Source organism: Ambystoma mexicanum, chromosome 9 (assembly GCF_040938575.1).
Source record: "Ambystoma mexicanum isolate Mex_15411 chromosome 9, UKY_AmexF1_1, whole genome shotgun sequence".
In the NCBI taxonomy this organism is placed as follows: Eukaryota; Metazoa; Chordata; class Amphibia; order Caudata; family Ambystomatidae; genus Ambystoma; species Ambystoma mexicanum.
The window spans coordinates 734,807,899-734,879,987 of record NC_090931.1 but is presented as its reverse complement, the minus strand read 5'-3'; the positions used below and the strand labels follow the sequence as shown (position 1 = coordinate 734,879,987).

The 72,089-nt window shown below is 44.3% G+C and overlaps 1 protein-coding gene across 1 annotated transcript; it reads left to right on the top strand.

Moving 5' to 3' along the window:
- The first annotated feature begins 45,195 nt into the window (after positions 1 to 45,195).
- Positions 45,196 to 67,707, top strand: LOC138488558 (ferroportin-like). The gene is made up of 8 exons (XM_069615632.1): positions 45,196 to 45,586; positions 47,960 to 48,027; positions 52,624 to 52,783; positions 53,664 to 53,779; positions 54,179 to 54,305; positions 59,328 to 59,573; positions 60,422 to 61,075; positions 64,472 to 67,707. Exons 1-8 carry the CDS (start codon positions 45,559 to 45,561, stop codon positions 64,789 to 64,791), a joined length of 1,719 nt encoding a protein of 572 aa, XP_069471733.1. The 5' UTR covers positions 45,196 to 45,558; the 3' UTR covers positions 64,792 to 67,707.
- Positions 67,708 to 72,089: the final 4,382 nt, after the last annotated feature.

The following is a 72,089-nucleotide window of genomic DNA, read 5'->3' as shown; positions in this document are numbered from 1 at the left end:
AATTTTATACAATAAAAGGAAAAGGAAGAAAGGCCCATTAGACCTCCAGGAATAATAGGGGGAGGGCACGTAGCCCATTGGCCCACCAGGAACTTTGGTAGAAATCGATCCAGGGTAATAAGGCAATAGGCCAGACAACGGAGTTAAAGAAAGGAAAGACCATCGAGCCACTAAGCAATCCAGGGAAATAAAAAGCAAAGGTACCTATTGGACAACAACAAAAAGTCAGGGTGAAAAGGGGTAAAGAGGCCACTGGTCCACCACTGAATTGGAAGGGAAAGTATTCCACGTTGATTGTGCCCACACCCCAAAGGAGCCATTAGTGTTTTGTTTGGTTTCTAGTGATACAGATTATTGAATTAAAAAAACATAAAAGAACACTTGACCACTGGATAATATGGGCAAATAGAGACAAAGGGCCCACTGGATGACAGTAAAAGGAAGGTTGGAGAGAGGTAGAGGGACTACTGGACCAGGGAGTTGGAGGGGAAGGATTAGGAGAAGGACTATGGTGGACTTTGCCTAAAGGCCATTTTTGTTTTTAATTATTTTATTATGTAAAGAAGGTTTTATTGTACAGATGATTGAATTAACTCAGGTGTTTTGGACTACAACCCCCATCAGCACTAGTAAGCGTAGTCAATGGTGCAGGACCATGTGACTCGTAGCCCAAAACATCTGGAGAGCAGAAGGTTGCAGACCCCTGAATTAACATGAAGATCAGTTCCTGCATTATATTGTGTGTTAGTCTACAATTTGAGGGACCAGGGTATAGGTAATTGGGTGAAAAGCCCATTCTTACTGTTGTCCCCGCCTCACTAGTGTTTGGAGGAGCAGCCTGCGGCACACAAGACCGGAAGATTTTTGAATTTAGGAAAGGCATCTGAAGCGCTTATTCGAGCACGAGAAAACTTATTTTATTGCATCACTATGTGGGTAGGTGCCCCTTATCAGGGCTTGGGTTTTGTGCATTGTGGTGCTTGGATTGAGCCTGTGAAACGTATTGGCGCATTTAATCGGGCTTCCTAGCCTGGTTCCCGACGGTTCCCACCTCACTAGTGTTTGATTGGAGGAGCAGCCCAGCACACGTGACCGGAAGATTTTGAAATTAGGAGAAGACATCTGAAGGGCTTATTTGAGCGTGAAAAGGCAATTCTCACTGCATCGCTCAGCGGCTAAGTGCCCCTTAGTATTTCTTGGGTTTTGTGTGTTTTGGTGCTCAGATTGAGCCTGAGAAACGAGTTAGCACATTTGATCCGTTTCCAAGCCTGGTTCCAGTTGTTCCCCCCTCACTAGTGTTTGATTGGAGGAGCGGTCCGGCACACGTGACTTGAAGATTTTGAACTCAGGAAAATGCATGTGAATCACTTATTCGAGCGTGAAAAGCCCATTCTAACCACATTGCTCAGCGGGTAAGTGCCCCTATCAGGGTTTGGGTTTTTAGTTTATTTATTTTACATTTATAGCAGCGCACAAAGCAATGGGCCATCTAGGCGCTAGTTGCAGTATCAGGAACGGATGCACGTTACACAACACAAGGCAGCTACAAGTTACATATATGAAGTATGTTTAGGTGAGGAACATGACAGTGGAATGATAGACAGTGAAAGTGTCTAGGGGCATGCCCCGCTTGCTCGGTATAAATTGAAACATGGTGAGCCATTGGATGAACCTGTCATCCTGTACCACATCCCCCAAGAAATGAATGTCCAATTTCTCAAATTGTGTTTTAAAGATCCCTTCATGAGTAAGTTCTTTACCATGAACAGAGTACAGTGTGAAGTCCGCGTGGTAGCTACCCCCTATGCCAGCCCCTCAGCAAACCTGATCCCACGCCCAATGTTTAACATCAATAGGCTGTATCTCACCCCTGGGTATTTGTCTGGGTGTGCCACACAACATCCCCCTCAGGTCATCTGGCCATGCAACCGCCCTTTCAAGTTTGATGTACAGTAATTCCGTGGAGGGATGCCACCACCAAATGGCATACTGAATCTGAGAGGCGAGATAGCACACAAATAGATCTGGGTAGTCTAGGCCCCCTGCCTCATATGGTAGCGTCAGAATGTCTAGTGCGATCCTCGCCTGTCCACACACCCAAACCAGCTTTCACAACAATCGAGGTGCCGTTTATATTACAGTACATGTTGTGAATCTAGGTACATTTTCCATTAGAATATATGTTGTGAACTGAGGTGCATTTCCCAATACATTTATGCTTTGAACCTAGGTGCATTTCCCAATATGTTTTGAATCTAGGATCTTCAAATCTTCTTTTGATGGCTGAATTTGCTTTCAATAATTCCAAGAAACATTCAACTCCTATGTCTCCTTTTTTCTGTAACAGAGGTTTCCATCCTCAATTTCTTTGAGAATTGGTTAAAGAAGAATCGTCTAATCTGGTAGTAGAGGAGGGATGGCAAACTATTCAAGGACTGGCAAGAGCAACTAGATCCTTACAGCATGGTAACGATAGTTATACAAAATATGCAGACAAGAAACGTAAGTCAGGTCCTAGGTATGAGAAGGGAGATCTGGTGTGGCTGTCAACAAAGTTCTTGAGATTGAAGGGGAAAAGTAAAAGCAGTCCTAGATTTGTTGGACCTTTTGAGGTTGAGAAAATAATGAATCTAGTGACGGTCAAATTAAGGTTACCTCGAAGTGTAAAGGTTCATCTGACTTTTCATGTCATTTTACTGAAGCCTTTGATTAAGGGTACTGGATTACGTCCTACTCCTCAGCCCGTTATCTCTGAAACTTATTCAGAAGAGTATGAATTTAAAGCTATATTGAATTCTAGGAAGTCTAGAGGGAAGTTTCAATACTTGATTGATTGGGTGGGTTACGATCCTGAGGAGAGATCTTGGGTGTTAGCTGAGAATGTTCATGCTCCTAGTCTTGTAGCCAGATTTAATAGAATAAATCCTGCAAAACCAGACACTGGGGTCAGGGCTTGAAGGCAGGGTACTCTCAGGTATGTATCAAGAGCTGTGGTAGGTTTTCTAGGTGTGACACAAACTCACACACAGGGCCTGATTCATGGAAGTGTTTTATAATGGCGCAATCCCATAGGAAAACGTTCCATGAATCAGGCCCACACTCTTTAGTTTAATTGAGAGTTTCACTCATTCACTGAGCCTTTGTTGTAATCTCAGTTGGTTTGGGCCTTAACCATTATGTTTGTAGAAGGAGAGTTCCCCAATCCAACATGGCTATGATGGACCAGGAATTAGATTGGTAAAGAAGAGGACTGAAGCTGATTGGAGGTTTTGGGTTCTTGGGAATTGAAATGGCTTTCTAAACTGCCTTTCATTATCCTTCCTGAACTGGAATGTCCTGTGTATTTGAAGCTTCAGTTCTTGATTTAAAACTGTGAAGTATGATAAGGAGCTCACGTGTGCATCAGTTAATTACTTTCTTTTGATGCGAACAGGAGTGCGCATGTGTTAAAAGAAAAGAGACTTTACTGACACAGAGATGCTTGACTAGTAATCAGTGTGCATGTGTTTGAAGAAAAGCGTATTTACTGATAGAGAATTGTCTAGTGTGCTTGCGTGCGAGTGATAGGGTTTGTAAATAAAATACTTCCGATGCATGCGCTCAGGTCATAAGTAGTGTCCAAGGCCATGCGCACTTACTGAGTTGAGGGATTTATTAGCAAAGGAATCTTTTCAGTGAAACGCTGTCAGCGCTATGCCTGAGTGTGATCAGTGTCAACTTAAAGACAAAGACAAGCCTGCGCATGGGTGTTTGGCCAAAAGTAGTGTTTCAGTTTGCGCAATATTCGGAACGGACCTACCGTTCTTCTGAAGACAAGCGCAAGGATATAAAGTTAATGAACTTTAAAAAAAAAAAAAAGGCATAGGTGGAAAGTTACAGTTCATTTGAGTTCAGAATTATATTGTAGTTTCGTTTTTTTCTGGCGAGATGAAAATGCAATCAATCTATTCCTTTGAGGAGGAATTTTAGGAAGGAACTTTCAAAGACAACACACTCTTTTGAGAAAAGGAAACCTTTGGCACGTTGCAAGTTGAAGTCAAGCAAGAGTTATTATTTTTCATTTTGAGAGTAATAACCACTTTTTTGAGAGAAAGACATTTAAAGACATTAAGAAGTTATAAAGATTTCAAAGGAAAGAGAATCATTCCCATTTGAAGAAACCTTTGAAAAGAATCTGGTTGGGTTTGATTTTTCACATTCCAGCTCTTCAAGGAGGTAGTACAGGTACATACAGTTAGCCAGAGGGTGAAAGGATTGGTTCAATAGAATAGAATAACATTGGGCCTCATTACACGGTAGGCGGTAAGGGTTTACCGGTACTGGTATTTTACCGGTACCGGTAAATCCTTACCGCCTTACTACGAGGTCCCTTTGCGGGTTGGGGAATTTAACGCCTGCTTTTTGCAGGCATTAAAAACCAACCCACAAAGGGACCAGTTGAGCTAATTACGGTACCGCAATTTGCGGTACCGTAATTAGCACCTTCCCCATTCCCATAGAGCCCTATGGGCAAAAATGGGAATGGGGAAGGGCAATGGTGGAAGGGGAATTACCGCCCCGCCAACCTTGGAATGGGGCGGTAATTCCCCTTTCCTCCAAGGCGGTACCGGTAAATTACCGGCATGAACCATGGCGCTAATAGCGCCATGGTTTACCGCCTACCGTGTAATGAGGCCCATTGTCTCTTGTTTTCTTACTTATACAGATTTTCCAACTAATTGAAGATAGAAGTCTGTTCCTTTTTTATTTTATCCACTTCCCCTTTGCCTCTGAAGTGTAGGGACATCTGCTGTTCTCGTTTCAGTAGTTGACCACCCATTTTGGAGGGTCTGTGCGGTTCAGCAGTTTCCACTGAGCAGTATATCATGACCGGACAGTGCATCACTCACTGCACCCTCCATAACACTGGTTTCAAATTCCTTCCGGATACGGTCACACGGTTTCAACCTTTCCGGAAAATCTAAGATGTGGTTCTGCTCTTCTCCTTGTTATCCTCCACTACAACTCCACCAGATTGGGAAGATCCATATTGTCAATCCAAACCCCCACCATATGGCACTCCCTTCCACTCCACATCCGCTGAAATTGACAACCATCTCTCCTTCAGAAAGGCTCTCAAAACCTGGCTATTCCCCACTCCAACCTGAAATCCTCTTCCCCGTCCCTATCTCTACCATCACGGCATAGTTTGCATGGAGCAGTCTCATGCACATCTAAACACCAACAAGCAACGTGTACATAAACCCACAGGTGGATGCCAGCTGCTGTCATGGGGGCCTGCCCTACACATTCAGTCCGCACACCACCCAGTGTACAAGAACACACAACTGCCTGCCAGACTGCTTTCTCTCACACTGCTGGGCCCTGACAGTTTGATGGTAGCCACTACCTCACCAAAGAAACATATTGTGATAGCCGCTCAGGGCATGACATTCAGCACTGTGTTCCCATTCATTAGATCCCCCCCTTGGCTACACACTGAGGATCCATTACAGTAGCATACCAGCAGTCAAAGAGCTATGGGGTTTGCTGATAAAACACTCAAAATGTACTCAAAGTGGGGTTCATAACCTCAATAACAACAACCTTTTTGCTATAATTAAAGAGGTTTTAGGCCAGCATGTCTGTTCCAATCTAGTAATAATGCAGCCTTTACAGATGACCTAAGCACCCAACTACTTCAAAAGTAATTGTACATTAAGAAATGGTAAGGCTAGGACATGTACTGCCCTAGTGGAAATTGTGAAGGTTAGCTCTGATATTGCACATAGAAGATGTCTGTTGGTAGTCTTTTATGGAACTTAGAAAATATATAGTTAGACTATAAGGGTAGCCTGTCTATAGCAACTAGGGAATCCTATTATCCCTACACCTAAGGTAGCCTGTCTGCCATACGTAGAAGATGTACTTAGATAACTGGTCTTTTTGCACCTAAAGGACTTTGAGGGTAGCCTGTCTTTATTGCCTAGAATTGTATATGCGTGTAGCTTGTCTTTCACACAGACAATCAAATCGCACAATGGTATCAAAGATAAGCTCCATCTGAATTTAAGGTATATACAGACGCACCACTTCGATGGAAATCTGCCACAGGCATGGTTTTTCATCCACCCACTTTAGAATGCATCTACGACTACGAAACATTTGGTCTAGCTGGACACATAACGGTTTTCCCCTCTTTACACCAGACTTGCCTCAACACCTTTGCCATTATAATACAGCGACAACCTAGGTCAATATTTGGTCTAGCAGATCACAAGACAAATCTCTTGCACTAGCACACTGTCTTGACTTCCCTCAGCACCCATCAACATGCCAGAACTCTTGGGTTGCTTACTGGAGCCTAGCTAGGCCACATAATTCCTAATCTTGGCCGAATGCAAACACGCATCGTAAGCCTTGTCCAAGAATGTTCCCACACCTGGACTTCGTTCCCCAAGGGCGTTCCTAGCACAAGCATGTTGAGGCCATACAAATGACATAAATGACTACTACTACTACTACTAGTTATTGTTGCATACTTTGAAATTGTATTACACTCAACAAGCCTATCGGTTAAGAATTTGGAAGTGGGCCAATGAGTTGGCTGCCACTGCTCACTGAGGTGGGCAAGTAAGGAGCCTGACACTGCGCACTGTGGTGGGCAAGTGAGGATTTTATGTTTTCAAGACATGTGGAGAGAATTGGTGAAGACATGCTAGGGAAAGGCAAAAAGGGCCTTATTGAGATAAGGAAGAGGATTGAAAAAGTAGAGGAGAGGGCAACAGAAGTATAGCAAAGTGGGAACAAGTTAGTGGGAGATGGGCGAGAGGAAAAACAAGGGAGCAGTGCAGTTCCAGCTGGAGTAATAGAGGTAAGCAATAAACTCGAGTTGAAATGGTGAGTGAGTCAGACCTGGATGGTGATGAGATATTGCATGACCCCCCCCCCCCAGTGAAGTGAGCAGACAAAGGGGGAGGGGGGTAAATGAACAAGAGGCAGGTTAGGCTTAAAGAAACAGGGCAATGGGCGAGAACGGTTTGACTCTGGAAAAAGAAAGGGAAATGGGGAGATGCAGGGAGATCAAAGAGTGGTAAAAGAGGTGAGAGTATGAAAGGGAATAGGAGTTGTAATGGGAAGAGAGGACAAGAAAAAATGAATAGAAGAGCACTGAGAAAATGATGTCTCTAATAAAGAGAGGAGACACGTGTAGAGGAAGAGAGAGTGAGGATGGAGAAAGTGGGAAAAGGGAGAATGAGAGTGGGACAAAGGAAGATGAGTAGAGGAAGATGTTGGAAAAGGAAATGTGATGTGAGAGGAGGGTAAAGGAAAAAGCAGAGGGAGAGGAGGATAGCAGAAGAACGGCTAAGGAAAGAAGAATGTGAGGGTAGAAGAAGAGTTACAAGACCAGGGATTGAGACGACGACCATAGACCATAGATGGAAAGTGAATGGTAAGCTGATGGTAGTGGGGGGAAAAGAAGGTACATGCTGAAGGCAGTGTGCCATATTGTACTTCCTCTGGCAGATACATCCCCCAATACTTGATTCCAAAATGGGGACCAAAGCGACAATTCAAGGTAAAAGCCAGAGCTGAAATATTTGGAAATTAGTGAAAACAGAAAGAGCCAAAGAATAAAAATGAAAGGTTAACAGACCACATACAATGGCTTTTGGACAGGGTGGAAAAACAGAAGGGGTAAAAGAATTGTGCGTAGGATGACAAGGAAGAAAGAAGTGCAGGAAAACTGTGACCATAAGGATAGTAAGGACTCAGGCAGCAGCGTGGAAACAGGGGACGACAGCAGCAAAGAGGAGGAACAAGACAGCAAAGACATTGTAAGAGAGGGGGATGTGATACTGGTCAGGAAACAATAGGTTTTGTTGACACAGTTGCCAATGAGGCAAATGAAGTGAATGAGGGGAAATGCAGCACAGGCCAAGGGAAAATAAAATGAATGTGAGAATAATAATTTGCCGCAACGGTTGTAGACTCTGTGTAGAGAAGGAGCCAAGTACCCCCCACCTCAAGCATCTCACCCATATTGCCTATATGTTGGGAACCATAGTGTGAAACACAAGCAGTACCAGTGAAAATACAGATACCAAGGAGAATCCTGGAAGCAAGGCTCCCATTAAGGAAGCCATACCTGCATACAAGACAGTACCATGGCCATTTGAATGAAATCCCAGAAGAAGCATGAAAATAGAGCAAAAGAGCAGATTGGTGATGTAATGCAAAGTAAAAGCGACGCACCTAGAAGAGATGCAGAGACACAAGGTGACGATGGTCTATAAGGCATCAAGAAAGTATCAAAGATAAGCATCGAGATGAAGAAACTTATGCTACAGAAACGATGAAGATATCAAGTTATTTTACACGTGTACAGATGCAAGAAACGCAAGCAGACGAGGTAGTCTTGAGGCTAGCTATGTAGTGAATAAACTGCAGCAAGCGCCAATGTATACATATATAAGAGTGAGTAAAGAATTGATATTTTCACAACGTGTTATAGCACAGCTGGACCTGAGAAGGAAGGCCTTTCCCAGTGTGTCGCAGTTGAAAAAAACAATTGAATTACAGAAGTGAATCTCAGAAAGGCGAGGCTGTTTCAGACCCAAGAAGCCAAGGTCTTATCGGACTGGGATGAGCAGACATTAGTTACAATCGTTTGAAGGAATGAAACTCCTGTTCAGATGGCATGGACGAAAACAAGGAAGATGTCAGAGTTTTCTTAAAAAATAGTGTTTTAAATGCAGCAGAGCTCAAATGTGTGGTCTTCAGTCACGTGGATGGATGGAACTGGACAAACATGATGAATCACGCCTACGTAGAGGGCCAGAGCGTGCCTCTACTCCCCTGAATTTTCCTGAGCAAGGAACATTTCCAAGGCCAAGTTCAAAGGCTTAATTGACGTGCAGACCACTGTGGTGATGATAGATGATATGCTAATTGGTGAGAAGCTATGGTTCTGACCTGCTCACCAGCACCTGGAAATCCAGCCTGCGTGCTGCTAACATGGGTGGCAACGTACTGACAGATGTAAGAGTGCCAGCCAATTGCAGGGGGCTGCGTAATTAAGAGCTATATAGTTTGTATAACCGATGGGACGTTGTAAATTTAGTGATGCTCATAGTGACTTGTTTCAAGGGTGGGCTTTGTAGTCCCACCTGATATTGAAGAGCCTATCACGTTCTAGACTAATATGGAACATATACCTAGATGTTCCCCTTAAGCTTATCACAATTGCCACTAGGGTTTTGTAGTTTTGCCATGTAGGATGACGTCAGCAAATACTTAGGTAAACGTCATCAATGACGAGTTTTTGCTATATAAAGAAGGTTTCTTATGGAAATGCATTTAGAGACCATGCTATGAGACATCTGTTGATTTCTGTTGTACTCCCAGTTTTAGATAATTGATATTAAAACAGTCAACTTTGCCAACTTCATGAGTCGCTTTGATTATTGATGTTTGAGTATCTTCCTCATCCCCATTCATCTCGAAGTATTGCTACTTCGTCTTAAAGGGCTGGGTCGGCTGTCCCGGTTCATCTGGGTCCATGTGCAATATGGGACTTTTTAAAGCCCTTTGCTTAAGGTTGTCCACGCCCATTGACAAATCCTCGAAAGGATTTGATTAATCATGTGGTCCATGTATGCAGGGAGCACAGGCAGAAGGTGGCAGGTTTAAAATGCACCCCCCATGTTTTCTCTGCTTCCAGAAGAGGGCATAGAAAAGAGGTACTTGCAGTGGCCAGATACATGGGCGATCCTGTGAAAAAAAGGTCCACAGGAGCTGTGCGCAACACACATTAAAGAGATGGCACAAGGGACTGAGGGTCATGAAACAAGTGCCTTTCCTATTGGTGGCCATCAAACAGTGCCAAAACCTGATTTAGAACTCACATGTGTGGGGGAAAGTTTGGAATTGAAATGTGTATGTACTCCCTTTGCACATTACTGAATTATAAAAGTGGGAAGGTACTGTAAACTACCATGTTTAAAAATGGTTTCTTGCTTGTGCAAGGTGAGGCTTTAGACATTACTGTGCATGTTGTTGTGATGGAGGCTCTTCGCCTAGAGTGTAGCTATGCTTGCCTTTACATCTCTTGCTTCTGACGTGCTTCCTTTTTGGCATATGTAAGTGTGTTTTAGGCTCCCGCTTTCTTAGGAAAGGCAGAGTTAGTAGACATAAGTCATCATATTGTGAGCGTTTTTGCCTACCTCAGAACATGTGTGAATCTTTGAGGAGTATATTCACCTTCACTAAATATATCATGGGATGCTGTCCTCCCTGGTAACAATGACTAACATGTAAGAATGCAGCTGATATCAAAGGCCTGTATAGTGGGGCTTTGTTCCCTGCTTGCAACATTGGTTCACTATTATTCCCTGTCCTGTCTGGCCCACCCCTTCTATTGAAATCCATCTGTTCCTTTGGATATAAGAGGACGGTGCACGGAGGGAGAGGGGTCTCACTTGAGCTGAAGTCTAGTATTGCTGTTGGTTTGTTTGTGTTATGTTATTGCTTTTTACTGAAAATTGTTCACCAATCCACCACAAGTTTGGTGCCTTAGACGTCGGATTCCCGCAGCCCCAAGGGTCACTGTGTGCATGGCCTGGTGAACCCCATGGGCTCAGGAGAGATGATTTCATCAGAGGGGTGAGCTGACCAGAGTGCCCGCAGACTTGAAGAGGGTGGAAAGAGAAGATGTGGAAAAAAGCACTGAACAACAATCGTGGGTAGGTGTATGCAGGTGATTGTGTTAGTGTATTGTTATGTTTTGTATTGTTTTGTCTGAAACGGATGGGGTAAGTGTGTGTCTCCCAAATCTGAAAACTGAAACTGAAATCTGGAATCTGAAGTTAGATTTTTTTTGTGAGTATCTAAGGCTACAGGACAGCAAGTACCCTGCCTTTAGAACTGTTTATCTGAATAAGAAAAAGTAAAAGGGGCTCGCCACCGCAGTTTAAAAGAAGCACATCCATGCTCTCTACTGATTTAAGAGAACATGAGACAGCTGCATCGGTCAGAGTAGTGTAGTATCGATTAGGGATTAAGACAAATGTGTTTTGTGTGAGTGTGAAGAAAATATTTTGGAACAGAGCTCCATTATTGTCTCAACTCATACATTGATACTTGAAACTCTAAATGTGCAACCCAGTTGCGACCCTGACTTATATTTCACACTCTCTTCTATCCTAGCATAATGGAGGATATAGGCTGTGAACCAGCAGTCATCTGAAATCTGGCCAACACTGGCGACTGTAATGGGTGAGAAACAATACCTGAGCCTCTTCTTAGAAGTGGCAGAGAGGTTAGTTAATGAGCCGCGCCCACGCCACCAGCCACGTGACTCGATAGCGTCCTGATGCAGACATAGTAAGGAACTGAGTTGGGTCCGTAATAAGTCATGCCTTGTCTTATGCCTGTGAGAATGGGTTCAGGGCAGTCCAAACAAGTGCCATTTTCTCCTAAAGGAAGTCCAGCACACTTCATGTTTACTCACTATTTGCCCAAAGCCTGTATGTACCTGGATAAATGGCACGAATATACACAGAGTTAGTCACCTAGACACTTCCCTCGTGAAGGCACATTTGCTTAGACAGAATAATGCATTCATGCAATGAGTCGGAAAAGAATGGCACGTTTGTCCACCAACACTAATGGGACAGCTATTTAGATTGTTATACTGAAACTACTAAGAGACAGACTGAATCCAATACCTTGGCAATGAAAGATTCTCAAGAAAAGATCCAGGAGCAAGTTAAATTCCTGAAAGCCAAGTACTCTAACCTGTAGGTACCGACCCATATAATCATTTGCTGGCTGCAAATGATTATATCCTGTAACCCAAGGTGAGCACCCGTTAAAGGAAAGTCCCAAAGGTATTTTGGACACTTACAACCCTGCCCTTTTGAATGCTACACCCAACCAACAACCGGATATCCCAGACACAATAAAAGGCTTTCCGAATACAACGCCCGGTACCAGCACTGGTGCATTCCCGCATTGGCAACTTGCGGCAGGAGGCGATACTTTAGTTACTGTACATGCCCGCTGGAGTGCTACTGATTTGTTTAATATTGTTCAGTGCTTTCCAAAGATATGCGAAGATCCCGTTACATTCCAGCAGGAACTTCTGGTCATAACAGAACAATATCACCAGACTTGTGTTGATTTGAATCCATGTTGCGAGCATTGCTACCCACAGATACATTGGGCTTTGCTTAAAGTGCATGCACTTGCACGTTCTCAATGTCACTGGGCCTAGTAAGATCGTTGTTTTGTTCTCCCTTGTTCCCCTCCCTTGCCTTGTTGCGCTCTGAAACACTTGTGTAGGAGCGCAATACAAATAAAATATCATATCATATATCATATCATGCCAATTGGCTAGCTGAAGAACCTGCCACTGCCAGGGATTTGAACGTGTGTACTGATAGAAAGGTGCAAACTGTTACTGAAATTTTCCCTCAAATGACAGATTGTTTTAGGATAAATGCATGTAAGTAACCCAAAGGAGAAAATCCTGCAGAATATCTTGAGTGTTGGAAACAATGCTTATACAATATTCTGGGATTGTTGATGCAGTGCTTATAGTGCCTCAAGCAGTGCTGGATCAGTTTGTTCTGGACATTCAACCTAAGGTATTGTAAGGAATTAAGGCAGCAGTGCTAGGATAGGAAGGAAAGGGTTTGGTTGAAGTTTTATCCGCTGCACAGCACTTCCATGAAAAGGTGGAAAGACAAAAAGAAACTACTGAAGCCAAACTTACGGCCTTGCAGATACAGAGTTTACAATCTCTGCAGGGAAGGAGAGGGTTTTGCCCTGTACCAGGTGGGCGAGGAATGGGGTCGGGGAAGAGAGAGAGGTACACCCCAGTCATATGAACCAGGGCAAACTACTGAGAGGTATTACACGAACAGGTACAGTGATCAGTGTAATTACTGCAAAGAGTTTGGACACTGGAAACCTGAGTGCTCGCATCAGTATGACGGTCGAAGCAGACAGCCAACCGTACCAAATGGAATGACCAATGGTTAGGATTGCCAAGGGGTCTCTGAGCTTGTTGCACCACTTATATCGATTAATCCTACTGCCCAGTATGTTGCATGTGTTGTTGCTGGACAAAGGATTTAAGGTTTGGTTGATACTGGTGCATCATGCTCCACACTAAAAGCCTGAAGAAATTCCACAAATTATGCATTCTGATGACGTTGTACATGCTGTAGTTATAGGGGGTACTCCAATACTTCATCATGTGCCCACTCCACGTATTGTTAAATAGGTCCAGTTTCTGACCAACATGCCATCTTTTGCTGAATCCGGTTGTCATGTGAGTTTGTTTGGATTGGATTTATTGTGCAAGCTAAGTTGCTCGATTTGCTGTTCCCCTGATGATGTGTACCTTGACATCCCTGCTCACAGAGAGCACGAGCTGTTGGCAGTATTACAGAAAATTACCCATTCGAACCCTGGAGATTGGACCGACACTCCATGTTCGTGGCAGGAACTGTTGGACCGAGTCCCAGTCAAATGATACTGGTTATATGGTTAATGCGGATACAGTCAAAATTAGTCTGAATCCTGCCAAGACTCTGCCATGTACACCTCATTATCCTATTTCCCGACAGGCAGAAGAAGGTATTAATCCGGTAATGGAATCCCTTCTCTAACAAGATATTATTGAACCAACCCGTAGCCCCTGCAATACTCTTTTTTTGGCCCACTAGGAAGCCAGGTAAAGAGATAGATCATTTGATTCAGGATTTTCACACAGTTAATGCTGCCGTGTGACCAGCTTTACTGGTTGTACCCAATCCAGCTCCAATTTTGTCATGTATTCTGTACTCAGCCAAGCATTTTACTGTTGTGGATTTGTGTTCAGCATATTTCTCCATACCCATACATCCTGACATGCAATACCTGTTCGCATTTACCCATAAATCCTCTCAGTATACGTTAATTAGGCTTCCAGTGCGATACGTAGAAAGTCTGACTTTGTTCTCCCAGATTTTAAGAAGGATCTTGATTCGGTTCAGTTTCCAGGACGGTCGATGCTGGTGCAGTATGTAGATGATCTGCTCCTAACCTCCCCCTCCCTGGAAGCATGTGAGGAAGACTCACTTATTATATTGAAAGTGCTTGCTGAAAAGGGTTACAAGGCATCTAAAGATAAATTACAGTTGTGTCTGCCCCTTGTACAGTACCTGGGCCATGAGATTTCTGCAGGGGAAGGACATGTGTCCCAGGATCAGATTGCAGCGATCCATAAGGACCCTGGGTCCCAGACTAAGAAGCAGATATGGGGGTTCATCAGGAAGGTAGGTTTCTGTAGGCAGTTTTTCCTAGGACCATAGTTAAGCCCCTTCAGAACCTCACGCATGATTAGACCCCAAGGCCCCTTCCATGGTCTGAGGCACCAGAAGATGCCTTTGCAACATTAAGCAAGCACTCGCAGTGGCTCTAGCTTTAGGTCTGCCGGATTACAGCAAGCCCTTTGTGCTGTTTTGCGATGAGCGCAACGGGTTTGCTCAAGGAGTGTTGACTCAGTTACATGGTGATAAGCACCAGCCTGTATCATACCACAGCGTAGCTTTAGATCCTGCAGATGTGGGACTCCCAGTTTGTCTGCAAGTCGTTGCTGCTGCTAAGTTGAGAGAAAAAACTGACTCCCTAGTGCAGGGGCATCCTGTCACGATTGCGGGTGCCTATGCTGTGTTGGCATTATTGCTTAAAGGGAAGCAACAGCATGTTTCAAATTCCGTCTCACTCGATATGAAAAGTTGCTTCTTCCTGCTGCCAATGTAACTTTGAATCGATGCACAGTTCTGATTCCTGCTTCTTTGCTACCAACCCCGGAGGATGGAGAGTTGTAGTCCAAAACAACTGGAGAGCCGCATGATGCAGACCCCTTCATTAGTAATATAGCAGCATCATGGAGAAGTGCTGGTGCTGCCAATAAGAGCAATGGTAGGTCCGCAGAGACGGGCTGCTACTGCTTGACGGAAAGTAAGCAAGACAAGGTGGGCTGGCCTAGTTCTATTGTTGGTATGACATGATTTTGTTTCTGAAATACATTTCCCCGATTTAGCCCTGGGTCTAGACCTGGGCTTAGCACCCTCTTTTCTCCACCCTTGGCCCCCAAAATTCCCCAAGTTGCACCCTAAATAGATAGATCATCATTCCCTGGCCTCTCTATCAAAACATGGGGAAGCACTGCTACTGGAGCATGCACAAACATGTACACCAAGCGCACTTCCAGAGGCCATCTTCCAGGGTAGTGACGTGTGCACATATCAGGGTAGTGACGTGTGCACATATCAGGGTAGTGACGTGTGCACATCTCACAAAACCTTTGCAGAACTCAAACTTTCGTTCTTCGTTTGGGGGATTTGCGTTGCTGGTAATTAAAATCAATTGGGCTGACATGTAGTATTTTGTTTTGTTTTGATGTTATGCGACTGTAAGTTCTCTCTTCAGTGACAGTAGGTGACGAGAAAGGCCAGAAAGGCCAGTTTGGTGGCTTATTGCACTGTACGGCTGTGCGGCAGATAATTCAGACTGTTACTGGTCCAGTGTGATTCATAACAAAAACATTTTGCCACATAATATGTGAAAACGCTGCCCCCCTGCTACACTGAAATAGTTTCTATTTCTTTCTAACCTTGCCTATGGGAGCGTGCATATTGTATTTCCCTTCACAGCTCTGAATTGGTTAAAAAACAATACAAGCAAAAATAACAAGTGCTTCTAAGATGGCGTTGTCAGCATAGCTCTCAACCATTTGTGTTGCAAAGGCGGGTGAAATCACCCGATTTTGTTTTTGGCGGGTGAGACGCCCATTGGAATGAATGGGCGTGCAGGAGGCTTGGCGGGTGAGTCAGCCCTTTACAAGGCGGCTGACACCCGCCAAAAGCGTGTTAGTTGAGAGCTATGCGTTGTGGCAGGAGATGGTTCATGGATCCAGTAATACGTCTAATCTGGTAAAATGATGGCAAACTGGCAGTTCATTAATCATGCATTTTCTATTTATTTTCTTGGCGGGTTGGAGGAAAATAGCGTGGTGGATTTGTTGATTCACTTCCCCAAGCCAAACCTGAGATGCACTGAATGGTGAGCTTCCGGAGCAACAGAACTCTACTGTGGAAACAGTGTTCTTGGTATTTCCGGTGTTCTGACGTCATCACTTCCACCAGACTCCTGCTGGCCATCTCCCAAGGCAACCAGAACGCACACAGAAAGACAGCACCGCACTGTGTCAGCTCCTCAACACCTGCAAACCTTGGCAAGGCCTCCTCAGCTTCCCACCCTTAAACAGTAGCCAGGAGACATTGGAAGGGTTTGAAATAAAATGATGCTGTCTGTAAAATGTGAACGAGGACATGCCTATTAAAAACAAGAAAATGAGGCGTGTTTATAAAGCAACACAAAAAGATCTTAAAACAGATACCGTGGGATGAATTTGGAATTCATGACCCGACTGATTGCCACAAAAAATAGATGCTTTAAATGATTTTCAATGTATTTCCATTCCATATTTAGCAAAGCATATTTTCACGAAGTAACTCCTAAAGAAATATGCTAACAGCTCATAAATCCAACTTTACAGCACTTCAGCCTTTCATTGATGTCCACTGACTCATACTGTTATTTGCAGGGCATCTGTTGAAAGGGTACCTTTACATATATTCTCAGGGCACCTTTCTTTAATCTCTTTTATTTCTCATCTTAATTAAGCAATACAGTATGATGGAAGTACGTCATTGCTTCAGTTGGCAATGCCCTCGTTTGGGGCAACCACATCCTTTTAAATTACTTTAATAAAATAAAGAAAAACACATACTGGCACATTGTTTTCTGTGAGTTATCCTGACACTCCAAGTGGTCGAATGGCTGAGCATTCAAAGTGAAGTCTCTGGAAGGAGAAGGATGGCTATTAGGTACAGTAATACTTTATGAGAATATATTCTTCATAGAACAAGTTGTGCAATTCAATAACTTCAAACATTCAGGTAATGAATGGAGCACTTTCAGAAAACATGACACAAAGGGTTATTAAAATGTACAATAGTCTAACAATGTCCAGCAGGACACTTACAGGGACGCAAAGGCCTCTTTAGGGACAAATCCCCTTAAGCCGTGTCTACACTTTATTTCCCTTTAGCACAGAATTCATATACATTGTCTGAGCGGTTCCCAGTGGTAATGGCCTACTACATTTTTTAAGGGCAATACCCAGTGTCTTCAAATAAAGTCCCCACATCAGTGGAGCTGAAAGAACATCTGAACGGGCATGCAGGGACCCCAGAAATGAAGACCAGGGTCAATCATGGCCCATCTCAGCGCCAACTTGAAGACTGCAGAGTGGAGCTCTGATGTTAACCGTTGGAGGGTTTGCGGCTCAAGGCTAGATGAGTAGGGGTCTGCAAAGGGGCCACAAGAGAGGACAAACAGAACCAAGATCCCAAGGTGATTCAGGGAACACCAAGGGAAAGATCCAGTCACTGGAGAAACATGAAAGTAGCACAGACGTTTGCAGTGAGTAGCACCTGCAGCAGCAGCTGGAGATCCCGCGGTTTGACACCAGGTGGGAAAGGCCATCAAGGGAAAGCCCTACAGTTGGTGTGATGAAACCAAGCACCTTGCGGGTATCAGTGGGGGGCCTGCAACGGAGCGACCACAACAGTAGATGAACAGAACCAACATCCCAAGGTGAGTCCGAGGGGCGCAAGGAGGAGACCTATTTGCTCGACAAACATCAACGTAGCGCAGACTTCGAGATTGCACAGGAACGCGCCGGGAGCAGCAGCTGGGGATGTCTCAGACACTGGGTGGGCAAGATCACCAGCAGGAAAGCTTACAGTTGGAAGAATGAAACCAAGACCCCGTTGAGTCTCAGGAATACAAATATGAACATCCATTTAAAGAAGTGTGACAAAGTCTACTCAATGAAGAGTCTGCAGAGTGACGTCCCAACTTCGCAGCTGGAGAGATTCTAGCTCGCTCACGGATGGACAGAATCAGCAAAGAGACCCCGAGCCATATATGAATGGAATAAAGACCCTCGGTGAAGCCGGAGGATTACACACACACACATTCAGAGTTCACAAAGGGCTCAGCAAACGATAGCACAATGGTGATCCTCTTCAGGCTCATAGATCATTGTTCGGAACAGAAAACTTCAAGGCGAGCCGCAGGAGGTCCCATGCCACAGGAAAAGCACCTGGGTCATGCTTGATGGTCTACCTGTCAAAGAAAGCAGCCATCAAAAGTCAATCTGGGTCTCGGGAGGAAACATTCCTGCAACATCTGGAATAGGTAGCACATACAGAGCCAGCAGTTCCAGAGGAGCACAAAACCACTTGCAGAGGTTTGTATCGGACTGTCTCAATGGACCAAAAGGTAGGAGAACTGAATTAGATTCCTCCTGGTTGTAAGAGAGGGAGACCTTTGCCGTCGTGTTTTTGAAGGGTTAACATATTCCGGTGCAGAGCTTCAGCCACCTTCCTATGGTTAGACCTCCATCCTGGTGTTTTGGGATTGAATTATACGGTTACAAAAGGTACTGGTGCAGAGTGTCTGCTTTTATCCCCTAATTGTTGGGAGGCGGTGACGCATAATCTCAAATAAGATGTACATGCACTATACAAAGTTTTGGCAGCTAGCTAATGGTTGCCCCATTCCAGATGTTGCGGGCATCTCTGTGGGCAAACACACACACACACACACACACACACACACATCACAGTTGCCAGGTGGCTGTATTTAAACAAAGCAGAGCTGCCATGATTTTGTGCCTCTCTCAGAGAGCAAGAAAGACTCCCTGTGTTGTAAAATGGCCAGACATGGTACAGGCACGACATGGGAGTCCACTGCCACCAAACAGAATCGGGGAACACAGTATGTGCAAGGTTAGATGCTGAGGAACCAAAGAGGCACCTTGGCGGTACCGTTTGCCTTGAGGGCCACAGGAGTGCCCCAGGTTGCACATACAATAACTAGTTGCATCCCTACGCAGACCAGGATGTATCTCAATAGGAAAAGATGGTTGAGAGACATCCAAAAACTTCAGCACAAACTTCAGGGGCCCCAAAACATGGTTAATAAGGGATTTTATTCTACCATACACACCAGCAGCAGTCCCCTTTGCCAGTCAGTTAGCCCCTTGCTAACGGCCCTTTCAGAGTTCAGGCCGTTGGTGCCGGCTGGTTGTCCACCACCAGCCTATGCGACCTGCCACAGCGATTACCTAATTAATGTTCTTACAGTGTGTTGGGAGTTTACAAATCTTTTCAGATTCTTCAAATTAACCTGGATGTCATTACACGGTTACCAGACATTTAGTCGAAAAAAATTGGTCGACCAGACAAATGGTCGAACCAATTTGGTCGAAAACCAAATGGTCGAATTTTAATTTTTTTTATTTTAACCCTTTTTTAAAAAAAATTTTGGGGGGGTACCTGGGGGGGTACCCCCCCCCCACATCCCCCCCAACCCCTTTTTTTCTCTAAAAAGCCCTTTTTTTACAAAACGAAAACCCGAAAAATAAATATATAAATAAAAAAAAAAATTTGACCATTTGGTTTTCGACCAAATTGCGTCGACCAAATTGCAGTCGACCAGTTTTTTTTCGACGAATTGACTGGACACCCATTACACATAGTCAAATAATGTGTATATTACAGACACACTTTACTTTTCCTATGCATAACCGGATAGTGCTCGGTATGGCAGGATCGATATTTTGCAACTGTTATTTTCCGAAGCACTGCATCAGATAAGAGCATTACAATAGTGACAGAAGCAATTCATTCAATATAGGGCGACGAGATAGGGCCAGTTCTGCCTCCACTCTCCCGGATTCGGGTACTTTGTCCAACCCCGTGAGTCCCCACCTACGACCCGAGAGTTTTTTCATTGGAAAACCATGTCCCAGTTTTGGGGACAAGGTTTTCGGCAGCTGCACAGCTGTCATGAATGCACAATCTTGCACAATAGAAATGGGTTGCAATGCGCATTTTACAAATCAAGATAAGCTTTTTTATATGGTGTATGTTGCATATGGTGTAGTTGCTGATCTAACTGCAATACTTGACGCCTGGCCATCCTTGGGGAACCTCAAAACACCACCTTTCAGTTAATAGCAATAGAAATAAGTGGGTGTGCTACATAGGCGGCCTGGCCACTTTTCAGAGCCTGCAGCAGCAATCAGAGATAAAGCCCATTCAGGCCTCATTATGAGTTTGGTGGTATTCGGGAGGTAAATCCGCCAGAATACTGCAACAGAGAATTACTGTAACCGCCACTTGGTCCTGCGGATTAACTGCAGAATTACAAGTGGTGATAGGCTGTGTTAGTCCCATTGATTTAGGGTCCATAGGACTCCATGGGGATTACAGAAGAAATACCACTGGAAATAATTCTGCTCGTGGTAATTCTGATGGTTTTTGGAGGTAGGGAAGAAGTTCTACCTCCTACTTTTGGTCGGCGGTAAATCTACCTTCCTACCAGCGAGCTCGTAGTTGGGCAGTGCAGTAATGCCACAGTAATACAGCAATAATATAATTGCCACATCATTACTGCCATTTTTTACCACACCCCGGCCTCATAATGAGGCCCTTCTGTTTCGAATGCTTAGGGTCACAGGTAAATCTGCAGTTTATGTGCACAGGGAATGCTTGGAATCCCCCCATCATTTCCCCAATACTAAAGTGTAGTTCTTGCATCCGCTGTCAAAGGTTGCTTGGAGATCTGGACTCCCTAATTTAATATGGCTATATCACTTTAAGATCTTGTTCTTATAAATTACATGATCTTTCTAGGTCATCTGACCATCTTGCATAAGCAGGGGGAAGTGAAAGCCTGAATTTCCTCAACACGTTCCTCTTTTTTAGGGTTGAGGTTAATTTTCCTCGGTATAATAACAAGAGAATATACTTCCATGGTCAAGGACTTAACCCATTGCGTGTAGGTTCCTTACCAGGGTATTATTCATTGTCTCTCTTCTCTTGATTGCCCCAATTTGATCTCCTTTTGTTTGGGGCTTCTACATCGATTTCAATGAATGTCACTCTTAGTTTCCCTGTTGCTGCAAATGAGATGAATACTGCATACCTGATTTTGCCCTAGTTTCATCATTTAGCGATTGTGCAAAGTTTTGTAAAGAAGTCGTGCAGACATCCTTACCTAGCATGACGCCGGAGATACTACAAATTCGAGAATGCAGTTTTGTTGGCCTGTCCATCCTGTGCCAAAACACACACCCAAATGTCCTTCTTTCACAACATGCTTCTCCTTACCTTCCTGCAGCTTCCCCCACCCCCTTTAGGCCAGGGGATTGTGCACCCATCCTTGTGGAATATGTTTGAGATTCCACACTCCCCCCTTCTATCTTGTCTGCTCCTCAATTTATAGTGTGAATCCCATCAGGGTTTCAGCATCATTCTGAAAACATACATTTAGCGCTGCCTCAACACTTGGTGAATGGTGGCTGGCGGGTTGTCTGACAATTTATCTTTGGCCCATGTTTTGTGACATGTGTGAGAGGAGTTTGAGACTTCTGGGAGACAGCAAGGTGTGCCTTTAGCATATATAAGCAGGAATTCTGGCCCTTTTCCTGACAGTCTCACACACGCCTGACAAACACCCTTTGCTGCCGCTGATGGGTGCTGAACTGAAGGGCAAAAGTCCCAGTAGGGCACTGATCACAGCACCTGAGCATGTAACAATCAGGTTTGAGGCGCCTCTCAGCCTGCAAACAAAAAAGGTGAAATGGGTACATGTGGCGTTCAAACTTGAAGCAGCCCTTTCTCTGAATCAATGGTTCCTGCCTCCTATAACTCTTAGCAAATATGTCAATTCATAGATCCTTGTTTTGTTGCACATGGGGTACAATGTATCTATTTGAGAAAGACAAAGGGAAAGAGAGAGAGAGAGAGAGAGAGAGGGAGAGAGAGAGAAAGAGGGCTGGGGAATTTACAGTGGCAATGTGAGAAATGTATTTACTTTATTTATTTACTTCTATAGCGCCGAAAATCCACAGGCATCAAAGCGCTTACATTGAAATGGGAGCTGCCTGCAAGAGGCCAGTGGTAGCAGTAGAGTGCTGCAGTTTGTTGTTACCTTATAAGGCCCACTTCCCACTTTCAAAGATTAACTAACTTCTTTCTAAGATCTCCTATCACTTTACACTACAGACACAAATCCCCCACAGATGGCTGCCACAGGCCTTGCCATTAGAAAATGAGTAGGATAACGAGAGAGGCAGATGCAAACCCTGTGGTGTTAATGCGTGCAGGTCAGAAGTGCTCATCTCCTGTATGCCAATCTGCTAGCTACGTGCTTGGCGGGGATAGTTATTAGTGTGTTATTTGAATGGAAGAACCCACTATCTGATAGACTGATAGACGGCAAGACTTTGGATCTGTCTTATTGAGTTCAGACAAAATGAATATTCAGCAAAACTGTATGGTTCACTACAGTGTAGCTTATATGAGAGAGAACCAGCTGGTCTTGGAACCTTGGCCAGTTCATACTGAAGGTATTTTCAGTCATGGAATACTATTTATGAATTGCTTATTAGTACCCGGCGAGGGCACAATCAGAATGAAAGAGCCATTCTGATTGGCCCTCGCCGAGTCGTTACCAGGCCGGGAATCCCTCTGTCAGGATTACACGGCCTTTGACCCCGGCTTGGGGGGCGTGGCAGCCCCTCAGCCAATGAGGATGCTCGAAGCAGGGCCATCCCCGCCTCCCAAGGCTGAGAGGCTACCTTCGCCCGCCGCCGGGGACAGAGTTAAGACTTTTTTTTCCCTTCCCTTCCGCCGCCTCCCTGCCCTCCCCACCCCACTTACCTTCTATGCCTTGGTTCCCGGCGGGGGATGATGAAAGCCTCCAGCCGTATGAAGACTCGGAGCGGGGCCATCCCCGCTCTGAGCCTCCACACGGCTGGAGACTTCCATCGTCCCCTGCCGGGGACCCAGGTACGTTTTATTTTTTTTCCTTTCCCCTCCCTTCTGCCCAATCCCACTTACCTTCTTTTTTTTCGGGAGCGGACAAGCTGGAAACGCTTCTGTTTCCAGCGTGCCCACTCCCGATGGCCGCCATGGAAAGGGAAAATGGATTCCGTTTTCCCTTTCCATGGCGGCCATTTTCTTTGACGTCTTTTTAAAAATAAATAAAGCTTTTAGAGCCCCGGTCACACAGTTTTTGCGGGCCGGGGTACTAATAGCTATATGCCCCTCGCGGCGGGGGCATTACCGACTCTGGTAATGCCCTGGGGCCTTCGTTAAGGCCCTCGCTTCGCTCGGGCCTATAACTATGGGCCCTGGGGCATTACCTGAGTCAGTAATGCCCCCACCGCTCGGGGCATATTGCTTAAATAATGAACTCACTTTGTCTTAGAAATGCTTCTGCAAAAAACAGCCAGTTTATTCAGACATTATAAATGTAACTATGTGAGTGATTCCATTATTAGATAATTATATATTTATAATTAGTGTGAATGGGTCATGTAATTTTGTTGTCTGAATTCACAAATGCATTTGTATTAAGACACTGAGAAAGTTATCTACGTGTAATATGCAGTCTAGCCGCTAGGTTTGTTTGTCCGGTGAATCCTCATTAAAGAAATTAGTATTCAAACAGAAGCGTACACCTTTTTTTTGCCTGGGCTTCAGGGACCAAATTTCACCAAAATGGCAGGGGTGGCAGAAGTGACATCACACTACCCTTGCCCCCCCCCCCGATGACCTCACAGGAAGTGATGTAAGTTGACCCTGTCCCCAAGTGACATCACAAGAAGTGACGGCAAATGGCCTGTCGATTTTTTAGATGCATCTAGCACCGGTGTTTCCAGGTGCTCTCCTTTCAGCCAGATATAAGAACCAAGGCACAGAGGGAGGCCTGATTTGTCCACAATTACACATTTGGGGAATGCCATTTTCCAGATTCGACGTGTGGTGTATATGTAAAACATACATGATGCAGTATTTCTAACAGGGTAACCAAACTTTCTCACGCAAGCTACAGCTAGTGTATGAAACATCCATAGATCAATGGACACAAAAGTATGTGTTATCAAACCAAAAAAGCACTGACCTGGGGAGGTGTGCGCTGCTGTTATAACCAGGAGAAAAATGCTGTATGAGCCAGGCCTGAAAATTAAATAATTAACCAGGATTTAGTATCAACAAAATTCCCTGGTTATAAATGAATATATAATTCAGCTACCATTACTATAGAAGAAACCTACTAGACTGGTCTGCGTGCACAGTGGGGAGTGCACCTGATAATGTTATTTTTGCTGGAGTATAATACCTGGGAAGGTTTCTTTCAATATATCCAAGAGCCCCCCATAGTTTTTATTATCTAAGTGTAATGCTGGGTGCCAGAGGACTTAAAAAAAACACCACTTCATGTAATATCATTGCTGCATACATACATTCATAGCACCACACAGTTATTTTAAATTGAAACCACCCACAAGATGCTTCTCACCAGGGGACTCCCTGGCAGTCTTCAAGGTGCGCACTACACATTACCCCTTTGTCAGGTCCAGCGCTGCCCAATGGCATAGCACAAAATTTGGCAGCTCCCCTGTGAGCAGTGCTGTGGAGGCTCCCTCAACTTCCTTAACAAAGCACAGGGCACGCCACATGCCGGGCCGGCCTGGACCACCACGTGTGTGGAAAGTCTATGATGATTATGCTGCTGCAGGGGCTTGCCCGACTGCAAGTGAAAGAAGTTAATATGTTTTTCAATCAAAGCTTAAATCTTTAACATAACATAAAGAGAAGGGGTGGTGGCTGGTCCACAAATATACCACCCACCAGTAGTGGCTGATGAACATTTCTTTTTGGAGGCTGTAAACATTTGCCACAAGTATGTGATCGTGACCGAGCGTAGCGAGGTTGCCTGAACTAATGAAAATGGGTTAGGGGGCGGGATCCGGGGAGATTGTTCTCCCTCCACAGAGTAAATGTTTTGAATAATGGGTTAAAATGGTGCATTACAAAGCATACTTTCTAGGAAAATTTGGGTAAAAGGCCAACAATGTGGGTAAGAGGCCAACAATCAGTTTTGTAGGGTGTAGAGTAAATCATGAAAAAAAGTACAATAGATGCAAGTCACCAAAAATAGACAGGGCATTTCCCAATGCCTTATCATGCCGGTCCCTGCAATATATGCCAGTAGAAAAAACATGTGTATGCTAGCTATGCCCATACACTTTCATGCTGGCTCCAACATATGCTAGTATTCGCATATAAGACCATACTTATGTTCGCTTTAAGACGTTTTTCTATAGTATCATAACTGGCACTGGGCACAAAACTGACTCTGCCAATATATGCCAATACTCCTATTTAAGTTGATACTCCCGTTGGTTTGGCCATTACAAATGACATCTCTCAATAGGAAAACCTGCCCAAACTGGTTCTAATGTAAGCCAGTCTAGACCCATAAGAACACTTATCTTGCTGGATTCATCCATAGATGCTCAGTTAATAAAACGTCATGGTACAGTGAAGAATATACAGGCTGCTATGCCAAAACATCAGTCTAGTGAGTTAACACTACTTATCATGCTTGCTTTTTTAAAGATGCTGAGTAATAAAGGTCATGCCACAGTAAGCAATGGCTAGACTGACTGCACCAAAATGCCAGTCTAGCCAGGGAATTGCAGACATGAACTTGCCCTTGACCAAAAATACCAGTAAAACATGCAAAGTCAATAATGGATGTGGCAAAAATGCTCCAGTGGTCCCCAGTCTCCCAGGGTCTTATACACACATGCATCCCCTTTCACCCACCGGTCACTCACCCATACATGTCCTCTCGCACTCCCTCACACTGGATTCACCACACAGGGACACACCAAACCCCACCCAGAACATTCAAACACACACTACCATGTGTATGCTCATTCACCCACCAGTCACTCACTCACAACTTCTCTTACATCCACTCATTGCATTATCTACACAGGTACACACCTACACAGAACATTAAAAAGCATGCCATTACATTAATAGTCATTCACCCACCAGTCACTCATTCATACACCTTTTCTTACCTCCACCCATTGCATTTTCTACACAGACGCCGCACAAACCATCACATTCATACTCATTCACTGACCAGTCACTCACACACACATTCTCTTACATCCTCTCATTGCATTCTCTACACAGGCACACACCCATCCACGCATTGCATTCTCTGCACATGCACACACTCACACACCTGTCACATTCAAAAACACACATCACATCACTTCTTATTCACACACCCATCACTCACACTTTCTCTTACATCTGCTCATAGCATTCTCTACACAGGGACACACCCACCCACGCAGAACATTAAAAGACACACATCACATCACTTCTCATTCACCCACCAGTCATTTACATTTTCTCTTACATCCACTCATTACATTCTCTGCGCACATGCACACACCCACACACCCAGAAAATTCAAAAAGACACATCACATAATTTCTCATTCACTCACATCTCCTCTTCCATCCACTCACTGCATACTCTACACAGGCCCACACACACTCACCCAGAACATTCAAAAACAGACATTACATCACTTCTCATTCACCCACCAGTCACTCACACCTTCTCTTCCATACACTCATTACATTCTCTACACAGGAATACAGGCACAAACCCAGAACATTCAAAAACAGACATCACATCACTTATCATTCACTAACCAGTCACTCACACCTTCTCTTACATCCACTCATTGCATTATCTACACAGGCACCCACCCACCCAGAACATTCGGAAACACACATCACATCACTTCTCACTCACCCACCAGTTACTCACAACTTCTATTACATCCACTCATTGCATCCTCTACAAAGGCACACACCCACCCACCCAGAATATTCAAAAACACACATCACTTCACTTCTCATTCACCCACCAGTCACTCACACCTTCTCTTACATCCACTCATTGCATTATCTACACAGGCACACACCCATCCACCCACCCAGAACATTCGGAAACACACATCACATCACTCCCACTCACCCACCAGTCACTCACAACTTCTATTACATCCACTCATTGCATTCTCTGCACATGCACACACTCACACACCTGTCACATTCAAAAACACACATCATATCACTTCTTATTCACACACCCATCACTCACACTTTCTCTTAAATCCACTCATAGCATTATCTACACAGGGACACACAGGGACACACCCACCCACGCAGAACATTAAAAGACACACATGACATCACTTCTCATTCACCCACCAGTCATTTACATCACTTATCATACACACACCAGTCACTCACACCTTCTCTTACATCCACTCATCGCATTCTCTATGCAGGCCCACACCCACACACCCAGAACATTCAAAAGCACACATCACTTCTCATTCAACCACCAATCACTCACATGTTCTCTTACATCCACTCATTACACTCTCTGTGCACAGGCAACCACCCACCCTGAACATTCAAAAACACACATCACATCACTTCTCATTCCCCCACCATTCACATACATACATCTGAAACGCACTTCACACATGCAAAACACACATCATATTACAAAAATAAGCGAATTTTGTAATATGAGGGAATCAGGAATCTGCAAGAGCTTCCTGGTTCCTGTATGTGAACTGCAAGGAAACCGAGCCAGAAGGGGTTGGAGCTGAAAGTGGCATGTGACATGTGCCACATGTCTCGGTCAGCTCCAACCCTTGCTGAGTGCCTCCCCGGCCCACCCTGAACCCATAGACGTAGGGCCCTTTATGATGAGGTAGCAATACTTTGAGATGAATGGGGATGCAGAAGTTACTCAAACATCCATAATCAAACTGTCTCAGTAAATTGGCAAAGTAAGTCTGTTTTATTTTCAATTGTCTAAAACAGGGAGTTACAATGGACATCAACGGGCGTTTGCTTGATTTTTCTCAGAGCATTTCATTAAAAACACAACTTTTATAGTCAAAACTCATCAGAGGTGACGTCACACTACATGGCAAATGACAGGAACCTACTTGTAGATGTGATAGGATTACAGGGAACATCTAAGTATACGTTCCATAGTGACGGGGGTTGTGATTGGGTCTCTACTGTCAGGTGGGCAACTAAGCCCATCCCGAATGCAAGTCATCTTTCGTGTCATACTAATACTCGACACTTCATTGGTTATACAAACTGTAGCCGGTCCGATAGCACAGCGAGTAGAGCACTCGCTTTGACATCTGTGCAGAGCCTGCTGACAAAGGTTTGAATCCCGGCAGGGCCAAACTCAGCCTTTCATCCTCCCAAGGTCAATAAATGAGCACCACACACTGTGGGTAATAATAAGCAGCACACAAATACGTGAGGGTTTGTAGCGCTATATAAATGCTAGGTTATTATTATTATTATACTAGGGCTCTCTTATATGTGGCCCCTTACCATTGATTTGGCACTTTTGAATGCATGGAAGGTTGGCGTGATCATGCTTCCCCTTCCAATTAGTCCCCCATCTATCATCACTCTTGCAGTCTGCCAGTCAATTAGGCTTTGAACGTAGCCTTGCAGAGGCTCATAAAGGGAGTCTCTTCTTGATTTCGGTGTAGCTTGACCCAATGTCTATTTTGATCTGACCATGTGAATGGGAGACCGCATTTTCATGCCATTTGCAGCATTTCATTCCATTAAATAATGAACTCCTGACATCTTTAGTGTTTTTCTATTTCATTTTAAACAGAGGTTTGTTTCTTTCTTACGTTCACTGTAACTACTGGATGGACACCCATGGTCACAGTGGCCTCGTCTTCTTGGTGCTGGACCAGCCAAGCATTTCTTGAATTTTCTCTCGCTGTCAGTAATTTTCCAACTATGCCACAACTCTTTCTAATCACGGGTTTCAGCCTTGCTTAAAGTGCAATATCCAGGTTCTATACACTCCTATGTATTATACATTGGCGCATCGCCACAAAAACTATTCACTCCGTAGCCAGTCTTAAGATTACTTTGTCTACATGTGTTAATTTATCTGTACAAGTGTAAACTGATTTACGTATTCTTCAGCGTTTCTGTAGCATGAGCATCTTCATCTCGAGCATGAAATGTTGCTCATCTGTACCATCTTCTCTTCAGAGCTTGTAGAATGTCTATATTCTTCTGCCTCGTGCATCTTTTCCAGGTGCGCTATCATCTGCTCTGCATGACAGCACCAGTCTTCTCCTTCATTTTTGTTTTCAGACTTCTTCTGCGACTTTGTCCAAGAGGCCGTTATTTCTTTATGTATGCATAGTATGGTTTTCTCAATGGATGCCTTGTTTCCATGACTTTCTGTGGTACAGGCATCCTTACTGGCACTGCACGTGTTGCAATTTCCAGCTCCCAACATATAGGCAGCATCGGGGCAGAGCTTTTGGTGGGGTTCTCGACTCCACCTCTACAACCCTTCACCCTGATGGGTAAGGACTGGGCCGGGGACCCACCAGATCTGGTGTGGCGGGTGGGCCCACTACACCAGGAGCACCTGTTTTTTTGGGCAAAACAAAAGTTTCTTTTTTCAAAATTGTCTTTTTTTTCTTTTTAAGTTTGGAGTAGCAATTGAGTCCCACGGGTTGCAACTGTGGCCCCCCTGGCAACCACAAATGCCGTCCGTGATGGGCTCTCTATTCCAACAGACTCGTCTTGTTTGATGCATAGAATCTGTCAGGAAGAGCTGCCTTGGAGTAGGTTGCTCCTCACAGTCATTAATGATTAGCTGGATGGGTCAGTGTTTCTTAGAGGAATTCTGGTGTATCCAGGTTTCCGTGCCTAAAACAGGGTTAAGACGGAGCACCAGAGCATTGCTCTTCTTACATTGCTACACTGGTTTATGTCTAAGTTTGGGATTGTTGATTTTTGTAGTACATGTGTTATGTTGTGTGTTTCATGCCTCACTGATAAATTTGAGTATGAACAACTGTTATGTTATTAGCTAGCTGTATTTTTTATTTGTAATTGTGATTTGGTTTGTGTCTCTTGGGTTGTGTAATGACTCTTTCATTAGTTGTAATTTTTCCTTTTACTAAAGTTTTTAGAATCAGATGATATGTTTGATACAAGCTGTAATGAATGTTCACCTAATAAACAATTTGAATATAAAGTTCACGCAAAGAGTGACTATTGAATTGTTATTCACTCACCCTTATTCTGCCCCCCACCTACCCACTTGTCAGCTCTGCTGATCGGATTGTTTCCCCAGCTACTGGACCTTATGTGTGTTCTGCAATTTATAGTCCCTGGGGTGACCGGTTATCTCCCCCCCCCCCAATCTCACCCTGGAGTTCCCCTTTGTTATTCAGTTCTGTGCCTAAGACACCATCATGCAGTGAATCTGCTTCACTCTCATGGAAAGGATCCGCAATCACGGATGCCACAACTAAAACATGGCAGATGCCATGACGCCATATTCCTATGGACTCCCATTTCTATTGGCGGAAGCGGAAGATAAGAAAGCAGCGAAGGTCTGTAAGGAGCCGTGCCTTTCCAATGGCATCAGAATACCGATGCAGGTTGAGATGCATAAGGGTGGCCCGCACAGAGTAGAGAAACCCAGGCACTGGATTTTCCACTCGGTGTGGAGACTCCCCCATCCCAATGTAGGTAGGTGCACGTGATTCAAACTGACCCAAAGATCTCAGCATGGTCTTCATCCCAATATCTACAAACCTAATTCGGCCCGATGTAAATTACTACAATTTCTCTCATTCTTCAGATCAGTGCCAGCCCCTTTTTCCAGAAACCACCATCTGACTATGATATGATATGATAATTTATTTATATAGCGCCTATACAAAATGTGTTTCAAAGCGCTTCCAGCTGGTCGGGCCTTCACAACTGCAGTACCAAACGTTTTGGTCTCCATTCTGCAGTGCCTTATGGCCCCCTCAACTCACAGAGCCGTGGAAGACTGACCTCATCCTCCTTGTTTTCTTCTGAATGTTTTTTTCATGTTTGTATCACACTTCACACTGTGAGGCTCATTACGAGTGTGGCAGTGTGGGAAAGAAGTGGCGGTAATGGAGTTAACCCCACTTTTCCCACTCGGCCATAATATTAGTGTAGGCCCTGTAGTGGGGGATTTACCTCCAGTATCACGCTGGAGGTATTAAATCCTCCCACTTTCCACTCAAAAATCGTCATAATCGGTGGAATCACCGTGGCAGTAATTCTGCCAATGCTGATTCACCCAAAATCCTCAATGGAGTTGTATGGATACCAAATTAATGGGGACTGACACCCAAGTGGTGGTAACGGTAATTCCGTTGGGCGGTATTCTGACGGACTTACTGCCAGAATGCCACGGAACTCGTAATGAGTATCTCCTAGAGTCAAAGATTTGTTTTTGTATTAGTCTCCTCAGATTCTAAGGTTTGTTTTGATAATCATCCCCATCTAATTTCTGTACAACTAGAATGCATACCCGGTTCTGCAACCCAGTAGGGTTTGGCTTTTTCGCCACAATTGCTCCTTCACCTAAATCTCTGGCTATAGTAGAGAGATGCAGGACACTAAACTATTATTTCAGGCTCACATCTCAAAGAGGGTGCAAACGCCTATATTTAAAATGTCAGTTCATAGGACAATTGAGCGACTCATTTCAGCAGCTGACTTACTAATGCATTCCCTTGTCGGCGTTTGTGCTACCTCATGTGCACAGTGGCAGTGTGCTACTTGATGGCCTCCCACAAAACTCTCCACATCCTCTTAGAGCTGCTTTGCTGGGGGGCTGCTAAATTACTTGTAGAGTTACCTGTAGAGTGGCATAGTGGTGTGTAATTTGGAAGTGGGGTGAAGTGTTGGTTTGAGGTGGTGTTGTGGCATGGCATGGAGTGGTATGGAGATGTGGAGTGGAGGTCTGAAATGGGGGTGTTTTTGTGTTAAGTGGTGATATGCGGTGAGGTGGTGGAGTGGGGGTGTGGTTGTATTTATTTATTTATTTATTTATATTGCGCCGAATAGCCCGCAGGCATCCGGGCGTACACATATAGACACAGACTATAACACCTAAAACGATACGCTTTCTTACCTAAAATGATTTTTGTTAATGAGTTATTCACCTAAACAGGTTGGTTTTCAGTGCTTTTCTAAACACATGGTAATTATTCTCAAGCCTCAATTGTGCTGGTATATTTTTCCATTGCTCGGCTGCTTTCACTGGAAAAGTGCGACCCATTTGGGACAGTTGATCTGGCCCTGGTCCTCTGATCTCAGGTACCTTCCAGATGTATATGGTGAGATCTTTTCTTTCAGGTATGCAGGTGCATTTCCTGAGATACATCTATGTGTTAGCGTCAAAGTTTTGAATTGGACTCTATCTACCATTGCCAACCAGTGCATGACTTTCCTGTCCTTAGTTATATGGTAAATTCTGGATTTTTTCTTTACAATTCTCACTGCATTGTTTTGCAGCTTGACATCTAGCTATACAGCTTTTACTTGCACTGATCATAAGTGCGTTACCATAGTCAAGCCTAGACAAGATTGTGGCTCTTGCTATGGTGGCTCTGTTATCCTCACTCAAAAATGGTCTTATAGATTTGAGCAATCGAAGATAATATTGACAATTTTTTGAGAGGTAAGAGACCTGAGCCTCGGATATATCCCCAGTGTCATCCAGGTTTCAATGATGTTATAGAGAGATGTTATCTTGGCAGAGTCTTCAACGTAGCACCTACTGAGTTCTGTCACCAACTGCATGCCATCAGCATAGTTTGTAAAATAAGCTTCAAACTTATCAAGTACTATGCAGATACACCTCAAATATAAGTTGAATAGCAGTGGTGATAGGCATGCGCCCTGTGGAATGCCGCACCATATGGGTGTTTCGTTCGAGAAGGCATCCCCCCAGTGGATTTTTTGAATTCCTCTCTGATACAAATGAGACAACCCACCGGTTTGCTTCGCCAAAGCAGTTGCCTAGATTTTCCAAGGCCCATTGCAGCTGCTGGTGGTCCAGGGGGTCAAATGCTGCTCCAAAAGTACCAATATGCCGGTCTTACTCCTGTCCATTATGCTCAGCATGTGTGTCTGCAGATCGAGTAATGCAGTCTGAGTGCTGTGTGCAGTCCTAAAACCAGATTGTTGTATATGTAAGATGTTACTGATTTCTACATATCTTTGGAGTTGTGCTGTAGCAGCTTTATCCAGAACTTTTAGCAAAAACTTAAAATTCATTATTGGCCGAAGATTACTCAGATATTTTTGGTCAAGGCCAGGTTTTTTTTACCAGTGGTGTGATAGTTACAGTCTTGATGGTTTCGGGCACCTTCCCGTCTGTACAAGACGCATTCGCCATTCTGGTAAATAAGGGTGAAAATAACTCTTTGTTATCCAGTATCATCTTAGAGGGTAATAGATTTTCTGCACATGATGTTGTTCTCATCAATGTTAGAATTTCTTCCATATCTTTCACTGTGATGGCATTAAACTTAAAATGTTCCTGGTTATTTTGTGGGAGAGTGTGCCTACTTTGGTCTGTTAAATCCTGGATTTTAGCCTGAGATGTTCATATAGCTTCCCTAGCTTTTTGCTTTTTACTGGAAAAGGCTTTTTGTACCTTTATACAGTCCTCTTTTGAGGGTTCAAACGGTGGAGTTAGGGCTTTGGGTTTGTCTACTGATTTGAGAATCTCAAATAGTTTTCTTGTGGAGTGGGCCGCGCCTCAGATTTGGCCATTGTAGAAGTCCTATTTTGCCTCTGCAATGCTTTTTAAAAAAAATATTTACTGTCTATGTTCTTCCATTTGTCTCGATTATCTTTTGTGGGGTTTTTCAACCAGCTATGTTCCATTTTCCTTTTTTCTATTTTCAGCTGCCTCAGCTCAATATTAAACCATTTTTGATGTCCACTATTGGCTCTGACTACTGTCAGTTTAATAGTTTCTAATGTATCTATTAGCTTCTGAGTTTGTGTGTTAAAGATGTGTACAATGTTTTCACATGTATCTTCATCCGTAGTGTTCAAAAGGACTTCCTCTAGGCATTGACCTAAGTGCACCGAAGTAATGGTCCTAAAGTTTCTGCTCAGACACTTTTTTTGCTCATTATTTCTCTATGGCTGTGGTTCAGGCATTGTTATTGTGAAGTTTATTTTGCACTGGTCGGAGTGGGGATGTTGAGTGGAGGTGGTGTGGTGCAGGAAAAAGCCTGACACACCTTTGAAAGAAGTCCAAATACCCAATTTGAATTCATAAACTCTAAAACAAGCCACACAAAGGTAGAAACGAGTAGGAAAGCAACGCACATAAATATGAAATAGGCAACATTCACTGAAAGAAAATACACACACTACTATTTTTACAACTTACAAATACTCATGAAAAGAATGCAGAGCATTCAAGTGACCACAATGCATGTACATATGGCTTTACTAAAAAGAAAAATCTTTTTTATAACACGCTTCATGCCGGACTCCAGCCTCTAAGCGTACAACTGGATATCAAACCTGTGCTGCTTAGCACTGTTTTGCTTCCAAGACGAGTGTGATGCTCCTGAGTTATCCTACTAATTTAAGCAACTAATTTGCAGAATGAGGTAGGCTAACTGGACACAGCTTTGCTCGGATGACGGTGGGATCTCTATTCATATATCAGCAAATTGGTCATTGTGTTCCTGTATTGAAATATAGATTGCCAATTGAAAATACGAATGACCACAGAATGTTTTATTTGATTATTATTCAAGCATGAAACCCTTCTGGGTATATAATACACACTGGGCTCCCTGCTCATTTCATTTTTCAAAACAATATAATGATCAGGTTGATTTTAGTAGACTTTGAACCACTTAGCTTCTCTCAATAGAGCAGTCTCCTTTTTATTTTATCAAATGTATATATAAAAAAATCTTTTTTTAAATCACACAAAACAATATACAATACAATATTTTATAATGTGCATAAACACAAGAGTAAAATGCATAACATTACATGTATTTTATGTTGTACATTTGTTCACAGTTATTCGTCCAGAACTTAAGCCCTTCCTACCAGAATAGGTACTCACGTGATCCTATGTGCCTTATCACTTGACTTCTTACGCAGTGTATGTGCATTACACTTCTGTTTTCAAAACATGTTGACACAGATGTGTTTCGGACTAACAAACTAATGGAAACTGGTCTCACTCCCATGGCCTTCATCAGAGAAAAGGACACTACTTTCATCTCCCAGTGTGGGTTCCTGTGCTCCAAACATCTACAACACAAATAAAAATGAATTCAAGCTAGGTCTACCCCAAATTGTTTTAAGCATATCCAATATGTCACAAACCTATTTCAGCGCCCTCAATGGCAAACATAAAGCAGGCTTCCTCACCTAGTCTCTTGCATGATTGGATCTAAATTTCATTGATTTTTTCTCCACACTCAACTGTGTTTCATCTACAAAACCGATAGTACACAGACTAAATGTGCCTGTACCATAAAGTATTTTAAATACATCGTAGTGATTGACATCTTAGTGAATGTGAGGGGAAAGGTGCCTCTTCTTGCCCTGTTTCACAACCAATTTCTGCATCTTCAATCCAATCTGCGTTTCTATCGCGGCTTTTTATCTGTGAAATAATTTCAAACAGATTCCTTGTAACTTTCATTATGTGAATGTAGTGGGTTACCAATGCTGCATTCACTGAAGTGCTGTTGTGTGTTGCTTGCCACAAAATGAATTTCCACATGTGAACAACTTTGCATTAATCTCTGCGTACTTAAACTCCTGTGTTCTGTACACACAAAAGAGTGCCTTAGTGGTACAAAGTGTCTTCCTGCATTCCACATTTGCACTACATAAAGATCTCCGGCTCTTGTGTTCGGGGGTGCCATCCGCATCATGATAGGAACAACAAAATCATTATTCGCTGTAGCAGCGTGCGAAAAGGTGCAAACGGTAGCCGGGGACTGCAAATAAGAGGATGCATTGTCTATTGTGTGGCCCAGTGCCATTGGACCAGAGTCTGTCGCCCTTCTCCATATTACACACTGCTGTATCATTGTACATAGCAGGTACCAGACCAACTCACAGTGGCCATTTCACTGCATTTGGTGAAGGACTATTTTACCATATTTGTGTGGCATTTGGGCGGGGTGAAATAATAATTCTAGTGAGATTTTAGGGTTGTCAGGTGTTTGTGCACCTGCAAATACTGGTGAAAAACCTCCCTGCCCTTACTGTAAAATGATATTAAAAGATACTTCAGTATTACCAACAATTAACATCAATTATTTATTTAATCCAAATCTGTGTAATACTCAAGGCTCAATTGCACAAATAGATTTAGACAAATCTTTCTATTCTTTAGTGTTTATTAATGTGTTAATCATATCATTTTGATCTATTATGCCCTTCTTTTTTAGAAGTTAGAAACAAACTACTAAAACCTGTCTAGCTGAAATTTAATATTAGCTAATTACATGACGCATTGCTATTGTCCAGGAGCACAGCTGATAACTTGGTGATCTTTGCATTTGCCACTTACATCCTGCTTGGCTGCTCAGAAGCAAGTTTCTGAAAATCCACCAGACGGCATGAGTGTTGGCACATCAATGATTGAACTGTTCCTAACCTTGTGGGATTGGCACCAGACCTTTTGAGCTCAACCATTTGTAATGGCATAATGACCCAAACTGGATGAGGCTGTGGAGTTTTTTTTTTTTGCTGTGGTGTATTTAGCATGTATCTATGTACTTAGGTATTTATTGTGATTGTTGTTTCATATACACTTTTTATTCCGATGCCGAAATAAAAGTATTTGATGATGATGAAATAGGGGGTAACAGACACTTTGCATATTATGGAAATACTAAATGGACTAGAATGGAAAGAGAATTATTACTTGGTCACAATGGATGTCAAAGCACACTGTGCGCAGAGGCGTAGAGGGTCTAGGGCCTGAGTGGGTAAGGACCACCCAAAATCTGTAAATGCCCACTCTGCAGCTCTGTCGGGGCATTTACAGATGGTAATGTCCCAATGGTGGGCCCAACTACATTAGCTTCAGGCCCCACTGGTCAGACAATCCTGGCTACGCCTCTGCTCCAGGACCTCTCCACCTTATCTGACGTCTTGCCCAATGCACTGTATAAACAAACGGGGAGAAAAGGCAGGGATGAGAACAAAAGGGCTGTCTTTGCTAGAAGATGTAAAAAGTGCAGGAAGTCAGGTTTGTACTAGTGAACACATTTGCAGGAATAAATGCATGTAGGAAGTACAAAGAATAAGGGGTGCCTATGAGGAATGCTGGGAAAAACAGAGTCCTAAGGAGACAGGCCAAAAATCCTGCAGGCGGTTTGCTAATGTAAAGGCAGAGTCTGTGTCTCCTTGCGATAAAGATCCCTGGCTGTCCGCAGACACAAAGTAGTTTGAACCAATAGGTTGTAAAGGCCAAAGTCCCTGGTGATTGCAGAGCATACAGAGGTTTAGGGGCCCGAAAGGTCACAGACGCGAGTCCAAATCAGGACTCAACATTTATGATTGGCTATGCAGGAGCTAAAAGCATCTCCTGGGTATCCAGCATTAACTAGTGACCAGAAACTACCACTGGGGAGCAAGGAGCTAGAACATTGCATTCCGCAAATCGTACTTCCATAGAAGATGGAAATACAGCATTGTGTCAATTATTTATGACCCCCTTACTCTTTAACTGTCATATAGATGTGTCCTAATGTTTATTTACGTATTGTCCCAAATACACAGAGTTACATCCACATAGGTGTGTTTGTTTGGCATCATGTGGCCTGGGGAGCCAAAAAAATGCTGTTGATGTAAAGCTAACCAGGCACTGCTAGGCTACAAGCAGGAGCTAAATAGCTCCCAGCTCCCCTCAATTTCGAACACTGGTCCAAATACACCTGAGAGAAAACACGACATAGGAGGGGCCCACTGAGGGGGAAAGGCCCAGGAGACGGAAGGTAACACACCATAGCTGAATTGACAGGAGGGAAAGGAGGTGGAATTGAGGAGAATGAGAGGAAAGAACCACAGCCCAAAGGAGGACTGATGGAGAGGTGGACCAGGCTTACTAGAGAATAGGAGCTCCAAAGTTCAAATTAGGTGAACCTAAGTGGGAGTGTTAAATGGTCAATCTGGAGGCAAATAACCTACAAAAGAAAAAGCATGAGTGTTGTCCACTGGTGTGCAGTCATAATGTCGAAAATAAAAAGTCAAATGCCGAAAATGTTGAAAAAAAAATGTTGAAAAATAAAAAGTCGAATCTATTATTTTTTTATTTATATGTATTTTTTGGGTTTGGTAAGTATCAAAAATGGGTAAAATAAAATAAATAAAAAGGGGGTTGGGGGAACCCCCCCATTTCGAAAAATAAACTTATTGAAAAAGAAATGCGACTATTTTTCGACTTTTTTTTTCTACATTATGACTTTCGACATTTTTGTTTTCGACCAAATGACTATAAACCTTGTCCACTATCAGGCACAGATCAAAGTTCCAGCTGGATGGGACCGAAGACAAGTCCAAAGGGCAAGCAGAGGTTGGTTTCGGAAACTTCACAAAACAAGGTCATAAGAGCACTAGTAGTCCTGCAAGAGGAAGGAGCAAATGAGGTCCTAGCTTCTGGTTTGTTAACGAGAACAGGGTGAATGCACAGAACGTCCTCCTTTTGTGCGGGTTTATTGACAGATTCAGTGTGCGGCTTCAATGACAGGTGCAGAGTGTCTCACGGGAATCATAGTCTGTGAGGTGCCGACCCTGATCCTTTGATGGTGAATGAAGGTGTGCAGTGATAGGCGGGCAAACTGACACCAATTCCTCATACACCCAGGACTAAGGTTCCAGCCACCACCTCTATGCAACCGCTGATGAGGATTTACCTGGGACCCCGGTGGACAGTGATCATGCCTTGACCGGACAGTATCCTTGTGACACATATCATCGTAATCTAGCCAATAGCACTTATCGTCCCCTACTGTAAAGCATGTCATGTCTCAATGAAAGGCTACCACATGCTGCACTGTAATATCCTATTCTATGCTATGCTAAATTATGTTATGTTACTTGACATTTGTATAGTGCCTTATGTATCACTGGTATGACCTCAAAGCGCTGGTAGGTTGAACACCCTTGGAACCGTAGTTCAAGCCAGTAGAGAGAGAGAGAGAGAGTGTGTCGTACGGTGCGTGGGTGCACCGGATATGTGTGCAGCTTGTGTAGTTGTTCGATGGTAGCTGCTTCTTAGCGATAGGTGTGGTGCTGAGGAAATCAGTTGGTTGAGTTCAGTCTGGTGGGTGGACACCCAGACTGGGTTCTGGCTGCGTTAGGCCTGAGGGACGCCTATGCGAGCAGCTACCCAGAATGTGCTCAGCTTGCTGCGTTTTATTAGGGTGATGAGGTGATCATGGAGTCGTGTTTCTATGTGAACAGCTAGGCCGAAATATCAGGGGTATAGCTGTGTTCTGGTTGAATGATGGTGTATAGTAGAGAGTAGGTGCAGTGGTGTGATATGGTGGTTATCGGCATAAGCGCCTGAGACCAGGCACGTGAGCAGGACAGTGGGGACGTACATAGCGACATACAGATATATAGCGACAGGGTGGATACAGGTATATATGGGATACAGTTATATATGGGATACAGTAAGATAGCATACATAGGGGATACAGATATATGGCAACAACATGATGAACAGGTGTTGTCACCGTCTGCACCAGCCGCAACGTCCGCACCATCAGTAACGTCTGCGACATCCACACCGTCCGCAGCATCCGCACCGTCCGCAGCATCTGCACTATCCGCACCATCTGCACCACCCGCAACATCCACACCATCCACAACATCCGCACCGTCCGCAACATCTGCACCGTCCGCAACAACTGCACCGTCCGCAACAACCGCAGTGAACTGAAGCACAGTATGGGTACAAGGTGCTCAACATCAGGGATTGATGCAGTGTCCGCACCCTTTGGTGTATTATGTAATATCTGCAATTCTATTCTGCTGCGAAAGCTAAATCTCAACCTGATGACCTAGCTCATACCCACCAAATTCTACAACAGCACTCTCCACCTGACTCCTTGTCTCCAGACAACAAGCATCATCCAAATCAAGTACTCGCTAAGCTCTCCAAACGAATCATGTACCGTTGCCACCTCATCATTCCCTAGACTGCATGCAGATGATGGTCCCCGATTGCCGAACACTAAAACGAAGCAAAACACTAATGCACACATACACATGCACACCCACACACGCAACGAGAAAGCACAGCCTGACTCAGACAGAGGTTTACTATGATATATGATTGCATTTTCCTAGGGATTCCTCACCCATGAACCCACTCCACAACCCCTTTTCTCACCCACGCCCCCTTCCAGTCCTTTTGTGACTCTTTTCACGCAGGTTCCTTCACTTCCATACCCTCCTTCCCTTCTGTTTCCTCTCTGCTCCCCCCTGCAGCCTTTCATGCAATTCTCCACTTCTGTGTTGCACTGCATCCATGGTCCTTCACGGTGCCCTTTCCACTGTGCTCCTTTTGCTTTTCATCGTTCCCTGTCTAAGACAGTGAAGCTTTTAATTATGCAAAATCCAAAACTATTGACTTTGTCACTGGCTGCTTCCAGTGTAGAATAGATACACAGTAGTGTTTGGGAAAGTACATAATTACTAGAGGAATTTAAAGGTACTCTGTATTGTAATATATATATGTATATATATGTATATATATTTTTTCAAGCCTTTTCAAACCCACCATAACTTTGTTGGTGTTTGGTGTGTATATATTTATATTAAGTTATCTTGCATTTTTATAGCTCCTCCTGCCATAGTTTATGGCCTTCACGGCAAAGGAGGACTGTATGGTACAACATTCAGAAGAGTAACAAACTTCAGAAAAGTTATGCTGGGTGTAAAAAGGCTTGAAGAAACACCTTTCACCTGAAATGTGAAAGTACAATATTCCATTTGAGCCTAGTCACACACATGCAACAACGCCACCTAGTAACCATCGCTGGAAGTTCGCCTCCAGTTCAGAGCTACATCAGCAAGGCATTGTGGGTATGTAATATATATATACATATATTCATTTTGTTATATCACACAATTATATATTGGCAGTAGTAACGTACCCCAACATTACATTGCAAAAATATAATAATAAAAGTAAGACAAAATATAATCACCTTACTATTATTATTATATCCTTATACTGGTATGCTGGGGACGTGTTAATATTGTGAACATATAATCGTGCTCAGAAAGTGAATAGAAAGTGCAGGGCCCCGCTTGTGACCGTGGTGGATTGACTGGCAGCAGTTTCCTAGAAGGAAGCTTGCTTTTGGTTGCCCGAGGAGATAGGGCGCAGCGGGGAGGGGGTGGCTAGCTGTAACCTGAGATCTCTCCAGGCTGCTGCTCTGGCAGTGACCTCCACCCTGACCCGCGGGATTCTGCCGCTTCCACGTCGTGAAAGGATCAAGTTTGACTGTGTTGGTGAAGGGGGCGGGGGCGGAGGTGCGGCTTCGTGGTAATGAGAGGGAGGCTCCGAATCATGAAAAGGGAAAAGACCTCCAACATCTTTTCAGACGCGCTCCAGGTTGCATGAAAAATAATCCTCGTATGTTTCAGTCCTTGCTCAGCACATGTTTTTGTGATCACTTAATTCGATGAGTTTAAGGTAGAATCCCTTCCTTAAGCAACCAAGAAAATAGAAATGTGATTCATGCAGCAGCCATGCAACTCGCTCATTTGGCTAAAAATATTTCCTTTTGTGCTGTCCACAGTGTAAATAAGTCCCAAATCTGGAAGCTTACAGGGCCAGGCTCACCCTGGTAAACAAAGCGAGTGGTAATCGTGCCATAGAGCACCAGAAAACAATAGCCACCAGCCCCGAATTATGTAGGGGTTTACATGAGACTTATTCGTAAACTGTATTGTAAATGCTAGTGTGCACTCGGCGCTACATGTTTTGAAAGGTTATAGGTCAAAGATTAGAATGCAAAGGATCGAATGACAAAAGGGTCGAAACAAAAGACCTAAAACAAAAAGGTCGATTTGTTTTTTTTTAACATTTTTTTGTGGGGTCCACCCACAAACCACCTTTTTGTGGTAAAAACCACTTTTTTTGCAAAACGGAAACCCCCAAAAAATATATATTTAAAAAAACAAAAAAATTCGACACTTTTGCTTTAGGTCAAATTGACTCGATCCTATGGCATTCGAACCTTTTGAATTTGAATCTTTGACCAGACACCGTTTTTTGAAAGTCTGCACTTTGGTCGTGCACTTTTGGTTGATCTGAATTCGACCCTTTTTTTGTGGGGACGTTTCCCCCATGCCCTCCATACCAGCACTGCCACTTCCCCACCCACTAGTCCCCTAACCCGCATACACATACATTTGAATGTATATGCATTTGTAATAATTGGTCGATTCGACTAAAATTACACGATCAAATGGCAGACTTTCAAAACACGTAATATCCATGTAAACACATGTTAAAGTAAAACTATTATTGGATTGCCCTGCACATGTTAGCTAAGAGTAGGGTACAGTGGGGAATGCCCGGTGTACAGTGTGTTAACCCAGAACATACAATTCCCCAGTCAGAGCAGAAGGAGTCCCCTGCAGAGGCTGCCAGTCACTGATCGAAGTATGATCTGCTAACATACAACTTCTTTTTGCTATAAAGGTAGATTGCCATGTGTTTCTCCAATTGTACACTTTAGGCCTGATTTACAAAAATGTTTTGAATGGGACATTCCTATGTTAAAACATGTTTGTAAATCAGGCCCTTCGTGTTTCTCATATTTTGGTGCTGGAACAATGCAACACTTTAATAATACATGGCATTGTGCAATATGCATCACGTGTAATAATGCCCTTGTTAAAGTCTAGAAGTTGCACCCCTTCTCACTTCAAATAAGAAAATGACATCACTATTGAAATTGTAATATGTCATCACGGTTGATTTGTGATGTCACAAAGCCTCTGTGAGCCATCACACAGAAGAATTCCAGCTGCCGCTCAAGCACTTAATTAAAGCCGCCTCTAGGTTCAGATTCCTTTCTTCTAAAATATCGTTCCCTGATGCTTTAGTGCCATTAACTGATAAGGAACTGCTTTATGTTTGTATGGTATGTTGTTCAATGCTGGAGTATAACACATGAGATAGAATCTGAATGGTATTGTTTATTTTAACCCCTTAAGTGCAAGGATGGGTATGCTTGTCCTTTTTGCATAGACGTGCATAATAGCCAGGCACTTAAATGCATGCTGCTAAACTGCTGGAAATATACGTTGCACGCATTACAGGCTGCACATTAGTGTTGTTTTGCATCTGAACATATTCTACATCAATGATATCTATCAACAACTGTAAGATGGTTTGCATTAGCGTGAGCAAGCTATAAGGGGGATGGCAGTTTGGCCTTGTATTATAAGGAATGAAATAGCATGTAATGTACGTAAAAGGGTATTGTAATTAATTGTGATCGTGACCTTATATGGAACTTGGTATTGGGCTTCCTTCCTCTATTTGGTCCTAAAACTCCCCAGTGACTCACAAAATCATTATAACCTCTGGCAATGGGCACTTTATTCCATATACAATGAAATAATGGGCCTCATTCCGAGATTGGAGGCAGCCATAGCGCTATTTGCACCATGGCTGCCTCCAATACCGGGTCCGGCACCGGTGCATTCTGACCCTGGAGGGACCGGTAAGTCCCCATTGAACAAACCATTCCCCATTCCCATTTGAGCCCCCATAGGGCTCAATGGGAATGGGGAGGGCGCTAATAATGGGCTTGCGACTAGCAAGCCCGTTATTAGAACCCTGGTCCCTTAGCGGGACCCGTAAGGGACGTGTGGTCAGACCACACGTTCCTTATGGTTCCCGCTAAGTGAATTGGGCAGTAAGGGATTACCAGTCTCCCTACCGGTGCCGGTAATCCCTTACCGCCCAACTCATAATGACCACCAATATATTTTAGGGCCTTTCTTTAAAAGGCCCTTTCGCAGTAAAATCTGTCACAGGAGAAGCATGATAAGAAATGTTTTCGACATACCATCTCCCCAATGGATGCGTGGATAGGTGGGTGGGTGGATGGATGAGTGTATGGAACAGAGATATGTACAAATAAGGGACTAGCAAAGAGAGGACTGGAGAGGGATGCAGGAATAGCGAGAGCTAGATAGATGTGCAGCCCGGCCCAGAGTTAGAGGTGTTGGGGGAAATTAATCCAGCCCTAACCTTTGCCTTTGTGTCCCTTCTCCACGCCACAGAGGGGCTCACCAGGGTGATCTCAAACCCAGGTAAGTGGGGTTCGAGACAGGTAAGAGGCGTGTCAAGTATTAAACAAAAGTATATAAAAAGAGTATTGTGTGCCCCCCCGCCACCTGTCTCCTAATAAAGTGTGTGGTAAGACTCCCCCACCCCCAGCCCAAAGATAGACTGATCTGATACATAAGTAACGCTGGTTGTGGGTAGATGAATGGACGGATAGATGGATGGACAGATAGTATGACAATGTGAAAAGAAAAAACAGTATGAAAGGTTGCCAGTGAGTTGACTAGAAGAACAATCAACAATTAAATTGGTTCAGGATACATTAGATACAACTGGGAAGGTAATCAGGCGTTGCACCCGGTTCACCTCACGCCGCATTAGAATATGGAATTCTAATTTGTAATAGTACACACAACATTGTAAAATGCCCTATTCAATTCAAGGATGCCGACTTTCGTGATTTACAAAAGCGTTACTGCATTTTGACAGTAAAGATTGTGATTTCTTAAAAAATTCTTAACTCTGATTGTTATGGAAGTCTTATTTTTTTCTACAAGGCATCCTGCATCTGACTTTTTTATTTTATGAATACTTCAATGTTATTTAGGTTATGTTGTACATTGTGCCCAGTTCACATTTATGGACCATGACCGCCAATGCAGGCAATTTAAAGTGTATTTGAGTGCATATTGTTTTTATTTTGTTTTATGTGGTGGTGGTGGTTTGTTCGCTCGACAGGATCCCAAAGCGCCATTAAAAGGGAAAAGGGACAATCTTTGGCTGTCTCTCAGCTGGACTCTCACCTTTCTGTTACCGCAGAAACGCACGCACGCGTAGTACGAGGTCGCCTTTCCGCGAGGAAAACAAGAGCGGCGAAAGCCAGAGGGGCGGGCAATGCAAATCCCAGCTCGGTGATTGGCCGCCGGCGGAATCCTGGCCGCGAGCTGTGCGCAGAGGCAGCTAAGCCGAGCAACAAGGCAAGAGATATAAATGGAGGGGATGTGAGGAGCCAAAGCAGAACGCCTTGGTGAGCAGCTGGGCCGAGACACCCGTCTCCGTCCTCATAGACTCCCTCCGAAGCGAAGAGTAAGGACATTGCTTTCCGACTTCAGCTACAGTGTTAGCTAAGTTTGGAAGGGAGGACAGAGGGACCTGCCGTGCCTTTGGGCTGCTACTCTCCGCTTCAGACCGCAGTACATTTAACGGCTGCCCTAGTGCATTACTGAAGGATATTGCACTGTCGCCTATAGGACTGTGCCTGCCCGCGTCCCTGGAATACCGCACAACAAGAGTGACAGCTGTCACCATGAGCAGGGACGAGCAAAGCTGCTGTGGTGAGTACCCGCTTTCACGCCCATGCCATTCGTGGCCACGGGCGCATCCTCTCCACTGCACGGTCAGAAAACTGCTCAGGCCATAGACATCATAGTGTTGGTCGCCGAGTTATATATGCATCCTTCGTGGTAGTGCGCCTAGAAGTCGTGTTCGCTTTGATGCAGAGTGAAATCAGTGAGCTAAGTGTCAATTTCACGCACCTGAGAGGAGTATTATCGCTCACGGTACTCATAATACTAGTCAAAGGTTCTGTTAGTTTTCCTTAAACGAATTGGTGTCCATAGCCTTCCTGGTAGGCTGTGTGCACATTGTATTCATTTGCATAAGACATAAACTTGCATAAGATTGCATATTACAAAGTCAATATGCAGAATACATGTATGTGCATAGGCATGGATTCCTGCGAACTTGCCTCTGATTCATATTCCCACAGACTCCTATTAACGGGGCTTTGAGAATCCACGACCCCATTAATGCGCTTCCGACCAGGCTGCAATGTCTGCATCACCACGGTTGCTGTGTTTGCCACTATATGCAACCCAGGAAGTGGGCCTTTGTGTTGCTTTTGGAATCTATAGCAACCGACATCTAATCCTGCTTCAATGAACCCAAATCACATTCTCCTGGGTTGCCCGACTTGTTGGCAAGAGGATTCTGGGTATTGACAGTGAGGCATTGAAAGAAGAAGCATCTGCTGGTGTTGGTATCCAGGCATTAATAGTGACATTAAGGTTTGGAAGAGTTTCCATTATGGGGATGGGCCTCTACCTCTGTTTATCTCCAGGGTGTGCTTTCCTGGGCACAGTGGGGTCTGACCAGTAGGCCATGATTCCGCCATTTGCTTCTAAGCTCCATAAGAGGAGCGTGGCAGTTCCTCTGGCCCAGAGGAAAGGTCTGGGACAGTTAACACATTTTGAAAGCACTACTGCTTTTATTTTGATGTGGCCTGTTTCTGTATATAACATGCCATATGAAACTTGGTTGGCCTTTTTGGTTTGAATTCCAGAGGCTGACAATCACTTATATTTCTCTTGGGAGGTGTTGATCTGAACAAAGTGTGCTCTTGTAAGGGGCCTGGATGTCTCTTTGTCTACTCGTGGTCGTGTTGGAATGCCACCTGATTGTGCCTATACGTTTTGTTAATTGAATGAACCACATTTTGTGGACAATATTTGATGTTTGACACATCCTTGTTTACTTTCATAGCAATCAGACATACCTGTGTGTAGTGTTTACTCAATACGTTTGACTATCAGGCAAAAAGTGGGTACTGGAAAGAGTGCCTGGTTGTAGGTCTATGAGGCCAGTGGCAGAGGAAGCTTTTGGTGCCGGGAGGTGGGGGAGGTGGTTAATAGGGAGCCCGCGGGGCGCTCTGGGCACCATGGTGGGCATCAGCCCCCCTGCCTCTCCCTGGTTCTACCACTGCATGAGGACTCAGGAGCTGGGGAGTTTATTAGCCAGAGGTGGTCATGTGCTCCTTGAAAAGATGGGTCTTCAGCGCCTTTCTGAGTGCAGAACAGAAGAGGCGAGTGTGATTTGGCTTTTGTGCCCTCATTCATATTCTAATAATAAAATATTGCCTACACAATGTGCATACAGTTATTATTATTATTATTATTATTTATTATTATTGCTTACCAAATATTTTTAAGAGGCAGAAATGAAAATGGTTTCAGTTCCTCGTTTTGAATCAGTAGTACCAGGAGTGTTGCTAGGTCTGAAAAAGATCTGGGGCTACGCTAATGTTGGGACTGTTTGGACTCGGGGCTAGCTAGCCTTTTGGCTGTAGTCCCTGAGCTTCGATCCGGGGCTACGACCAAAAGACCCGGAGCTATAGCCCCCTCAGCCCCCCTCTAGCAACGTCTCTGAGTAGTACTAATTTCACACACCGTTTACGTTTTCATTTGGCCTCTCAGTCAAATAGGATTGGAAAGCATTGAGGGCCCCTGTTCTGCTTATTTTCGTGCTGTCCATGGACTAATACTGTAGGTGCACTGATAAAGGTATTCCATTCATGCCTTATAGACACATGGGGAATGAGTCATTGTTCTATGATAATGACCTGCATGCAAGTTATTGCCTGAGGTGAAGCCAATGGCGATTAGTTGGGGAAAGATCATAATCCTACAATCATGACCCCCGCCCTGAGGTCTGTAAGAACATGGAGGTATGCAACTAAAAAATAAAGTTAATGATTTTAGTCTGTTGTTCAAGTTGGAATATTTGGAAACAGGTCAAAGACAGAGATAATGGACTGAATTCCGAATATTCCGATTGGTTGAGAGGAGTTCTATAATGGAATTGACGTGCTTTTATTGAGTGTTTCAGCAAAAACATCACACCAATTGCTGTTTGTGCCATTTTCATTGTAGGGTCCGTTGCCAAATACTTAACTTCTGCCAAGTTTCTCCTGTACGTCGGCCATGCTTTGTCCACATGGGTAAGTGTGCATGGGAGCGCAGACTTCGTTCATGTGTATTTTCACACTCTGCACTAACAGGGTCAGAGCTAGTTCTATACAGAAACCTGGAGATTTTGTATGATCGGATGTTGCTTCTAAAAATGCGGCTGGAGTAGAGAGAGAGAGAGAGAGAGAGAGAGACTGGGGTGCTCTACCAGAGATCAGAATCAATGGCCTGTTGAAAAATCGCCACAATTCGATATCCTTACAGACAAGGCTGCAGCCGACATCCCGCTACCCCTGAAACACCACTGTGGGTGTGGCAGTCACTCAAGTCAGGCAGTCAGTCACACGGCCAGGCCTTCTCTCCTAGTCGTAGCAGCCTTGCAGGCCTGTCGCAAAATTTCCTGATTTTTCAAAGGGGGCCAGAATCGAGTAGCTAACACCAACAAATGTCTTCCTCTGAGAAGAAACAAATAGCTAGTTCTGTGGGCAGGAACGCACTTAGGAGGACTGCAACCACATTGTTGCTGTTTGCGCCATGCCAGGGACGAACATCCGTTTGCATTTCCGGCCAGTGCCGCCCATGAAGACTGTCTAACGTGAAATGCCTGCAGAATTCCTCTGAACTAGAGTAGCAACCGCAGCCCCAAGCACCCAGTGTAACTGCATTTTACATTGAATTGTCTTTAAGATGTTAATATTAACGATAGTAGTTTTAAAAAAGTTCATTTTTTAAACTAATAAATGAAACAAAGGAACCGTTTAAAGAAAACCAGAAAAGGCAGGTTTGGTGCAGCTGAAGGTCTTCTCAAGAAGCGAGGAGGCACGCGCTGATCCCAAATACTTTTGAAATTCAAATGCACTGTGGTGGTGAAACCACCAGTTTTCTCAAAGGTAGCGTATGGTAGAATTTGGAGGGTTGCGTTCAGCATAGCTTGCAAAAAAGGACCGAGGAAGGAGTGACCGGCTGCGAGCGGCCCCTGACCTTACTTGCAGTATTATCTCTCCTCTGCCACTGTCTTAGCACGAAAAGCCAGAAGGGCGTTACATGTATTTGGGACACTGCAAGTCCAAAGCTAAAGCAGTTGGAGATTCATAACCTAGCGCAGGGGCCTGCAACCTTTAGATATCCAGAGGTTTTGAACTACAATTCCCATGGTATTTCACCATTTACTATGCTTGATGTGGCAGATGGGATTTGTAGTCCAAAATTCTGTTGAACCAAAGGTAGCAGATCCCTGCCTTAGCGAATGAATGAGTGCAGCAATATTTGCTGTGTGCATTGGCTCCTAGTGTGACTGCAAATTCACACTGCATACTTGATTTCTGTTCAATAGTCTGCAAGCTTTGTAGCTCTAAAGCTTGACAGAGTGCCCCGCAGTCATCTAGCATCCTAAGGGGCGACACAGTGCCCCACACCGTCATCTAGCACCCTAAGGGCGAACACAGGGAAATTCAGTGCCAGAGCAAAGCCCCCATACACAGTTACTGTTGATTATCTTAGAAAACCTGTATTTTTTCTGTCCTGTCATTCCTTTACCTTTCCATTCGACATCATGTTTGCTTTGGTTCAGGAATGTGCTTTGTTCTGGACAATGCTTGTACTATGGCGAGGACTCTCGTGGCAATGCACACCGGGTTTTAGTTGTAAAACACTGTTAACACACACACTACAGTTGTGCAGCTTCTCCTGCACGTTAACAGGATCTTGTTACACGTGCACCCATTAGGCGCCAAACTTGCAAACATGGCCCTAAGGTGTATGCGACAGGTCTCACTCCTGAAGCTTTTGCACCAGCTCACATACACAAGGATCCTCCTCAGAAAAACAAGGAGCTTTTCAACTCAAAATTGATCTGTCATGGATAGCTCAATAGAGCCCAGAAGCGGGAGGGATGTGACCATCCAGTTAGGCAGAAGCACATTTTTGGACTCAAGCTAAGAACGTATAATGATCATTTTGAGATTGAATATTCATGTAATGAAAACAGCTAATATTGGCAAAAAGATGGATGCTTTGAGATTTGGTGACAAGTTTCTTTTTTTTGTAGTCCGTTCAAACATATAGCAGTTTCATAGTTAAATTTAAAATGTTCATGATTGCAGTAAATTGTGTTATTTTTTCCAAGTCCTTGGTTTTGACACTGGGCGATTGGGTTTGTGCAAGACATTGTAAGCATTATATACTACAAAAGTCAAATGTAAACATAGACATTTTTAATACCTCCTGTCCTCTTAGGTCTCAGGTAAGAGGCTTACCCACCTATTTAACTCTCTAAAATAAGGCACTCCCAACAAAAAAACTCGAATGTGTCTGACCCTTTATGCTCAGATGATGTGTTCTGACCAGTGGTATGAAGAGCACCTCCCAAAAGGAGACCTCTGCTCCAGTGCTGCCCGATGCGAACACAGCCTATTTTATTAAAATGGTTCTTTTAATTTAGGGGAATTGCTAGTTACTAAGAATTATTGGATTACAAAAACATGGCTATTTTTTAAATGAAATTATGTTATTGCCTAAAAACACGCCAGTTGGGAGAACTATGATTTCACTGCCTAAAGAACCCGTTACTCCCAACTTCCCAAGATAGGGAGTCAAATATTCTTATCTATCGGTATCTGTGAACCTTTGTGAAATAGTAAACACACCTGAAAGAATATAGATGGGACGTTGCCAAAACATCCAAAACAGAACAAGCACAGAGCTTTAAAGAATATCTCTGACCTTGAGCAGTGCATATGAGGAGCTATGGTACCCAGGGAGACAGAAGTACTTTGCATTTAATCTTTCAAGCAAGTAACCACGTATTTAACTTTTTGAAGCTCGAGAATCGGCCTCGAAAGAAGACCCAGCCAGAACCATTTTACATCTCATCTACTCTGTTTACAGTGCAACATGGGCGATGTGACTCTTATCGCAGGAGTTTGTCCTGCGATAATGTGGAGCCAATCTCATGAGAAACAATAGGCGGCTTCCATGGCCGCATGCTCCCTTTTGATAAACCTTTGCGGGAAGGGGCGTTTATCAAGAACTTCAGGAAATCTTTCAGAAACGTTATGTAAGGCTGCTGTGCTTTACTTCGCGAAAGTGCTGGCGCAGATGGGTTTATCACATGCGAAGATCGAGTGTGCCAGTCGTCGTGTCTTGCTGGGACACAGCCACCAGCTATGGCGGATTAAACGTGAACAAACCACACATTCTGGTCAAAGGTGCTAGCCACAATCATGGTGTTGCTACACGAGTAACCGACTTCTGCCCATCTCCAGGATGCCATCGCTTTTCTGTAGTGGGTAGACTGGGGAGGGAGAATTATAAGACTCATAAAAGGACTCTGGTATCACCAAGGACGTATAATCAATCGCTGGGGGGAGGGGATCGATACACCTGCAGACAGCAACTTCTGGGCACCAAGGGAGGATGGAAATAAATAGGCTATTCCTTGTTCAGAAAAGTGTCCCAATAACTTCAACAAAAAAGGCCAGCAGTGTTTGTTAAAATGTGGCACAATTAACTTTTTTCATAACCTTTCTGTCCGTTTGTGCTTTTTGGTTGTGGTTTGGCCGTTTTCTATTCCTGACAATGGGCGAAGTGGCGAGAGAAGGTTAAATGCAATTGTATTCCTTCATATTGGGTAAATGCTTCCCCATAAACTATTGGAGAACGTATATGGTTTACTTAAATGAAAGAGATAGAAAACAAGCTGAAAGTAACCATTGACAAATCTGAAGAGGTGGGTGTTCACAGGGGGAGGGGGGGGGTCACGCGTTGAATTCATCTGTCCAGGTAGTGGAAATATTGTTAGAAAATTGATGCAGAACCCCGTTGAGGCCCACACATTTAGTCGCATATACAGTATACAAGAATTTTGTGTAGCATTGAAGTAACAGAACATCATGCACACCTTGTTGTGAATTGCACACTTTGTACGAGCACTCACGTAACGACACATTTGGGTTCCCTGAATGAATGAATGCATGTCCATTGTATGATGAAATTCACATCCAACATTTAGCCAAATGCCCAGTGTAGCGTAACATTCAAGGGGCCGAGGAGCCGAGTGACCGCCTTTACAGAGCAGTCAGTCACGCAATAGAGCGCCGTGCTTAGCCTCTAGTCACAGTTCCACTTGATCAGAAGGAATTCAAGGAAGAAAGATTGACACAATCTCCCCACATCTCGATTGCCTTTTATTGCTTCGGCTCAAGCTGCCACCCAGAAACCTTCCAATCGCTTATCAGTATGCAATTCCCATTCCTGCACAGTATGCGAACTTTGCAGAAATGTCAACATCTGCAATCGCGTGCCATATTGTAGCAGACAGATTTACTGTATGCAATTAAGGTCAAAGTGAGGTATAAAACAGGTTCTGAGTTAACACCCAAATGCATATTAGATCTTCTTTATTGCATGCATGGATTTCATAATGCAAGGCTGCAGTAATCATACCAAGAGGGATGCCAGGCACAGTAGCTAGGTCCCTCCACCAGGCATAAGCTGGGGGAGCAGGGGAGAATAGATGGCGCAAGGTTTTTCTCTATACCGGCGTGCAATATGGAGGCCGCGCCAGAGGCATCTTCTGGACAAACAGGAGTCATATCTGAATGTTGCACGTTTTTTCTGTATCGTTCCAGGGAGATCGCATGTGGCATTTTGCAGTCGCTCTCTTTCTGGTGGAACTCTACGGCAACAGTCTACTCTTGACGGCTGTGTATGGCCTGGTGGTTGCCGGGTCTGTGCTCCTTCTCGGTGCCATCATCGGAGACTGGGTCGACAAGAACCCAAGACTTAAAGGTATGGAGTCACGCAAGTCAATATGCAGCGATACCCTTGCAAACTGGATCATCAAGTCTGGGAATGTTTGGCGTTCATGCCTTGTCTTCTGTTCTGCCATTCCAGGCATGTTAATGCACCAGGTGTACACTACGCATTGGTCAAACCAGTGCTTTGTATATTTTCCATACATCCAATCCAGTCTATGAGAGGGTGTGCCATTTTGCCTCACTTCCGTGCTTTGTTGATAATGGGCACTCTGGCCAAACCATGGGTTCTAAAATGCTATGCATTCTTTTCCCCCAATCCATGCATTCCATGACAGCTTTCTATTTCTCCCATGCTATGGATTCTACATTAACATGCACTAGCGTGAGTTATTTGTACACTATGTCATACTGTCTATGCATATGCACTCTATGACTTTACTTACCTTTTCCTTCATAGCATGCATTTCTTTACTGTATGCATTCATTCACTCGATGCAATGCATTCTTTCTACACAGCATGCATTATGCTATCTTCATGCCGTGCTGGCTTTCCTTTGTGCCACAGATTCTGTTAGGTCAGCACCCTATTTCTCTTGAGCTATGCAATCTACACCATGCATCCTTCTGCCCAATCGCATACATCCTATGACCATGTTTACCTTTTCCTCACTACCATGTGCCTTTTCACATTATGCACAATGTTGATTTCTCTTGTGCTATGCAATGTACACCATGCATCCTTTTGTCCAATCTCATACATCCTATGACCATGTTTACCTTTTCCTCACTACCACGTGCCTTTTCACATTATGCACAATGTTGATTTCGTGCCCTGCTGTCTGTACGCATGCATTTGTGTTCCCCTATGCCATAGATTCCTCTTAGCTATGTCTCTTTTCTTTCCTCGACAGTGGCACAGACCTCGCTGATTGTGCAGAACGCCTCGGTCATCATTTGCGGCATGGTGCTGATGGTGGTTTTCCTCTTTAAAGCACAGCTGACATCCATGTACCATGGCTGGCTTCTTGTAAGTCCCCAGATCACCACATGCATCCATTGAACATATTGTTTGGGATCTAAGTTCAACCTGCCCAGTTCTGCTTCCAGGATGAAGTCAACTTTATCAGTCAACACGGTTTCCAAATCCTGATGTTGCCCTTGCCTGATTATTTTGACCCAACATTATTTAAAGCATGTCCTATTGCGCCATCGTGTTTGTTGGACCAACAGGCATTAGTTGTTTGAAGGCCGGCAATCAGGAAGGGTCAAAGTTTGCTCTTCTCTGTCCTAAGCAAAGCTCAGTTAAGGCTTCAAACTCGAATGGAGGGATGGAATGTGTGTGCTCTTATTTTAATGGGTATTTGGGTTTCTTTCAGAAAAGGCCTACTTTGCTGACTGGGCTGTGGTATTTTCTTTACCTTTTCAGACAGCCTGCTACGTCTTTGTCATCTCAGTGGCCAACATTGCCAACCTGGCCAGCACCGCAATGTCAATCACCATTCAGCGAGACTGGATTGTAGTGGTTGCAAATGAAGACCGGGGCAGGCTTGCAGGTAAATATAGGCTGATCTGCTTTTCTATTTGGTTTTCATATTTCTCTTGCTTTGAAATTCCTAGGCCAGGTTATCCGGCGATCCAAATTTGCTCGTTGGTTACAAGGAGATCAAATATGTACAGTGATGACATTGTAAAGTGTTTTGGAGCGTGCGCCTAGCTAATCCGATATAAAATGTACATGTTCTTGGTTTCTTCAGCTATGCTTTGAAAAATTCCTAATCAGAAAGTTACAATATTTCTAATTTTGCATATGGTGGTGCGTGCCCGTTTTCCTCTTTTTTATTATCTGCTGTTTTCTTGGAAGCAGCCTAGTGCAACTCTTTTTCCCACAAGGTTTGTGTTAGTAATATTTATTGTTTCTGCGAAATGGCGTTGTGACAGCAGGCTTAGCCAGGACTGATTGTAATGCTAAAAAGCAGATCTCTTAAGATCTCTTAAGAGCTAGCTTTCAAAAAGGCTGCAGTCCTCAGGCTTTCCTGTGCTCCTGCAAGTCGGGGACAGTGCAGTAAAGGGGCGGAGGGCCACGTTTTCAGAGTTTGGCAATACTTGCTGTCAAATCCCAATGGCAGTGCAGATCAGATCCAAGCACATACACTGCCTGGGTCATGTTTTTCGTCTTCCTAGTAGTTAAGGTGAATGTCCCCCTGGCCTGGGTATCCATCAGATGTGATCTGAAAACCGAGAACAGCCACAGCCAGATCTTGGCTTCCTCAGAGATCTTGTCATGGCCCCAATTAGTTTGATCTGCTGCAGCTTTAAGGTCATGCACCAGACATGGCTCAGGGCAGAGGCGGATTTGAACATGACTTTGACCTGGCTGGGAGTAGGCTTGTTGCGCTATTGGATTGCAAAATTCATTGGGGTATTAATGCTCAAACAATGAGGACATGGGAAAGAGAACCCGCGAGTGGTAAGTGCACGGTACAGGCGTGCATTAGGAAAAGTGGATGTTAGTGGTGGGCCTTAGGATAGAGATGTGTACATACTTACAGGGGGGCTTCATTGGAGAATCTATGCGCCAGTGTCCAGAAGGGATCACGACTTTGTCTCCCACACCTCCCGGTCAGTGCTGTTTGTGAACTCATGTCTAAACGTGGAGGGTTTAACATAGCCTGAGAGAAGTATTGCGTGTCTCCAACCACGGCACAGGCGTAATAATTGAACCACAAACCTGATTCATCGCATTATTGAGCCAATGACTGAATGATTCGTCCCACAGCACAGGAGAGAGGTGGCTGATACCACAACTGTCCTCACGACAGAAAAACGGATGAACATGAGTGTGAAGTCAAGAAAAGATATAGTCACAACCCGTTAGACGTAAGAAGCGTGTGCGCGTAGTTCGCTAAATGAAATCTAGTTCTTTAATTTACTTGCACTTCTCTGCTGCCCCTATACTAGATTTCTCAAATTCATGTATTATTACCATTTGCACAAACCGCGGTTCCTTGATGACTGGACGGCTGCTTTGCCATTCCCATGTCGTGCACTGGCTATTGCAAATGGGTCTGGTTGAGCATCTCTGCTGAAGGTCTCTGTTGCCGATTTGTCTTCACCCTTGATTATAGTTGAATCTATGTCTTGCTCTTCGTGGGTGGCTTATAATGATTGGAACGCTCATAAAGCATTCACATTGGGCAATCTGCAGGCCATGGCAACTGGTAAAGCCCGCAGACTGTTTAGAGTGGCCCATTTCGAGCCTACCGTCAACGTAGAGTGCACGGGCAGTCAATTCTTTGAGATCACCCAGGTTGATTTAATGACCATCAAAAGGCCTGCGCATTGATGCCCACAGCCTTTTCCCCATGACGGCACAGGCGAAATTGTATAATATCAGTAGGCCGTCCATAGCCATGTTAAAGCAAATAGCAAAAGAGGACTGAGGGTTACCCTCAGGAAGTAGGGCATACTACCAAAGGCATATAGTAGCAGTACCTGCATCCACTATGTATGCCCTTTTGACTCTGGTTTTTCTTTCTAATGAAACAGCAAGGCCTGTACTGGGTGTAAGAGGCCTATGGACCTTGCTCATGGGCCTGTTGCAACCAGTACAGTGCGCTTTATTCATAGCATTGACATGTTGGCGAGGGATTGTAAACAGTGGGACAGCAAAGTTCCTTTCCCACTGTTATGAAGGCTAAGGTTCCTCTTCCAACATGCTGCCTCAATGCTGCGCATCTCCAACATTCTGCCGCAATGCTGCGTGTCTCCAACATTCTGCTTCAATGCTGCGCGTCTCCAACATTCTGCCTCAATGCTGCGTGTCTCCAACATTCTGCCTCAATGCTGCGCGTCTCCAACATTCTGCCTCAATGCTGCGCGTCTCCTCTGGCCAGCATTCCACCAGATCAATGCTCACAGCAATGCACAGAGCATCTTCTCCAGCAGTTTAATTTTGTTTCTAACCTGTTTTTTCTGATTTTGCTACATTTTGGCATCACAGCCTGGGGGATGGGTTGTAACAAATGTTACCATCTTTTACCCTTGTTATGCGCCAACAGCTTTGCGCCAGTCGCTTTGCATGAGTTTGGGCTGATAACACTTGTTATAGCCCGTACGGGGCCGTATTGCCAAAATTGTGTCCCAACAAGGTTGCAACCGTATGTCCTATATCACCCCACTGGTGAATATGTATTAGAGTAGAATATATTCTTTATTACAACAATTGATGACTTCACTCATTTCCTGGATGGAAGACCATCTCTTGGCACGACTTCCGTAAGTCCCGTGCTTCATGCCACTATACAGGGATCTGTTTCCTCCTAGCGTTCTGGCGTCCAGCGATAGTCCGCGGGTTGATTTTCATCAGCTTCGTAAAATATGAGTGAACATGCCAGCAATCTTTCCTGTATCAACCGATTATTGGACAGGTGTTTACACCGTCCAACATGCTGATGAGTCTTTACCAAAAAATGTAATAATGTTGGGTGCCCTATGGTGTTTATCGTAGGGGAATTCCCACAGTTCATTGTCTCATTTATTATCATGCCCAACCAACAACAGCGTGACACAAATCTTTAATCTACCTCAAGCAACCCAATTGTAAAAGATCGCCCATCAGTGTGGGTAACTGATATTTACCCCATACAGTATTTTCTAGGTACCCCATGCCCCAAATATCCCATTGGATCCCAACTCTTGTTTAAGAGGCATTTAATACATTTAGGGTATTTAAACTAACCCATTTTGACCATTGCCGTCATACTCATAATGAGCGACTATTCATGCCCCGTCCCTTTATACAAAGGCTGATGATTGCACAGCGCTACACAATTGTTTTTGTAGTGCCAAGTGGCTAGTCTGGAACTAAACCTGTGGAATTGTATTACTTTTTGCACAACTTGCCAATTTATCTTTGCCATTCAAATGCCAACCAATGAAGACTGTGTTTGTCTGATTAAGCCTGCGGCTCTGCAGGGCCTCTATGTTCAGGCATATATCGTTTTAATATTATTATAAGCAGGGCTGGACAGGGAACCAAAAGTGGCGGTGGAATTTTTCAAAGTGGCCCCATATTAACATATACTGGAAGTTTTGTAACACATTCTGTACTTCATTGCACTAAAAAGAGGCCCAGGGTGCAGAGGCCTACCGGGCATCTCCAGCGTTCCCTTGTAGGCCAGTCTACCCCTGGGTATTAGAGAGTGCACCTGTCCATTGGACACTGGCCTCAATCAGTGCAGTGCCAATGTTTGGAAGCAGAGCGCAGAGGCATTGCTAGGGGGGGGGGCTAAGGGGGCTATAGCCCCTGGTCTTTTGGTTGTAGCCCCGGATAGAATCTCAGGAGCTACAAACAAAAGGCTAGCTAGCCCCCAGTCCGGTCGTTTCCATACCTAGCAACACCCCTGGTGCCGCGCGCGCCAAAGACAGCGTGCCCGTTCCATCGTTTCCGATGACTGTGCACCTAATCTGTCTTCTAATAGCCAAGAGCGGGCCGTGTTTGGAAAATGCCGCGTGAACTGCCAGCTGGCAATCTGCAGCCGGTGTATGCACCTCTGCCAATCCGAGCTGTGGGGAAGAGGTGAACAGGCTGACCTTTGTCCTGGAAAGGCTGTGCACACGTGCACTCCCCTGGCTGGGGAAATGTGCTCCGTGCATCGCAGCAGCCGCGTGCAAAAGACGCTCAGTGAAAGGGCGGGGGCAGGAAGAAGTAAGAGGCAGATATTTGCCAACCTTGCTCAGCACTTTTTGCAGAATAGCATGTCAAATAACTGGATGATTAATTGTGGGCCCAGGACGGGCACCCTGTGCACTGTGGGCCTGATTCATGGAATATTTACCCGGTTCAAAGTGAATTTGCACTGCTGAAAAGTGACTTTCCATTGCCCACACAAACCCTTATTCATGGAACCGTGCAAGGTGTATTTTTTCCGGGCACAGTCCAGCCAAAGTCATTTTTTACTGCAAAAATGACTATGCGCTGACTTTGCCCTGACTTTGCACAGTTCCATGAATCAGGGTTTGTGTGGGCAGTGCAAAGTCACTTTTCAGCAGTGCAAATTCACTTTGAACCGGGCAAATATTCCATGAATCAGACCCTGTGTGCAGACCTATAATAGCTAAGCACGGAATAAATTACCCTTCACACGGATTATGTTTATTACTTTAAGGGGTCGTGTGTATGATGCTTTGTAGAAGTACCTCAGGGATGTGCCAGAAAGCGACTTCTGAGGTCCCTGAATGCTGGTGCAATGAGAGAAACCACCCGCCCCTCCCTATGCCTTGATTGTGGTACGAGTTAAACGAGAAGAAAATAACCTTTATGTGCTGTGTCGTAGACCTTACCAGAGTTTTAAATTCCCCATGTGAATTTGAGAGCCTACTCTCCCTACATAGGTTAGCCCTAGGTGACATTGTGGCATAGGGCAGCCAATCTCTAAAGGACTCTGTCATTTCATCGACAGGTGCAATTTCAATGTTTTTTTTTTACTTCGATTTCCGTTCACATATTGCTTTTTTAGATAACTTGAACTATATTAGATTTTTAACTTTGCCCCACTCAATTGCTTCCCCCGCAGATATGAATGCCAACGTGCGGAGAATTGACCAGCTGACCAATATCCTAGCCCCGATGGCGGTTGGGCAGATCATGACCTTTGGCTCGCCCGTGATTGGCTGTGGGTTTATTGCTGGTTGGAACCTGCTCTCCATGTGTGTTGAGTACCTCCTACTCTGGAAGGTTTACCAGAAGACCCCTGCCCTGGCCGTGAAGTCTGGACAGAAAGCAGAGGAGAAGGAGTTGAAGCAGATCAACATTCTGAGAGGTAACATTCCACATAATAGGAACACGCTGCAATAGGCCCCATGGCTACCTGCCACACGTTATCATGAGTCGCTCGATTCCTATTGGCATCGCACCGGGGCTCTGATAGCACTGGTCCGTACACAGCATGAGTTACTCTGCTGTAGTGCGCGATCTAATGAGACCGCGTAATCATGCAGCGCAGAAGGAAAATAAGTAGGTGCCAAACATATGTTCCAGGATCATAGAATGCCAGGATATAGAGTGATAGCATTTACATGTTGCACTACAAGTCGCAACATACTGAGAGCTATGAGCACTGCACACATTCAGTGATTCACGCACTTAACCCAATACCATAGCCCAGTCGGCTAGTGCAACCTCTGAATACAGCTTTGTGTAACCCGAAATGCTCAAGTTGCAATTACTAGCCTTCCTCTCGGCTCCTCCTTCTTCCCACCTCAGTATAACAAGCACCATTGATTTGGACAATCGTAGCACCTGCTAGCAGAATCTACCGGCAACTCAGTTTGTAAAGTAACTCTGGATGTCATACTGGATTTGCTGCTCACTTCTCAGGTTTAAATCAAAAAATGTTGGTTAGACTAGAAAATGAGCACTTGCTTGCAGATTTCTTCCCTTAAATATTGTAAGCAAATTTACAAGGATCCTAAACAGCCTAATTTTATGACAATGAAATACTTTAAAAAATCTTGCCTCTAGTACATTAGGTGGAATGCTCTTTTATGATCTTTGCATTCCTTCTAGAACTTGAATGCCCTGGTGGTACACACACACTAGGAACGCATCTATTGGAGAACTGTGGCGTTTAAACACTTGATAATGTCCCTTTCATTTATTGTGAAATAGATGCGGAAGCCAATCCGGATAAACTCAAAGAAGATTCCCAGTTGATGAGCGAGAAAGCTCTGGCTGTCGTCGATCCTCTGAAGGAGCCCAGCTGCATGGCCCGCATCGCCGAGCCCTTCCGCACTTTCAGAGATGGATGGGTGGCCTACTACAATCAGTCGGTGTTCATGGCCGGCATGGGCCTGGCGTTCCTCTACATGACCGTTCTGGGCTTCGACTGCATCACCACCGGCTACGCCTACACACAAGGCCTGAGCGGCTCAGTGCTCAGCCTTCTGATGGGAGCCTCAGCCATCACAGGAATCCTGGGCACCGTGGCCTTCACGTGGCTGCGGCGGAGGTGCGGTCTCATCCGCACTGGATTCATCTCTGGAATCGCTCAGTTTGCTTGCCTTACCCTGTGCGTGGTATCCGTGTTCATGCCTGGAAGCCCTCTGGATTTGGCTGTTTCCCCATTTGATGACATCAGCTCCCGCTTATTTGCATCTGAGCCCCTGCCCACCTTCTCTCCAGAAGAAGTGCCTTTCACGCTCCTGACAACTGGAATGCCCATCACCGTGAACGGGTCCAGTATTCTCGACGGTGAACAAGACATCTCAGTGCCCTTGATCTCCGTCAGTCTGCTGTTTGCTGGCGTTATTGCTGCTAGAGTTGGTAAGTACCGTCTGCCTGAAGGCTTTGGGAAAATGTATACTTTTTTTGTATTCACATATTTTTTAACAAATTTACAATAAAACAATACAGAAAAACCGGCTAGGTAAATAGAGCATAGATCAAAAGTAAGTCACACCAGTACCAAAAACCTCCCCCAGATTCCATCATACCTTTAGATCCTTCAAAGAATCATCTTCCCCCAAATTACAGCTTGAAAATCGAAATCAAGGTTTGACACTTCAGGAGGGGGAACGTTATTGGATAACTAATTGTTCAGGGGGAACGATGTGAGAACCCCACCTGGCTGTCCGATTTATAGAACGTGTGTCTCTGGGGAAGATATTGCTCAATGACACTATATCATGGCTGGATTTGAGTATGTTGCCCTGGTGTGCAGTAGAATGCCCTAGAACAGGGTTCTGCAAGCCCTGGATCCCCAGATGTTTTGGACAACATCTCCCATGATCCCTCACCATTGACTATACTGCGCAGGGCCGATGGGAGGTGTTGTCCAAAATAGCTGGATAGCCAACGTTTGCAGACCTCTGCACTAGAAACCCTGGCTGTGTCACTTTCACTGCCCTTCTTAAAAGCCCTTTATAAACAGACACAGGGTTTGTGAAAGGAGCACTTTTAAGGGGGCCCTGAGCCTGGCTCTCTGGGACAGTAAAAATAATAGATTCTTTGAGTTCATTGTGGCCCAGTAGTGTTCCTTGAGGCTATTAATTTTGCAAAGCGACGCTACACGCCTAATTGATTCATTCATTACTCATCTGACATTTAACCATCCCTGCGAGATTAAGCGAACTTTTATTCTCCATTACTAGAGTTTATGGTGTCCCACCGCCCCCTGCGGGCCCTCTGATTTACATATGAGCACTATTTACATTGTTCTTATGAAAATTGTGTGATTAATACAATAAAATGAAGAAAATATATATATATAGTTAACTCTTCAAGATAGATAGCTCACGGTCAGTACTGCTAATGCTTTAACTGCACCGCAAGTTTGGAAATATTAAAAGTACGATACAAAGTTCCAAAAGACCACGAAAATGGCAACGGCGCGCTACGTGAATCCCAATAACGAAGCACAAAAATGGTCACTTAGGCCCACCGGGTGGGAATCTTTTTTAGCATACATTTCAGCCAGTATATGGCCCGGCGGCCATTGGTGTTTTGCTTTGGCCAGGCCTGTTGGCTTGGTCGCACATTTTTATGGTGATTGGAATGTGCGCGGCCCGTTCATGGTGTAATTAGTTTGAGAAGCTGAAAATCCATACCGTTAATTATGCTCTCAAACACATTAATATCAATCAGGTGAGGCACAGTTATTTACAGTGTTGCAGTTGAGATACAGAGCGCGAGTTAAGTGACATATTTCAGCAGTTTCAGTTGAGTTCAGGGCACACCCCGGTCGGCGACGCAGGCTTCAGAGTCCACGGCAAGGTGTTGCGAAGGTGCTTGCATTCATTGCACAATCGCAGGCCCTGTCACCTCAGTACAGACCTGCCGTGTCACGGAATCCCAGCCAATGCTCTCCAAGACCTACACTGAGCTTTGGTGCAAATCCCATTTGATAGGAGTTGGACGTGCTTGTGGGGTTTCTTGAATTGTGGAATGTGGAACCAAGACATCCGGGCTTTAATATCAGCTTCCCCACTTCACCCAATTGTGTGATCCTGGGCAAATCAACGTATATCCTGGGCCCCATTTCCTAATATTTGGAGGATCTAGAAATGGCTTAATTTCAGTATATTTCAAAACAAATTCACCAATATCAATCATAATGAAAGGATTTGATTGATTGCACTGAGGTGCACGTGTCATGACCACCTGAAATCAGCAAAATCCTGTGTTTCCATCACGTATTGTTCTGTTTTTCAGTTTGGTCAGCATCGCCAGCTCTGCATTGCTGGCGGATTCCGTGGTCTGTCAGGACAGTGCCAGTATAGCTAGCAGCAGGGGAGTTGCTAGGTCTGGAAAAGACCCGGGGCTAAGCTAATGTCGGAACTGTTGGGACTGGGGGCTAGCTAGTCTTTTGGCTGTAGCTCCTGAGATTCTATCCGGGGCTACAACCAAAAGATCAGGGGCTATAGCCCCCTTAGCCCCCCCTAGCAACGCCCCTGGCTAGCAGCTCTCCACTGAATAAGCCACGCTGCAGTACCCACCTCCCCATAACAGATCACGTGTTCTCCTGTAAATGCATCTCCATGCAAATAGTAGTGCTAGCTGAAGCACATAGAGGGGGGGAAGGCCCCTGGAACCCCCAGCTGCTCCAGTCTAGGTGCGGGTGTCGGATGCCCCTATTGTCCTTTAGAGGCATCTGATGAAGCGGGGCAACATGTTGCAATCTTACTTATATAAATATATTGAACTATTGCAACCTAGCGTGCACCTCTTTCTAGGCACTGCTTCCACTCTTGTGAAGCGTGTGTTCTTCAAGGAAGAATCAACGGGATTCGGTTGGACACTTTTCATGTGATCTTTGCAGTTTATTCCGCCAGTATTTACAGAGTTGACTCCCATCTGTTGCTGGGGACTAATATCAAAGTAATTCAATGGGCTCTGCATGTTGCCTCCAGCCGGAATATCTATACGGTAACGACGGAAACCCTTTTACCTTTGCAGTCCCTTATATCACAGCGGCAGCCCCATGGGGCATTGCCACTATTACAATTGTGCAGGGAGGTTTTGAGACATTGAAACAGTTCTTCAAATGGGCACTTCTCACCAGCCCTGGCTTCTTTTCTGTACCCTCTTGGGAGACAGCTCAGCTTCTCTGGCTCTTAAAGTTTTTAGCATGACTACCCAGTGGTACACAGTGTCGTCCGCGGGCATGGAGCACACCAGTAGGCAGCACATGTTAGACAATATTACATAACTGCCCATGTTCCTCATGCATGTTCAATACAGCCACCCCAGGAGGAGCCTGAGGGCCACAGCGCTCAGAAGCCAGGACTTAGAATAAGGACCAGATTCCTGTCAGCCAATCTCCAGATATACGGGCATGTGTTTTATGCACACTCACGGGACTTGTTTATGATTTTGTTATTCGGAATTGTGAGCTCTGTGCCATAATGGTCATTACGACTCTCCAGCATGGTTGCTCGTTATGTGGACCTCCGGAAGCTTGGGACCACATTTCCCATGATCCTTCACCATTGACTCTGCTGGTGCTAGGCATCATGGGAGTAGAAGTCCAAAACATCTGGTGGGGCACATAAGGAGTACCGTGCTCTAACGTGCTGTTCTGCAAACAGTCCATTGAAGGTCCTTGCCTTTACGGGTCCCTCTATCAATTCCTTAAAATTGCCACACTTCCATGCTGTTACTAAAACATTCGATGTGAAAGCGGATCCAAACAATGGATAACAATGTGCTTTTGTTTTACAGGTCTGTGGTCTTTTGATCTGACTGTGACGCAACTGATCCAAGAGAATGTGATTGAGTCTGAGCGAGGCGTCATAAACGGCGTCCAGAACTCCATGAATTACCTGCTGGACCTTATGCACTTCATCATGGTCATCCTAGCCCCCAACCCGGAAGCCTTCGGCTTACTCGTGCTCATTTCTGTCTCCTTCGTTGCCATGGGTCATTTAATGTACTTCCGCTATGCCCACAAAAACCTTGGCAATCAGATCTTGGCATGCTGCTCCCCCGACCCAAAAACGATATCCAGTGAGGAACACAAGGGAGACTCTTCCAGTGTATAGGAATGCTAGCTCCGATCCTGGAAGATGACCAGTTAGTATTGCATTGTTTGACATGTAACCATGCAAGCACAGGTGTTTCTCTTCGGTAACCAGAATCACAGCTGCGTCACATCTTTTAAGTGTTAAAACGAGAGCAGGCTTGTGAGAAAGCGTGAAAGACATCTTGTAACATCTTTTGATGAGGCCCAGTCTCTTTATGTAGGAAACGTCTTCAGAAGTTAGACCAATAGCTGATACGATGGCGACTATGTTTTAATGCTGCATACCCAGAACCCAAGTGTGAGTGTTGCAAAAGGAATAGGTTTCACCGAACGGGGCATTGCCTTTAAGCTGTTGCCCAATATGCTATTCTGGATGTCACGACTCATTTTCTTTGACGCAGTTACAACAGAAAACATTAACGGGAGCGGATACTTGAGTTCATCAAACAGATGAGATTGACAGTTCCAATAGTCTTATAATGTAGGGCTTGACCTTATAATTGTAGTTAAGAAAGGAGACTAGACCTATGGTGGTTTAAGTTCTCACCCTCCCTCGTGGAGGCTTGGCATCTATTCAGAACCCGTTCTGTGATCGCCCATTGCCTCTTCAGCCAATGCCTGCATTGTTGACCTCCAAGACCTCTGAATGCCTCTCTACCAGGTCATTCTCTCACGTGAACGCCATCTTCCTCGCAGAAGCACATCTATGCATTCTACCCATGCAGGTGGCTGCTTACTACCAATGGCCTAAGATGGGGAATTTCATTCTTTCCTCCATTCCCCGGAAGCCCAACCTTTCAGATCTCTCAATGGTTCTGAAGACTTGGCTCCTTTGGGCCGCCCAGCAAGCCCCTCGCAGGAGATGCTCCTGGGAAGGAAGCCTCATGGTTAAGATCAGGACCTCGAGTTTTACATGTGGGCACATTGCCCTTCCCATGTCTAGTAGACAATTCAGTTATAAACCAAAAATCAATTATAAGTACATCATTTTAGTCAATTTGAGAGGGAAAGAAATTAAGAGTTCAGGGAACATTTCTTTGGTCCTTTTTTCGCAGTCATATATTGATGTTCAGTGTGTGTTCATGTGGCACAAGAGTGTGAATTCAAATTAGCGTGCCAGTGCCCGGTTCAAATTAGCATATCAGTGCCCCCTACGCAGGTGCATATATATTGGCATGGACCAGGAGGCCTTTGCTCATATTTGATCAGTGTGAACAAGCCGCCCTTCCCATCATGGCCATCCTCTTCAGTCAAGGTGCTTTGTGACTTGGCCTTCGAGAAACACCTCTGTTTTGTGGATTATCACGGTGTGTCGTGGTCTCGTGCAAGTATTGTATTAAATGTTTGTAGCACTTCATAGTATTGAATATATATATATATATATATTCTCGTGTAAACATCAATCAATATCATGTGTGGAATGTAGCATTACAGCAACACATTCTAGACAGCCTTTCGGTCTGGAATTTCAGGCACAAAGACATGTAAGCTAGATAGGTCTAAGCCTTAGGGTTTCTTATGTGGGGGTGTGTGAGGGTGGGGGGACTGGTAAATGTGAGGAAGGCATAAAGTATTTGCATGTACCTTTTTGTCTTCACTGTAATGTAAGCAGTTTCAGTCAGTGCCATTTTGCCAACTCTACATACATCACAGCAGAAGACAAGGGATTTTAAGCTAGCCTCAGACACATTTAAAGAATGACAGGATCAGTAAAGATGCTTTTGTAAATGCCAATAGAACATATTTTTTACAGTGTTTTTTACAGATCCGAAGCATCTGTTTTTCTAGATAGCTATGCAATGTGTCTTGCAAAACCAGTGGCCAGAGAGTTCTGCATTTCTTTTAGGCCTCTCTTGCCCACTGACAGCACAAAGCACAATTCTACACGCTTGCAATAAATGGACCTATGCACTTTCCCAAATAAACTGCAGCAATGCTGGACCAGCACTTTTCTCACTGAGTTTTTACAAAGCTTTAGCAACGTGCTTTCTATTGTGATTGTCAACACTTGGAGTTTTTTTTATACCATTATTGTTAATGCCAGTTGTATCTTTCGCACGCAATATCCAGAAACTGTACTGCCGCAGTCCGCTCCGATGGAGAGTTATGGCTCCTGCAAACGTTACAGCCACGTTGTTCCCACTGTACATTTCCATGTCCCAATGTGTATTTCTGTATGATCGCCGTTTTGTTAAGAAATCTTTTGTCAACATTTTCTCTGTACAAATGATATGTATGTGTGTGTATATAGTATATCTGTATATGATTTCACAAAATGCCAAACATTGAACTTTACTCTTTTCTTAGTCACTAAACACATTTTCTGGGGATTTGTAATAGATTAGGTAGTGCACATTTTAAGCTAACAGATTATATAAGCTTGTAAGTATTATCTTTAATAATATGTGATAGACGCAATATGGGGGTGGAGGGAGCTACAGAAAGGAACATTGGAAATGTTTATAGTGTGACCTGTAAGGCAAGGCCCTTGTAGATCAAGTGGCAACCGCGAGCTGTGGCTAAACTGGGGTGTGGTGCGCCAGTGACTGTAAAGAGCACCCTAACCACTCCTCTTCACATAATAAGAAACTAATAAGCCTCTAAAAATAGCAACACACGGGCGTTAGGGAAAGGACTGCGAGACTTCACAGGATGTTTGTTAAATAGAACTCAGGGAGATATGCAGTAAGGATAATCTGGCGACTAAGAGGCGCAGCGCCAACTTGAATCGACTTTGTGTTGTAAATATAACGCTATGTGCAAAGCTTAGGGTGTGTGTTCGACGGTTCTATCTAACTTTGTGGAATACACTATATAGGTGATCACCTGTTATACTAATATATAACGCATTAAAAAAAAATAATGTATCTTACTTCTCTCCAGAAAACATCTGTATCTGTCTTTGATTTATAAAATAAATGGACATAGTTATATATTTCTTGATTTGTGTCATTCTTTTTTATATTCACATGTTTATTAACTTATTTTCAATATTACAAGAAAACTTTACAGACAAACAGGCCGGGATGGCAAAGCACACGTCCAGAAATCACACCAACTCCAAAAACCTCCCCCAATTCCCTTCATACAAATTCAATTTCTTCTGTTTACATAAAATCACCCTCACTGTCAGAGACATTTTGTGTAAGTCCTCAATCCAAGCGGACCTAGAGGGAAAAACGACGCTTCCAATCCCCCAGAATGACTTTCTTTGCAGAAAGGGCAGCTCTAAAAAACCAGCACCTTTGTGTATACCTCATATCTTCCAAGATGATATCCTCCACCAAAATCAAAGTTTGAAAGTCAAAATCAAGGTCCGTTAGTAAGACCCTATTCATAGTCACAGTGAAGTCCTGCCAGAATGACCTCACCTGGGAGCACACCCAGATGATATGCTCGAAGGAGCTCACCCTGTGGCCACAACCCCAAGAAGCATCAGAGGCAACCATCCCTCTAGCACACATCTAAACCGGGGTCCAGCAAACATTGTTCAATATTATGACTTGGCAGGCCCTTTCCCCCAGATTCAGGGATGTCAAGTCCACATTTACACACATTCTCTCACACCTCCCAGTTGTCCTCTCTGTGCCCAGAGACTCAGACCAAGCATTGACGAGCTGCTCATTCGAATGCCTATAGGTCATCAGAAACGTATACCTGTTTGATGCACGGTAGTATAGCTCAGTGGCAACACACTTGTGTTGGAAGCAAGACGGCGCAGAGCAACACAGGTTCGAATCTCTTGGTATTAAGCGCGTTATAAAAAAACAATCATAATTATGCATAGTTTTCAGGCTCATCAACTGTATTCTAAGAACATCATCCTGCATCACCTCCACCCCGCCAAGTTCCCCCCTAAATGTACGATATTCACCATAAGTCCCGGAGTTCCTTCATCGTAGACAAAGAGTGAAAAGGGACCAATTTTTCTGTTCACAATCAGGTCCTCATCTCGCTGCACCCCGCACAAAAACCAGCGAGGCCAAAAAAATGGTTTCCCGGCAATTCGCACACCCTCGTGCTTAGCCAGATAGATAACCTAGCCTGAACTGAATTTTGCCCCACCGGTCAAGTTCTCCAATTTACACCATGTTTTTCTCAAAAAAGCTGTCGCCACTGAAGCTGTATACCCCCTCATATTTGTAGCTGTCAAGAGAGCTTTAGGGGCCTGTGGTGTGCTCAGCCCAGACTCTGCCCTCATCCACTCGGATCAATTCGATTCCATCAAGGAATCGAAGTAGGTGGATAGCAGAAAACAACAGGTGGTACATTGCAAAATCTGCAACTCCCAAACCACCTCTCAGACAGGGGAGCTGCAACTTCCATAGCTTCAGTTGCCACTGCCTGTTCTCCTCGAAATTCTTCTTCTTAACATGCAGCAGCAGCATGTTCAGTACATAGTTCATACGTGGTGCAGAAGACATCTTAATGTCATTGATCTGCCCCCAAAGAGACAATTTCAGTTCGAACCATCTTGCTAGTTTCAACTTCAGCTTTGCCATTATGCAGCGCATGTTCACATCCACCATCTGTCACACCAAATTGGTGAGCCATACTCCCAAATATCTCATTTTATCTGCGCACCAGCAGAACCTGAACCTGGTGACACGTGCTGGTGCAAGCGGAGGAGCTCGGCATGGCTTCAGACTTTGCCCAATTCATTTTATATCTAAAAAATAATTTAAAGTTATCTGTTTGCCACATCAGAGCTGGCAGCGAAGAATCCAGGCCTCGTAGCACAAGCAGCATATCATTGCGTACAGCCACATCGCCGTATCGAACTCCCTCTATGTCCTCATCACAACGAATCCTCACAGCCAGTGGTTCCATCGTTAACACAAAGAGCAGTGGTGATAGTGGGCAGACCTACCTTGTGCCACGACCTAGCTCATAAAAGTCTCATTACCAGCCATTTATGTTAACAGCAGCCATTGGATTCGAATACAGCAATGAGATCCATTGCGAAACCTCGATCCCAAATTCATAGCATCTCAGTATTGCAAAAAGAAAGCCCAATTTGATTCGATAAAACACCTTCTCAGCATCTAGAGAAAGCATGGCCACACAAAAGTCCAGTTTGTTGCATTCCGGCAGCTTAGTATCAGCTTTCACATGTTGGTAGACGGGTTCCTCCCCATAACGTATCCGGACTGATTGGGATCAATAAGGTGCACCAGAGTGTTCTCCACTCACAGAGATATTGCCCTGGCCAGGATCTTGTTATATGTATTAATCAGACTGATGGCCCTGTAACTCCCCACAGAGGTCTGGGGCTTCCCTTTTTTCAATAATACAGAGATTGAAGCATGCTTAGTCTTCAGAGGGAATACACCTTTCCGCCTTTGAAGCATTCAATACTTCCAGCAGTAGCTCAATGACCACCCTTGGCATGACCCTATAAAACTCTGCCAGGAGACTGTCCATGCCAGGGCATTTCCCACTGTTCAGGCAATTCACTGCCCTTATCAACTCATCCACGGAGAGAGCCAAATCCAAATTCACCTTGGTTGAATCCGATAAGCTCTGTAAGTCGCAGCTATACAGGTAACTCTTTAGGGCTTCGTCATCGGGCAGCACCTTGGACGTATACAATTCAGAATAGTAATCGCGGAATTCCTTATTATTCACAGCAGGGACATATGTCAACACTCCGGACACACACGTAATGGCACTTATGGACCAATCAGCCTCCTGAACCCTCAAGCGATGGGTCACACCTTTCGCCCCTTCATAATAATTACACTTGGTTCTGAAAATGAGCCTTTCTGCCCTGTCAGACAACAGCTTGTTCAGCTGATATTTCTTACGCACCAACACATCCCTGGCATCTGTTGTTGGGTTTGACATATAGCCCCGCTCTAACATTTGAACCTCAGTTTGCAGCAACTTTAATTCACACTCCATCACCTTACTCCTCTTGCTGCAGAGACCTATTAGCAAACCATGCGTATATCACTTAAAGGCCTCCCATGTTGATTCTACACATACATCTGGAGACCAATTCACAGCCCCAACAATTTTGCTTCCCTCACAATCTTAACAGTTTCTGTGTTATTCAACAGTGCAGTGTTCACCTTCCAGTAGTTGGATTTAGGTATTAAGAAAGACATAGATACCTCAATCCAGACTGGTGCATGGTCAGAAATTAGATTAACATCAGCATCCGCATTCAAAAACGTTTGTGTGCAAAGACATGCAATCAGGAGTATATCAATGCAGGAAAATACATCATGACAACCTGAGTGGTAAGTATAGCACTTAACTGAAGGATGGGGCAGTCTCCACACATCCACAAAGTGAAACACATCTATCAAAGCATACAGAGACCTATGATTCCCTCCCACTTAGGTTACAGAACCCCCACTCTGATCCACACATGGGTCCACTGTCTCATTAAATTCCCCACCAAGAATTAAATTGCCCTGCCACATCCTCTGGAGAAACTGGTTGAGATTCCTACAAAAGGAACCATGTCCACAATTCAGGGCATAGATATTGAACATTCCAATAACAGAATCCTGAATCCTAAGGTCCACATAGATAAGCCGGCCCTCGCTATCTTTGTTTGATGAAAGAACATTCAATGGCAGACCTTTTCTCAATAAAATACAAGTGCCCCTTATATTCGAACAATAAGAGGAGGAGAAGACCAAACCAACCCAGATCCTCCTCAGTAGGTCTACATTAGCATCCACCAAGAAGGTCTCTTGCAGGAGGGCCATGTCCGCCTTTAACCTGTCCAGATGATCCACGACCCTCCTTTTATTCGAATCATTAATACCATTCACATTCCAGGAAATCACTTTCAACTGTGCTGGGACTGACTTCATGAACATAGCCCCCCACCCAGCCAGACACACAATACTGAAAAGACGAAAACACAAACAAACCGACAAAAAACAACAAAACAACAAAAAAATCCTGGTATTATCACACCAGGCTGCAAAGCTCCACACAACTTGAATTGTGTACAAACTACTCCAAACCCCACTAATTAAAGCATGACCACTCAATCAATTAAGTAAAGACTCACCAGAAAACAGTGAATTCGCCCCACGAGATACAATCCTCAATGACCCCCAACAACACCAACCGACATCAGTACGTAGCCGAATCCACATGTAAAGCACCAGCAGAAGCATAAACAGTTTGAACTGATACAAACATTTTCCCTTTTCCACTCATCACATTTGGCTGAATACCATCAAACCCTTGAGTCACCATACATTCCTCCAGCGTAAAATACTACAAATAGTCCTCTTGCTAATGTACTCTGGTAAAATGGCAAACATGAAAATGTGACTGGGTTTGAATATA

Coding starts and splice junctions, on each gene's coding strand:
- LOC138488558 (XM_069615632.1), top strand. CDS start 45,559: ATGAGCAGGGACGAGCAAAGCTGCTGTG. Junction 54,306..59,327: donor AGACCGGGGCAGGCTTGCAG/GTAAATATAGGC, acceptor CTTCCCCCGCAG/ATATGAATGCCAACGTGCGG. Junction 61,076..64,471: donor CGTTATTGCTGCTAGAGTTG/GTAAGTACCGTC, acceptor TTTGTTTTACAG/GTCTGTGGTCTTTTGATCTG.